Source organism: Bubalus bubalis, chromosome 8 (genome assembly GCF_019923935.1).
Source record: "Bubalus bubalis isolate 160015118507 breed Murrah chromosome 8, NDDB_SH_1, whole genome shotgun sequence".
Lineage (NCBI taxonomy): Eukaryota > Metazoa > Chordata > Mammalia > Artiodactyla > Bovidae > Bubalus > Bubalus bubalis.
Window position 1 is genome coordinate 7,359,504 of NC_059164.1, and position 60,948 is coordinate 7,420,451.

Consider the following 60,948-nt stretch of genomic DNA (forward strand, 5'->3'; position numbering starts at 1 on the left):
AAATAATAACCTCATGGGCAATTTAAATAATGTACTTTCCTCTGATACTGAAATTCTGTCTTTCTAATTTCAATAATTTCCCATGAATCTGAATTAGTTTCTCTTTTTTCTCTAATAGAACACCATAACACCAATTTGTATCTAAAAGATGTGCATTCAAAAGGCAATAAATTGACTGGAATATGTGGTTTTCATCCTCTAATGCCACCTGGTGCCCACTGAGCTAAGAAAATGAAAAGATATCATCAACAATCCACTAAGAATACTGAGAGGAGAGTTGCTCAACCTTTGACCCAAATATAAGGGCATGGATAGGAGTCTTGTAGTCCCTTCTAGACAAGCTGAGGCCTGAGTCACGCTTCTTGTACCTTCCATTTGAGTTGTGTTTCTCCGGGAGAAAACATGAAATGTGATCTCCGTTTACTCCATGGCCAGAGAGTTGAGCTCTTTTTAATTATTTCTTTATTTATTTGGCTCACAAGATCTCTTAGTTGTGGCATGCAGACTCTTAGTTGCAACATGTAGGATCTTGCTCCCCAACCAGGGATTGAAACCGGGCCCTCTGCATTGGGGATGAGGCATATCAGCCACTTCAGCACCAGGGGAAGTCCTGAGAGTGGAGTTCCAATTGGGAAGCATGGGACCACATGCATGGTGGGCTTCCTCTGCCCCTCTCTGCCGCACTGCGGTCTCCACTCCACCACCCTGACAGGAGGGCCCCTCGCACAGCTTCAGGTGACAGCGGACCGCCAGCCCCCTGCACACTCACGCCCTGCTGGCTGGTGCTGTGGTGTCCCAGCCCCACCCTGGAGATACCATGAGAAGGAAGATAGAATGGGTAAGGGTCTCCTCTAAAAAAAAAATCTTTCCATTCAGGTTTCCCCGAGAATCCCATCTACTTACATCAGACAACTTTATGTGGACTCCCAGAAGAGGAGACATACAGACAAAAATCAAAGAATAGCCCTCCAAATAACTCTGCCTTGTATCTGGACCAGTGGCCTCTTGACCTAAAAGCTCAGATGTTCAGTCTGCTTCTGGTTACAATGGATTAGGCATTTTCTACCCCTCCTGTCCCACTGAGAGCAGCTAAAACTCCTGGACAGAATATGGAAAGTAACTATTGGAAAACTGAATAGCAAATCAAACTCAAACACTGATCCATATGATGGTGAGTTTCCTTTTTGTTTTAAGGGGTTTGGGAGGCATTCCTTCCGTACTGCCTGCTTGACAGTTGAGGGTCCCCCAAGTCCTGGAAATGTGAAGAAACTCAGATGGGGAAGCTCCCAGAATAAAACCTCTTCCTTGAGCCAGAGGAGGTACAAAGCGACCTCACAGACTTCTCTAATGGTCCAGTGGATAAGAATCTGCCTGTCAACGCAGGGGACACAGGTTCGACCCCTGGTCTGAGACTTCACTTGCCATGGGGTAACTAAGCCTGCGTTCCACAACTACTGAGGCTGTACTCTGGAGCTGTGAGCCACAGGAGAAGCTGCCGCAGCTAGAGAGTAGCCCCCACCTGCCACAACTAGAGAAAGCCAGCATGCAGCAACGTTAGAGAGAGGCTTCACAGTATGCATGGAGTTCTGGTGAGCCTCCTGAGCCTCTGGTGTACCCCATAACAGACGTAGACCCCAAAGTAGGGAAGGGCGGCAGCAGCACAAGGACCCTAAAGGCCCTGCTCCCAGCCAGGGCACTAGAAGGTGATCACAGGGACCTCTGCGTGGGGAACATCACAGACCACATGGGGCAGAGAAGGAGAGCCTGCAGCTCTGTTCATGAAGCCCTGGGATCCCCCTGAGCTGTGCAGTCCTGGAACAGAAAAAATGTCAACATAGCGAAGGGCTTGCCAACAGAACTCCAAGTCAACACTGCTCAGGACTCAGACTGGCCCCTGGGGGACACACGTGTGAAGCAGACCAGACTAGCACTGTGAAGTCTGAAAATTAACACTGGCAGCAAAGCCCACAAAAGATGGCTCAGGACTTGCACAGTGAACCTAGCTGTGTTGACTGCTTGCTAAAACAAAGTGAATCAACATTTCCTGGAAAATTTTAATAGACCCAGTCTTATAATATTCAGGAGTGCCCTGGATAGAATTCATAATCACTCAAGAAAGAAAACTGAAGTCGCTCAGTCGTGTCCGACTCTTTGCAATCCCATGGACTGTTGTCTACCAGGCTTCTCTGTCCATGGGATTTACCAGGCAAGAGTACTGGAGTGGGTTGCCATTTCCTTCTCCAGGGGATCTTCCTGACCCAGGGATCAAACCCAGCTCTCGTGCATTGCAGGCAGACTTTTTACCCTCTGAGCCACCAGGGAAGCCCCACAATCACTCAACATACATTAAAAGCCAGAAAAACTTCTTTTGTAAATTTTTTTTATTTTTTAACTTTACAATATTGTATTGGTTTTGCCATATATCAAAATGAATCTGCCACAGGTATCCATGTGTTCCCCATCCTGAACCCTCCTCCCTCCTCCCTCCCCATACCATCCCTCTGGGTCTTCCCAGTGCACCAGCCCCAAGCATCCAGTATCCTGCATCGAACCTGGACTGGCGATTCATTTCATATATGATATTATACATGTTTCAATGCCATTCTCCCAAATCATCCCACCCTCTCCCTCTCCCACAGAGTCCATAAGACTGTTCTATACATCAGTGTCTCTTTTGCTATCTTGCATACAGGGTTATCATTACCATCTTTCTAAATTCCATATATATGCGTTAGTATACTGCATTGGTGTTTTTCTTTCTGGCTTACTTCACTCTGTATAATAGGCTCCAGTTTCATCCACCTCATTAGAACTGCTTCAAATGTATTCTTTTTAATGGCTGAGTAGTACTCCATTGTGTATATGTACCACAGCTTTCTTATCCATTCATCTGCTGATGGACATCTAGGTTGCTTCCATGTCCTGGCTATTATAAACAGTGCTGCGATGAACACTGGGGTACACGTGTCTCTTTCCCTTCTGGTTTCCTCGGTATGTATGCTCAGCAGTGGGATTGCTGGGTCATATGGCAATTCTATTTCCAGTTTTTTAAGGAATCTCCACACTGTTCTCCATAGTGGCTGTACTAGTTTGCATTCCCACCAACAGTGTAAGAGGGTTCCCTTTTCTCCACACCCTCTCCAGCATTTATTGCTTGTAGACTTTTGGATCGCAGCCATTCTGACTGGCGTGAAATGGTACCTCATAGTGGTTTTGATTTGCATTTCTCTGATAATGAGTGATGTTGAGCATCTTTTCATGTGTTTGTTAGCCATCTGTATGTTTTCTTTGGAGAAATGTCTGTTTAGTTCTTTGGCCCATTTTTTGATTGGGTCATTTATTTTTAAAAGCCAGAAAAATCTTAAAGAGAGAACTCTCAAGGGAAAAGGCAACCAACTGATAACAACCTTGAGATGACCCAAATGTTGGAATCATTAAATAATTACTTTAACACAGGGCTTCCCTTGTGACTCAGCTGGTAAAGATTCCACCTGCAATGCAGGAAACCTGGGTTCGATTCCTGGGTTGGGAAGATCCCCTGGAGAAGTATACCCATGCCAGTATTCTGGCCTAGAGAATTCCATGGATTGTATTGTCCATGAGGTCACAAAGAGTTGGATACGACTAAGTGACTTTCAGTTTCACTTTAATGTAATTATTATAACCATGCTTCATTAAATAAAGTCAAAGGCTCTTGTAACAATTGGAGAGATGGACATTCTCAGCAAAGAATTATTATGTATAAAAAAGAACCAAATGAGAAATTTTAAAACTTAAATATAAAATAACAGAAGGAAAAAATTCACTGAAGAAGCTCAGTAGCAGAATGGATATGAAAGATGAAAGAGCAGCAAACTTGAAGATAGATCAGTAAAAGTTATCCAGTCTGAACAATAGAAGGAAAAAGATTGAAAAAATAATAATACTCAGAGCCTCCAGACCTGTGAACAGTATCAAAGTTTGCAACATTCATAGCATTGGTGTGAAGGAAAGAGTGGAAAAAGATAATTAGCATAGAAAAAAACAAATGAAGAATAAAGAGACATAACACAAAAAAGACAATCCATGAAAGGAAAAAATGCATAATTAGGCTTCATCAAAATTAAAACTTTTTCCATGTGAAAAGCATTGATAAGAGAATTTAAAAAGAAGCCAACAAGCTGGGAGAAAATATTCTCAAACCAAATCTGACAAAGGGCTTATATTTAGAATATATTAAAAGCTGTCGAAAGATGATAGTTTAAAAAAAAAAGGAAATAGCCAAAAGACATGAACAGACATTTCCCAGAAAAAGATGTACAAATATCAAATAAGGCCAGGAAAAGGTGTCCAGCATCACTAACCATCAGGGAAATGCAAATTAAGACCAACATAAGATATCTCCACCTGCCTCTTAAGACTGCTAAAATAAAAATCAGTGAAAACAGCAAACTCTGGCAGGGATGTGGAGAAATTAGATCTCTCCTATATTGCTGATGGGATGGCAAAATGGTGCAGCCACCAAAATAAATTGGTAGTTTCTTTAAAAATTAAGTACACATACACTTAGCATATTACCTAGCAATTATATTCCTGGGCATTTATCCCAAAGAAATGAAAACTTATGTTCATACAAAATCCTGTACCTAAACGTTCATAGCAGCTGTATTCATAAAATAGCACAAAACTGGAAACAATCATAATGTCCTTCAACAGGTGAACAGTTAAACACTGTCATTCATCCACACCCTGGAAGGTAAAAAGGAATGAAGTGTTGATACAGGCAGTAACCTGGATGAATCACATGAAAAACATCCAGCTCAAAAGTCACATACGGTATGATTCCATTTCTGTGACATTCTCAAAATGACAGAGTTGTAAAGAGGGAGACCATCTTAGTGGTGGGGGCGGGGACTGGGTCTGACTACAGGAGGGAGCTAGAGGGAAGTCTCTGTGGGCACGGAACAGTTCTGTGTTATCGACCATGGTTCCTGAACCCGCATGTGTGATACAATAGCGCAGAACCATATACACACATTGCACCCATGTCAATTTTCTGATTCTGGTGTTACACCAGTTATGTGAGCCATAACCACTGAGGGAGACCATGTGAAGGGTTGTGGGGTTTCTCTGGACTGTCTTTGCAACTTCTTCTGTATCTACACTTATTCCAAAATGTTTGTGAAAAGCCATAGTACTACATATTTTAAAGGTTCATTGCATTGTATGTAAATCAGAAAGGACCAGCTGGCAGAGCTCCAGTCTTTTCCTGTTCTGGAGGCCAAGCTGCTGCATGAGACTTAAAGCAAAGAACATAATCCCCAGTTTCAGAAGCAAACCTCAATTGACCCATCTAGGCAGTCTCATCCCCCTCCCACAGAACTGGGGCAGGGGTCTCACATGAGACATCTTTGACAGGGAAAGTGGTAGTGGTTTAGTCGCTCAGTCATGCCCGACTGTTTGCGACCCCATGGACTGCAGCTCACCAGGCTCCTCTGTCCATGGGATTTCCCAGGCAATAATACGGAGTGGGTTGCCATTTCCTTCTCCAGGGGATCTTCCTGACCCAGGGATGGAACCTAGGTCTCCCGCATTGCGGGCAGATTCTTCACTGACTGAGCCACCAGGGAAGCCCAGGGACAAAGTAGGCGATTAAACAGTTAATCCCACCAGGGGACTGTAAGTAAATAAAAATATATGGGAGACTCCCTTAAGTTAATGATCACTCAAGGAAGTAGGTTTGTATAACTACAAAATCAAGCAGGCTTGCTTAGCAATGAAACCATGAAACAAAAGCATGAGATGTGCCCCCAAACAATAAGACAATGGTAGCATGAGCCCTGCCCGCTGCCCAGTGAGCCCAGGAAGTTAATGACCCTAGGACATGAACAAGCATTTATGGAAAGATGATATTTCAAAGTGAAAGACCTGCATCATACTGAGGTCTGAAATAATTTTTGCAAAGTGCCACGACTGTCTTGGCTTGACCACATAGGGAGGAGAAAACTCCCCTCCCCAACATGGAGGAGGAGCTGATGATGGAAGCGTTTCTACTGAAGAATGAGGAAGAAGAAGGTGTTTTCCTCCTCCCCACTTTTTCTTTGCTTATAAAACTGGCCCACTCAGTTCTCAGGGCATGGCACCCTCTTGTCCGCTTGTCAACCTCACAAGCATCTTTATTCTAATAAATCATTTCTTATATACAACTTTGCCTCTCACTGAACTCTTCCTGTGCAGAGACATAAAGAACCAGAGGTCCTCAGAGCCCCCAAGACACAACCCAGTGGTTTCATTTGGTCCTGGGTGCTCTACTGCAGCTTCATTGACAGTTGTCTAGGCTCTTGGGAAGAAGACACCAGGGGCAATGGCCTTGACTTTGGATGTGACCCTTGCAAACCCCATAGTCATCTCAATACTGCATGGAGGTGAAACTAATCCTAAAAGAGAGCAAAGAGGGAGAGCCACAGAAAAGTGGCAGCAGCCAACCCAGCTCCACCTGGACAACTTGCAATGTGAGTTATGAACGACAGAGGGCAGAGTGGTTACCTGGAGGTGACAGTGTCCCAAGTGAGATGGTCAGAATCTCCTCATCAGCAGAACTAACTGAGCTCCCCTGGGTTTTGTACACTGTTCTCAGACAGGAGCTTGTATCAGAACCGCCCAGAAGGGCTGTTAGGTCATAGATTGTGTCCCATACAGATTTTCTAACTCAGTCCACCGAGGGCCTGGGGGTTTGCATTTTCAACACGTTCTCAAGTGGTATTCACGTTGCAAGTTCAGCACCATGCATCCTGAACCACGGTTTGGGGCTATGGCTTCAGTTCCTTCCTGTTTCCTGAGTGAATTTGAGCTCACCTGCAGGGCAGCCATACTTCTTGAAGGGAACACAGCTGAGCTCCATGTGATTCAAGGTGACTCAATCCAAAGGCATCAGGGAACCCCACACAGAACACCCTCCCCCAGGACGATGTTCTGCTACCATATGATAAATATTTCTTAGAGGAACAACATGATCACTATGCAAGCCATCCAGATTATGGTCATTTCAGGATCAGCAGTAATAGAATTCATTTCATGTGCTATGAAACAGCAGTGTCCTGCTGGGGAATTACTTGTTCCAGCTCATTTGGCAAACTGTTCTTTAAGGGACCCCAAACACTGGTTATAAAGGGAGCCTGGATTGATTATGGTACATGAAGTTATCTCTAAGGGACGAGCACCCTCCAGAGAAGCTGCTAAACAGTCTAAAAACTCTGTTAATCTATTCTCTCCTTGGACTCAGGGCAGGGACATTTTTCTCATTTAATAAAACCTCAGGCACACTGATGCCCTGGGACCTGAGCACACTCAGTACAGAAGCGGCCATGACCCACCCGCACTGCAGTCTCTGGCAGGGCTTCCCCACCAGACTCTCCGGCCTGCTTAGCGCTGCTTAGCATCACAGGACTGATGGTCTTTGCAAACAGCCAGGTGGTAGGCAGTACCCTGCTTCAGGGAAACTGTGACAAGTGTAAACCATGGGGCATCCTTGAGTTCAAAGCAGCTTCAACACTTCACTGGAGTGCCCTGGCTCTTGATACCAGGACCTGGAAAGCTGATAAACATCTTCTGAAATAACAGCATATGTCTGAAGAGAAATCAAGCCCTTCCCGCCGGCATCACTGTGGACTCTACCCCAGTCGTTTAATGCCAAATGTCTTCCTCTCCTTCAATGCTCAGCAACCTGAGGGCTGAGTATGTGTTCTAGTCTATATACCAGCTCTAGAGTAGATTTTAACTCAGGTCCATTCATTAGATGAAATTCATTATTATTCCAGAAAATGAGAAAAATCCTTCCAGTTTTGGAAAATGTTGCTGGACTGAATGCAGTTTTCCAACAATACTATTCATTTCCAAGGCATTTTACCCAGCTAAACTTACTCATTCTTACATTTTTAAGGGTACGGATTTAAATGCCACCCACCCAGACATGAGGGTGGCCCTCATTACTGGGGTCCCTCTTGCTCCTATGCCTGTATGGGTGTGCAGAGGCAGGGTCTGCTCAAGAGTGACCCCCGAGTGTGCACCCCCATTGTACCCCTCCAATCCCCTCGCCCCAGCCCCGCCCTTGCCCCTCTCTGGGCCCCATGGTTCCAACCTGATGGGATGCTGCACATCCAGGCAGCATCCCAGGTGATTGCCACTGAGCAGAACAGCCCCTGGCTCCAGTCACCTGTGGCGCTCCCGCTGTTCAAGACAAGATGAAAACCTGGATTTTCATGTTAAATACCTAGATGTTTAAAATTCCATGTAAGCTAAACTGTAGTTCCCATCCCAAGAATCTGTAAGAATCTACCTTTCTGGTCTAGTCCCAATACTTCTGTTAATACAACCTAAAAGAACAGATTTCTTTAAAAAGCAATTTTCAGCAGCTTCTCTCCCCTTTTCATAGTTGTGAATTATTGTGGCAATTCTTTAAGAGCTGAAAAAGGTGATATTTAGTATTAAAACATCTCTTGGCATCCAAGATCATCTCAAAGTGGAAATTAATTTGGGCATGTGTGTATTTTTTCTTCCCTTTCAGGTTTTCTGTTGTTAAAGAACAAAGGCCACGTTTCTTCATCTTCTCTTGCTTCCTTAAAGATTTATGTTACACACCTCTGAAAACTAGTTGATTTGGCATAATTCATAAAAGCTGTATGTGTGGGATTTATACTTTTAGAAAAATCAGGTCAAGTTCAAAAAGTCAAACTGTTATATACTCAGTGGCTTTCGATTTATTGTAACTGCCCTCTTATTGGATCAAACTCCTGGTTCCTTGTACATGAAATGAATAAATCTTATTTCCATTTGAAGGGGAAAAAAAGGACACATTATGGTCTAAGAAATTCTGGGGCCAAATCTATGGACCAAGTGAGAATGTCTAACAGCTCAAGAGAGAATACAGAAACTGAGCCAGAAGAGCTCTGGTAGAAAGCAGGGAGGCACTGGGTATGCACTTCATTTCTTCCAGGTGATAAGGGCTGGGAGGCCTGGCATCTATTCCTATTGTTCATCTATTCCCGCCTGTCTAGACAGCCATCCAACTCAGAGTATCAGAACTGCTAGTGAACATTAATAATGTATATGTGAGTAGAACTTGAAATTGATTTCTATTCAAATAGAAATGTGAAAAGATTTGAAAAGAATCCATTTTTCTTCTGACAGAAAGTCTATTATGACTGACTGGATGAGTTCTGTCAATTAGAATATATGACACATCCAAAATCAAATGAGCTAACTTTTCAGCTCTGAGGTTTGACTGGATACATTTAAAGCAAAGGTACAATAGATATCCCAGATATTACATCCTTTGCCTCTACTAAACTTATGATAAAAGTTAGATGTAGACCTAAAGTTTTCCCAGGAGGTACACAGATTTTCAAATTATATTCTGGAATTTTGTTGTTGTTGTTTAGTCGCTAAGTTGTGTCCAACTCTTTTGTGACCCCATGGACTGTAGCCCACCAGGCTCCTCTATCCATGGGATTTTCCAGTCAGGAATACTGGAGTGGGTTGCCATTTACTTCTCCAGGGGATCTTTCCAACCCATGGATCAAACCTATGTCTCCTGCATTGCAGGTAGATTTTTTTACCTCTGAGCCATCAAGGAACCCATATTTAGGAATAAATGACCAAAAAACTTAAAGACTTAAGGATACTTAGGTTTATCAATATGATAAGCCTAGATGGTATTGTGAGCTAATAAACATATATATCTGGCCTTTATCCTGTTTCAAAAATCCTTGGAATGTCTTGTTTTACCACCATGGACTGACTGTGTCCCCCCAGAATTCATGTGTTGAAACGCCAACTCCCAACGCGATGGTGTTTGGACGTGAGGCCTTTGGGAGGTGATGAGGGTGTAGTAAGGTCTTGAAGGCGGGGCCCTCATTAAGAGATTAACACTCATAGAAAACAGTCTACAGACTGGGTTGAGGGCTTTTGCCAGGGAACAGCGTCAGCAGGCACCTTGCTCTTGGACTTCCAGCCTCCCTAACTGTGAGAAATGAATTCCCATCATTCAAACCTCCCAGTCTGTGGTGGTGTGCCTCAGCGGCCTCAGCCAACTGAACAGTAACACCCCCCTTTCTACTGTATCTGACGTCTGGGAAGGGGAGGGCAGCAGAGCTGGGGACTGCGTTCACTCCTGCGGCCAATGCTTTATTTCATCGTGTCTGCTGCTGCTGCTAAGTCGCTTCAGCTGTGTCCGACTCTGTGCGACCCCATAGACGGCAGCCCACCAGGCTCCCCTGTCCCTGGGATTCTCCAGGCAAGAACGCTGGAGTGGGTTGCCATTTCCTTCTGGATAATGGAAACTCAACGTACCAATGCTGAACGCCATTCTTGAGGGAGCTTCCTGTTGGTGACCACGTGGATGTACAGGAGGGAGGCTCACACTGAGCCCTAGGGACGGGAGCGCCTGTACTTGGGCACTCCTAGACTTGGGCTCCTGGTCCACTGTTCATTTACAGCCTATGTGCTAAAATGACATCTGTAAGTACAGCACTTCGCCAAGTGTTTTCAGTCATTCTAACAAACTGTCAAACCTGAGCGCATCACAGAAAGCCCCAGATTTGACGTATGGGTAGCCTGGGGACCCTGCTTGCAGCTGGCATCTAAAACAAGGGCACTGTGGTCAAGACCTTTCCCTTCCACTTGTGGAATCAGGTATAACTTCACGTAGGTAAGTGTCAGAATCGAATCTAATTATCAGCCACCCACCCAGTGTTGGAGATGGTCAGGGAAGCACAGTGGGGCAGCGGGAGGCTCCAGAACTTTCCCATCTTCCCAAACTGAAGCACTGTCCCCAGTAAACCCTGACCCCCCATCTCCCCTCCCCAGACCCAATAACTACCATCCTACCTCTGTTTCTATGGACTCGACAACTCTAGGAACCTCATATCAGTAGAGTCCTATAATATTTGTCCTTTGTGACCGGCTTATTTCACTCAGCATAGTGTTCTCGAGGTTCTTCTGAGTTACAGCACGTAACAGAGCTTTCTCCCTTTCTAAGGCTGAATAAGCCCCATTTGTCCGCACGGACGTAGTTTGTTTATCCTGTCATCCATTGATGGGCATTTGGGCCATTTCCACCTTGTGCCTGTTGTGAATAACACTGCTGTGAACACAGGTGTCCCAACATCCGTTCAGATCCCTGCTTTCAGTCCATTCGTCCAGATATGCAGACATGGAGTTGCTGGATCCTGCGGTGACTTTGTGTGGAATTCTTTGAGGTTCTGCCATACTGTTTTCCACAGCCATTTTCCATTGGCCATTGCCCATTTCTATTTTCCACTGCACCTTTTCCACTGACATTTTAGCCATGTGGCTTAGAGGAGTCACAGAACCTCTGAGCCTGGGTGGGGTGGGGGGGCGGGGTTGAGGGAAGGGGCTAGGAAGCCCTTGAGGATGAGAACCAATAGACTCAGAGATCTGTGCCTCCCTGACTCCTAGACCCGAGCCTCGATCAGTGCTGGTGGAACGGGCTGCTCCCCTCCGTGGCCTCAGGGGTCAGCAGAGCAGAGTAAAGCAAGGCCAGCAGCACCCACAGCAACGGACGGAGAACCTCGGAAGGCAGGCCAGCAGCATTTCAAGGCCGACTGTGCCAGAGGCCTTCCCAGGGCAGCAAGCACCTCAGGACCCCCTAGTTGCCCTGCGTGAGCGTGATAGGAGGAGCTCCACAGCGGTCCAGGGCGCCCTCCACGGGGCCAGGTGGTCCTGACGTCTGGGTCCATCACACCGCATGACTAGAGGAATCTAACATCACTGATGAGTGAATTCCAGCAAAACAGCTGTCCCAGGTCACGAGGGAGCCAGGCTCACCCACACTTGTGCATAGGTAGACCATGCCTCGAGGGCGTGGGCAAGACCCCACCAGCACCATGGGCTGAGCGCTGTCCTTCCCTCTGGGGCTAAGAGGAGCAACACAGGCCTCTTTTAAAGGCCCACACAGGATGGGAGACCCAGCCTCAGTGTACAGCTCCCACTGTGCCTGATCCAGTGGCACCTGGGCCCCTCTGGACACAAAGTCTGCTCCCTCCTCACACACCTGAATAGATGGAGGGACCCTTCATTTCTACCGCACATGTTTCACTGATGCCTGTGTGACAGTCATCAGTTCAGTTCAGTCGCTCAGTTGTGTCTGACTCTTTGCAACCCCATGAATTGCAGCACGCCAGGCCTCCCTGTCACATCACCAACTCCCGGAGTTCACTCAGACTCACGTCCATCGAGTCGGTGATGCCATCCAGCCATCTCATCCTCTATCATCCCCTTCTCCTCCTGCCCTCAATCTTTCCCAGCATCAGGGTCTTTTTCAACCAGTCAGTTCTTCGCATCAGGTGGCCAAAGTATTGGAGTTTCAGCTTCAGCATCAATCCTTTCAATGAACACCCAGGACTGATCTCCTTTAGGATGGACTGGTTGGATCTCCTTGCAGTCCAAGGGACTCTCAAGAGTCTTCTCCAACACCACAGTTCAAAAGCATCAGTTCTTCGCTACTCAGCTTTCTTTATAGTCCAACTCTCACATCCATACATGACCACTGGAAAAACCATATCCTTGACTAGACGGACCTTTGTTGACAAAGTAATGACTCTGCTTTTAGATATGCTGTCTAGGTTGGTCATAACTTTCCTTCCAAGGAGTAAGCGTCCTTTAATTTCATGGCTGCAGTCACCATCTGCCGTGATTTTGGAGCCCAGTGACAGCCGTACCTAACCTTTTAAAAACTTTTCTTTTTAAACCACTCTCTGGTAAGTGTGTGCTCAGTCGCTTTAGTCGTGCCTAACTCTTTGAGACCCTACGGACTGTAGCCCACCAGGCGCCTCTGTCCGTGGAATTCTCCAGGCAAGAACACTGGAGTGGTTTGCTGTGCCGTCCTCGAGGGGTTCTTCCCGACCGAGGGATCGAAACCGGGTCTCTTCCGTCTCCTGCACCTGCAGGCGGGTTCTTTGCCACTAGCGCCACCTGGAGGACACCCTAAGAGGAGCAGGCGTGCCCCACCCTCGTCAGGGCTCCCAGGCTGGCCCAGAGGGTGGGACCTGGGCGGAAGTTCTCCTTTTCCAGGAGGAGGTTAAGGCCACTGAGTACCACTCGATTTCTACCTGGTGAATGTCTGCGGGGCTCGCGTGTGCACGGAGCATGTGCGTACGTGTACGTCTGTTTTGTGTGCGCCACCGGGCACGCCGCACCAGCACAGTCGCACCCCCCACACAGCTGAACCAGCTCTCCAGGTGCCCTGCGCCTCAGTTCTGGCGCCCGTTCTCTCTGCCAGCGCAGGATGGGGGCGGAGGGGGGGGGGGGGGGGACCCGGACGCGGGTGGGCGGGGACGGCGGGGGAGCGTCAGCTCTGGGGTCGTCCCGGATCTCTATTAGTCCACAGGGTCGGATGTCTCGCTGAAAATGCGTGTGATCAGCTGCTTTTACCCCATCGGGTAGGTACAGCACGGCCCCGCGGGTGAGCCAAGCCCTTCCCACTGCGGCCAGCAGAGAGCGGCGCAGGTCCCGACGGGCGCCTCCGCGTGGCCTCGGCATCGGTGAAGAAGAACCTCGTCTCTAGCCCCCTCCCTCGTCCTCGCCGCTGAGGGGGAGAGGGCCAGTGAGCAGGTTCCAGGAGGCTCCATCCGTGGGCGCGGGGCAGGGACCGCCGGCCCGGGAGACGCCGCAGGGACCGCGGTCTCAGGATTCAGTTTCTCTGGCTGTAAACAGCTTTTCGTGCTGTTGACTGACAAGCTCCTGCCGTCTCCCCGCTTCCCACGGGGCACCCCGCGTCCACACCTGCGTGAGAGCGGCACACACAGGACCCGCCTGCAGGTCCCCGCGGCTCCTCACGGGACTTGAGCCTGGTGACCACACGCACGGCGTCCTAGCCCGATACCTGGACTGCAGGGGCCGCCAGCCAGCCCACCAGCCAGGCATCCGGAGACCGACCCTGCCTGCCCCTGCACCCAGGTTTTCGGGCAGAGCAGACCCGCGAGCAGACGGACTTGGAAATGTCTCCGCTGAAGCCTGGGGCACTGGGAATTGGGGGGCAGATGTGAGCATGGTGACAGGAGCCTGGGAACAGCTCCTGCAGCTTGAGCCAGCAGCAGAGGCCGCCAAACGCGAGAGGACACACATATTCCAGGACCTGCCAGCTGCTGGCGGGCTGCAGGCGGCTTCTTCTGGAGCAGCCTCAAATTTGGGGTGCAGCAGATACCCCTTGAGGGGACCGAGGGAGAAACTGCAGGCATTCCTTCTCCACACTGCAGCCTCTAGCAACTGGGAGCCAGGAGGTGTTACAGGGGGTTCACTCAGCTCACTGCGCCACAGGCCAATTAATGGAGAGCAGGTGCTGAGGCAAGGAATACAACTTTATTCCAAAACCAGGCTGACAAAGAAGGTAGATTAAAGTCTCAAAGTAACCATCTTGAGGTCTGGATGCCAGGTTCTTTTACAGAACAGAGATGGGGAAGGTGAGGAAACAAAGTTAAAAGGCCATTGATCTTGCAAATATCTCCTAGAATGGCAAGCCTTGGGGAAGCGATGTGTTCATTACTTCCTGTAGCCATCCACAGGTGGACAGGGTCCTAAACAAAGGCACTTTGGTTTAATATTCAGGCAGCCAGGCAGGACTCCCCCAGGCAAACCATTATGTATAAACAGTATCCTTTTAGTGAAGAGGAGCAAGAGGGAAGCAAGAGTTAAAGTAAAAGTTCTAACATGGAGTCATTATTGGCCTCTCCCTGTAATAGAGGGGTCTTGGCATCTGGACCAGCGCCCAGCTTGGTGCCTCTTGAATGACTTGATTACCAACCCTCAATTTGGGATGAACCTCAAAATCTCAGGAAAGAGGCTTTTTGAAGAGTGCATGGACCATGCTCATACATCAACACCACGGTCCCCACATGATTCCCCAAACCAAAAAGGCACAAGTGCAGGCCTCAGTGTACAATCAGAAAACAGCCCTCTGAGAACCTAAAACAGAGTTGAATACCGAACATTACAAGGGTGTAGATGTGCCAACAAGGCAACCAGAGCACCTGCCTCTGGGCTGGGGGACCTGGGGATACCCCAAAAACAGCTACTGCCAGACCCGTCTGAGACAGGAGGGGACACCCTGGAGTGCCCTCCAATCCCTTTCCGCCTCCAGTCTGGAGAAGGGCGTTTGACCCCAGGAGGAAGCTGAGGGACACGGAGGCACTGATGCAGGGCTGCTGACAGGCAAAGTGGACCTGAGTCTCACTTAGCGAAATCTGACTACAATTAGTATTTGCAAATCTGAAAAAGCTCCCTAGAAATACTTCAAATATTGAGGAACTTTCTTAAAGAAAACCCAAATCAGGCTAACATGAGGGCATGCTCCAACGAAGCTTTAGAAAAAAAAAAATCCTTGGGACTTCCCTGGTGGCTTAACGATAAAGAATCCGCCTGCCAATGCAGGAGACACAAGTTAGATCCCTGATCCGGGAAGATCCCACTTGTCTGGCAGCAGCTAAGCCCCTACATTACAACCATTGAGCCAGTGCTCCAGAGCCGGTACGCCACAAGTCCTGAAGCCTGCATGCCGCAAGGCCCATGGTCCACAAGACACGCCACCACAGTGAGAAGCCCCAACTTACCACAACTAGAGCAAAGCCCACGCAGCAATCAAGACCCAGAACAGCCAAAAAATAAATTAAAAAAAATTTTTTTTTAATCTGCATAGCTAAGGCAGGATTTTCTTTGCCTCTGACCTGAAATCAGTTCCCTAGATTCTTGTATAAAGGATCCAGGAAGTCACACAGAGGAGATTGTGGCAATGATTTTATTTGCAGGAACCACAAACGCCCCCTAGATAAATGTTGGGGGATCAGGCCTGCATCAGGCGCTTCTTGATGAACTGGCCTACTAGCCGCTGGGGCCGCTGCTGGTACTCGACCAGCACCTCATGAGGGCTGCTGATCTGGTCTCCTTCCAGGCGGTTGAGGAGGGTGACGCACACCACAGCCGCTGCAGGGAGCAAACGCAAGGTCAGCACAAACGGGGATTTCTAGCTTAATCCCGGGAGACCAGCCTCCACTCCTCACAAGAAGGTGTGGAATGCAGAGCATCCTGTCCCATTGTCTCATGCTCCGGCTGCCTTTGTGTCCCAAAGAGATTCCCTCAGCGAACCTCAGGACTAGCTCGGGCCCCTGTACTGCCTTGAAAGGCCAGGTGATGAGACAACAGGGACGCCAGGATTTCTGGAAGCAGAGCTGGGCCTGGGGGGCTGAGGCCAGGAACTACAACTCAGAAATCCCAGGAGCTCTGAGGGGCAGATTCACTGGACAGTTGGCAGCGAAGCCCGCCCTGAGCAGAGGGGTAGCTTTCTCATCTTTCTGGTTCCTTAGTGGCACCTGAGTCCCAGCAGAGACACTGCGGATCCTGCTTTGCAGCGCGTGTCAATCTGAAGAGCACAGAGGTGTGCTATGCACTCGGCCGGAGGCATGCCTTGGGGGCAGGGTGGGCGGGTAATCCGGGGAGGACTTGGGTGAAGAGGGGTGAGAAGCAGGGGGTTCAGCAGGGTCGGGGGGTGGGGGCGGGTGGCGGCCTAGGGATCCCACCTCGGAGGCCGCAGGCGTTGCACATGGCAGCAAAGACCGACGCCTCCATCTCGATGTTGCGGATGCCTGCCGCGTAGGCTGCCAGCAGGTACTCCTGCTTGTCCTTTTCAGTGTAGGAGCAGAGCGCCCCGTCCAGGCGGCCTTGCCCTGGAAAACCGTGGAGCACTCGGTACGCAGTAAACACCCACTGCACGCCCATCCCACTCCCCAGACTCAGAGGTGGTTTCGAGCCCGCCCGGCCTGCTTGCCCTCCAACATCCGGCCGGAAGTGGAAAATCATGCGAACCAAGCGCACGTCGGCGGCAAACCCCCAGCAGGAGCCCAGAGCGCCCCTCACCCTCGTAGAAGTCCAGGGTGCACATGGTGTTGCCCACGACTGTGGGGAACTCGCCGAGTTCCGCGGAGCAGCGCACCAGCTCCTGCACCAGCTGCTCGTCCAGGTCCGTGTTCCGGACCTCTCGCTTCCCGAGGACAATCTGCTCGAACTCCGGCTTAAAGCACGGGTCCACTGCCTGCCGGGTGATGACCACCGAGCCGGGCTCCAGACCTGAAGGAAGGAAGGCGGGGGTCAGGCAGGGAAGGGCCTGGTCCATGCACAGGAACACAGAAAGGTCAGTCAGGCCCTAAAAAGAAATAGGTAAGGAACCCTTTTCGATTTATTTTTCCTGATGGTAAAAGAAACGAATGGGTAGAGGATACAGAAAATACGAAAAAGTGCAAAAAAGGGCCTCTGCACCCCACTGAGCAGCGTCTTAACAATTGCTGCTGGAACTCTCTGGGGCTCCCTTTACCAGCAAGTGTTCAGCTGGTCCTTGTTTTGTAGTTTTTTTGTTGTTGTTGTTTTAGTATTTAAGGTTTTGAGTAAAACAAAAGTAGCCAAGAATAGTGTAAGGAATTTCCAGGCTCCCCAAAACTGGTTCCTCTGGCCACCAGCCCCTGATGTTCTGGCTTCCCTCCAGGAGTGACCCCTGGTGAGGATCTGCTTTCTGGGCCTCCCTGGGTGTTTCCACATTTGTACCAGCATTATTCTGCTCTTCCGTCTTTGGACTGTTAATAACTTTGCTTGAGATTTGACCATTAGCATTTCTCACCACTACTTGCTTTAATGGGATGTTGGTTTTCCTAGACATTAAGGAGAAAGAAGCCATGAGAGCTGTTCCAGGGCTCCACGCCCTTACCCCCATATCAGCTGCTTTCATGAAACATTAAAAAATATGACCAATCCTCAAGCTCTGGCTCTGCTCACCCCACTGTGTGTCCATCTGGACTTTCCTTGCTGCTTCAACAGACATTCCTCAAGTGTCTCCCCACCCCAAGTGTGGACCTGAAAGAACCCTCAGATGGTGGCTTTTATGAATTCATGGTGCCCAGGATTTTCCAGCCGCTTCAGGCCTCAAATTGGAGGGTGCAGCCCTCCTCTAGGGTCAGCTGCTCTTCCTCAGACCCTGCACTCTCTCAGGATACCCATTGGCTATTTCAGAATTCTCTTCTCACATCCACCAGGAACCCCAGAGTTTCTCATGCTTCCTCCTGAGTGGGGGCCTGTGCTACCCACCCACTATTCCTATTTCGGGATTTGGGGGGATGCCATGTCACACTTTGCTGTTGAGGATTTGGGGTCCAGCTCTTTAGTTGATCTGTCCATTTCTATGGAGCAATTTTGGGAGACTCAAAACCCACCCTACTCCCTCCAGAATTCATTCTCTGGTTATTGGTTTTAAAATCCCTGCAGAGCAGTAACTCAGGAAGAGTTTGGCGGCGCTTCTGGCGATACTGGTGCCACGTGCATGAAGGAAAGCCTGCGCATTGGAAAGTATCACAGCTAAGTGCGCAGGGCCCTCCCTAGTCATTGGGGTGTTTTCTGAGAACCCCGTTAAACTTTGAATGACAATCTGCAAACATGGATGCTACCTATCAATCTGTCTATGTAGTGGAAAGAAAATGAGACTATGTATCAAGAAGATTTAGGGCCTACAGAAGCCCCATTCACAGCAAGGAAACCTAAATTTTCAAATTACCATAAATCCAGGGGAAGTCAGGCCTAGACAGTCAAAAACCAATGCAGAGGCCAGGCCTCCCAGCAGCTCCCAGCTCCTTGATGGGAGTGAGAACTGTCAGAACCCATTTTTCAGCAGAAAAACCTGCCCTGAGTTGGGACATCTGAAAGCAGGACAACTTACATAAAACAAGTTTGTTTCAACGACTTTGGCTTAAAACTCAACATAAGTTTTAGCGTTTTGTGATGTTAAAAAAAAATTACGATGAGCACTGAGGGCTTTTAGGCAATTTAAGAACACTTATCTTAATTTTGTATTCCATCTCTTTCTTCCCCCTTTGAGTTTCCTGTAGGTTTTCTCATAAGGTACTTCACATCCTTGCAAGAATAGGAAGGAGTGAGCAAATTGAAGGAGAAAGGCAGAGAAATGAGGGAGTAGAAAGAATAAAAAGAGAGAATCAAGCAAACAAGAAGGCATGAGAGTATAACCCCAAAAGAATGGGTTTTCACATGCGGGTGGCCTGGAAGCTTTCTGCAGCTATTTCTGGGGTATGGGTTGGGAGAAGTAGTTGGACCAAAAAAAAAACAGATAAATAACAAAACAAACTTGTTTTCACACCTGCTGCTGCTGCTGAGCTGTCCTTGGGCACAGCCCAGGTAGGAGCTCTGGGTCCCCTCGAGGCCCCCCCTTACCCCCAGCAAGGTCCCGGTCACTCGCTGCACACTGACCTATCCCACCGGAAGTGCCAATGCGGATGAGGGTGACGCCGGAGCAGCGAGCGTGGTACAGCAGCTTGATGAGCTCATGCAGCATGATAGCGATGGAGGGGACGCCCATCCCGTGCTAGAACCAGGGAGAAACACTAGCGTCACACTCCGGTGGAGTCTCTGTGTGCCCTGTGGTGCATTGCTAAGTGGTCGTAAAGAAGATGAACTTCAAAACGTAGTTAAAAATGATGACTATGTGGGGAGGGTTTGCATGATGCTGTTGCATGGATGACCCCACCTGATGCACCACAACCAGTAGAACGGATCTCAGCTGAGGACCAGAGGCCCGCGGTTGCCAGGCAATGAGCAGCCCCTCTGGCCTGGGAAGCCCTGCACACATTTTCCCCTTTCTCCACATGCTCTGCCGCAGCCATCCTCAGTGGCCGGCCTGTGGCTCCGCCCTATGAAGGCCGCTGCCTCTCCATCCCCAACCATCGCCCTTCTCCAGAGGTCTGCTGGAGTCATGGCCACCAGGAGCTGATCCAAGGTGGAGCAGTCCTTGGAGGATGTGTTTGTCATGGAGTCTGGCATGTGGGACGTGCTTCCATGGATTATTAGTATCCATGGAACACATGGATCTGAACACATCTTGATTCCTGGGTGTGTGCAGTGTGGTTGGAGCTGCCAAACATCTCAGCTACTCAGAGCAGGGGCACCGTCTGGGCAGCCTTACTCTATGGCAGCACTTGCTTAATGTTCCTGCCTACAAAGGAAACCAGAACCGGGAAACGAGAAACACCAGAGATTTGTGTTCACTCATTGCTGAATCACACATGTGTGATGTAAGTCCCTGTGAGGTGGCCAGGGCGGGGGCCACCTGGTCCTGGTCCTGCCCCTCCCTGGGGCCCCGGTCTAGGCAGGTCCTCCTGGTTTCCAACCTGGGTCCTCACCACGAGCACACAGCTGGGTGGGCGTGCACATGTGTTTCCACGTGTGTCCTGGCCTGTCCTGAAGGCAGGCCCCAGCTCCAGGCTCCCCTCACCCCTGTCCCCGCTGCCGGGCTGTGTGCAGGGCAGGCGGAGAGCCCCGGCCTCCCGCCAGGGCAGGTACTCACGCTGACCGACAGCACCGGGCCCACTTTAAACATGGCGTAGCGGTCAGTGCCCTCACAGATGTTGGGATAGTCAGCATCTGGGTGGGCAAAGCCCAGCTCCATGGCCACGTACTTGATGAAGGTTTTCATCCGGGAAGGGCTTCCTCCAACACACACAAACTGCAGACAGAAAACAGAACCCCATCAGCAGAGGGAATGCACCCCGTCTGAGGAGCATGGGCCCTCGAAGTGGGACCCCCCACTGCAGCAGCATCTCCTGGAACTTGCTAGAAGTGCAGGTCCCTTCCCTGGCCTACCCCCCGGACCCGCTCTGTATGGGGAGCCAGTAATTTGTGTGCCGTGGAGGCCCCCTGGTGATTCCAGCATTCCTTCAGATTTAAGAAACACTGGTTCATGGACTCAGCTCACTGCTATTGGACCCAACAGTGTGAAGCAATCAGACGCACAAAATGCAGGACAGCCTTGCCCTCGCTGGACAGATTAAATCCAGGCTCCACGCCAGCCCGGGGTCCATCCATTTGTGTGGGCAGCAGCTGTGTGGGCATCCATCTGGAGGGAGCCTGGGTTCAGAATAAGGTGGGGCAGGACCCTCGGTGTGCAAGCAGCCTATCCATAAAATGGACTTCTAACCGTTCTTTCACCTGCCGGCAGGGAACCCAATGGCCAATTTGAGAAAGAGTCAGGGGCCAGTGGGGGCTTGGGGAGTCGTAGCTGTGGACGGAGCAGGTAAATCTCAGAGACACAGAACCTGCGGTCTGCAAAGTGCAAAACAAGAAAGCTCAGAAAAGAAAAACAAATAAGTCACTCTTAGGGACTCAATGATCAAAGAATTATTAGTCTCTAAACATAAAAAAGAAAACTTTTACAGCCTAGAAAAAAATTATAGGTTAGATTTAAGGGAAGAATGAAAATGGAAAATCGTCCCTCAGTTTGAAACAAACAGCATGAAAGAACCAGGCGGCCAGTGGGACATAACCTGGTCATGACCTTATGATCCCATGAGGCAGCCCTGGATCTAGGGTCAGCGGCCCGTTTCAGTTTAGAATCCTAAACTTTAGTCCACTTTAAAAGTCCTCTATGAGGACAATTCTGGACCCAGGCACTTCAGGCTCAGGGTGAGGGGAGCCTGGAAGCTGCATTCAGCAGGTTAAGTCATTGAAGGAACCAGCTCAACAAATCGATGTGCATCTTAAATGACAGACAGCAGACAAGGTGACTGCTCCTCCTCGTTATCCCTCAGTCCCCTAGAAAAGATTTAGTGTCTGCTCTTTTCTAGTCTCTCAATGAAGCATTAAGAATATTAGCGATCTTAGGACAAATTCCAAGAACTGAAAGCCCTGAGCATTTTACCTTCACGTCTCCAAACATGGCTGGGAAATCGTGCGTGCTGGTGCTGAGGCTGAAGTGGTAGAGGATGTCTTCCTTCATTGCTGCTATGTGGGGATTGCAAAGCTGCACCAAGTCACTGCCCAAAACAGGAAAGGAGACAGTTTACAGAACCAGCGTCCAGTGGCCAACTGGACCACTGAGGCGCTCTGTGCCGGCGAGGCACGTGGAACCCAGCAGCGGGGCAACCCCAACCTACAGAGGCTTCTGCTCCATCTGAGTTCCCCCCACTCCTCCCCTTCACCCCCTCTTCACTTCCAGGGCTGGTTTTAGAGGGTGATCAGACAGAACTCACAAGAGCACTGAATGGTATACAAAGCTCAAAATGCCAATTCACTCTATATAGAGTGTAGCCAGTTGCTACCTAACTCAAGCTCACTCAACATATAAATGTGGCTTTGTGTTAAAAATAATATACTTATCACAGGAAATATGCATGGAAATAAAAGTAAAAAAAATGGCCTATAATCCTCCCACTCAGAGATGGCTTTTCCAATCTGATGCCTTTCCATTTCCTTGTCATTAGCCAGCACTTAGCTGGTACAAACATCCAAAGAGAGTGATGAGAAAAGACATCTTTTCATTTTGTATTTTTCTCTGCAGCTGCTTGAAACTTTGTGTGGTTCGCATTGTATTTCTCTTGGACGGTACACTGCTAGCTGGCGGTAGGGGTCAGCAAACATTTCCCATAAAAGACCAAATGGTAAATACTTTTTCCCCTGAAGGTCATATGCGCTCCATCACCTCTTCTCAACCCTGCTGTTGTCACATCAAAGCGGCCACAGACAACATGCAAATGGGTATGGATGTGTTCCAATAAAACCTTATTTAACATGATGCTGAGGTCTCGATTGCCTCTGCAGCCTTAGATACACCTCCTTCTACACCTGTGCCTTCCAGATCCCAAACACAAGTGTGCTGCCCAGTGCCAGGGGCAAAGAGGGAGGCAGCACGGGGCCCCAGTCCACAGCAGTTAGGACCTTCTATTTCTTCCTTCTGAGTCAGACTTTCTGCTCAGAACCCACTGATCACATTTCCTTCTCAATCTAACTGTGAGAAAAAACCATACAGGAGAAGGTCTAAGCATCCTGGGATTTGTAAACACTACAATGCGACTGACCCAGGCCACCTCCTCTGCTGTCTCTAGCCCCTGTTTTCCTGGCATCCATGGGTCCTCACTCTAGACCAGGCTCTAGACCAAAGGCGCTTGCTCCTCTGTCTTCTACATCTCATCTCTTCTTCCTTTCCCTTCTCACATTTCCCTCCTATTTCCTTAGAATGACATCCAAGTTAATTCACAGCCCAACAGTGTCGAGAAGCAATACAAAAAGAGGCAACCATTTTTCTGTAATGCAAATGCATTATTTTTTGTGTTAAGACATGTCAATAAAAATTATCATCAAGTGAAAAAAATTAAAAAAAATTTTAAAGACGCAAACAAAATATTAAAGAGAGACAGATCTTTTTCTAAAGGGGAGGTGCTGATGGCTGGCTCACAGGACGGCCCTGGGGCAGAGATGCGAGAGTCTTACTCAGGAGAGGCCACCTGCCCAAGCCACAGTCTGTGCTGGACCCCAACCAGTCCCAGCCAAGCCCACTCTCCTGGGGCAGGGAGTCTCTTTCCAGGGGACCAAATCCAGTGGGGGAAAATCCCAAGCTTTCCCTGAATGCCTTCTGAATCTCCAGGCCAAGCTGAAATTCTGAAGTCGCAACACAACCACAGCATCTGAAGCTCCTTTACAGGTAATTGTTGCACTAGAATTACTGTTCTTGGCCTCCTTCAGGATGTTCACAAGACAGGCTACAAACAGAAGCGTTACTAGGCAAGCATCGGAACTGACAAAACAGGATGTGACCAAACAACTTTGTCACTTATTTCAAAATACAAAAGCTTTCTTTCCTCTTTCATTCCAGGAAGAGGAGAAGGAAATAGGGTGTAATTCTGGAGACATAATAGCAAACAGAACAAGCCCAGGCTTACTTTTGTTACTGAGGCCTAATTGACCCCCAGTGTTGTAACAGAGTCAGGTCTACCACAGTGATTCAATTTTTTAAAGGTTATACTCCATTTTTTAAAAGGATTTTAAAATAATAAGTAAAAGACATATTAATGGAAAACTGTTCCTCTAGCCTACACACAGTTTCAAACTTGACTTTATCTTCCTTTATTCTGTCACTTTATTTGTTTAACAAATATTCGTTGAGTACCTACTCTGTAAAAGAAATGGGTGAGATGCAAAAGGAATGAAACCTGACTTCTGATTCCAGGGGTTTATCAGCAGGGAGGGAAAAACATGGCTATTGGACAAACTGGCCCAGATGTCTAGGGTCGCATGCTCAAGAAACTGGCAGAGAGACTTCCCTGGTGAGCAAGTGGCTAAGACTCCATGCTCCCAATGCAGAGGGCCTGGGTTTCAATCCCTGGTCAGGTAATGAGATCCTGCATGCACCAACTAAGACAGATCTCACGTGCTGCAACTAAGATTCAGCACAGCCAAATAAATACAAATAAACATTTTCTAAAAAAGGGGCTGGCAGATGAGGAAGGGACTCTGAAACCAAAGGAGGGGTCACTGCTGTGTGTCCACCTCACCTGGTGCCCAGGTCCCCTTCTCCAGCCTTTATTTCACACTATCCCCACTCCATCAGCCCCCAGGGTCCTCAACTTGGGGGCAGAGGTCAGGGAGAGGACAGTGGGCACAGGTTGTGTTTGGCTGTCAATGATTGGAAGCACTCAGGACCCTACTATTTCAAGTAAAGTAATCTCTGCAAGTGCCATTCCTGGGGCAGCCCCCAAAATTGAAAATGGGCCAAAGACTCTGCAGGGAAGGAAGGAAAGGGCAGGTGTCCATGTGGGATTAGGACGTGAGCAGGTGACCAACCTGTGTGAGGCTCCAGAGGACCTCCTGAGGAACCTCCAAGAAGAGAACCAAGGAGCCCTTCTTAGAAGAAGGGAATCCTGAGAAAAGAGTTTTATGTATAGTGAGGTAGGACTGAATTCAATTAAATATATTTTGTTACTAAGAGTAATTGATACGAAACTGAAGCTTGGTTTTCTCTCTGTGCTAAGAGAATAAAGTTTTCTTGGAGGGACGTTCCGGTGGTCCAGTGGCTAAGACGCTGCGCTCCCAATGTAGGGGGTCCTGGTTCAATCACTGATCAGGGAACTAGCTCCCAACATGCCACAACTAAGATGCAATGCAGTTAAATAAGTGAAAAATGAATACATATTTTTTTAATGTTTAAAAAAATAAAGTTCTCTTGGAATAATGAGCCGTTTTCCCTACTGGATTGTACGTCTTTGCCTTTCAGGTGAGCTGTATTTGCTTTTGAAAGATCGTGCTCTCACTTTGGTTAAGTGAATTAAGTATTGTTCCACAGTGACCTAAGGTCCTATTTGACCAAGTGTTTTAAAACTTTTTTACTATTTTGACAAACTTGCCAAATTCTCCCTGAAGTTGACTTTGGGATTCTTCAGAAAGGACCCCTGAAGCATCTCAGAGAGAGTAAAATTAAACTCATGAGGCTTATTTGGTATGTTAAATTACATGGGCAGCATTGTCGTGGTAAATATTCTTAGGTTACATTGTGTGGGTTAAGTATTACTAATATACATGTTCTAGAAATTATATGCCACTCCTTAGAATCTGGTACATCCTGATAATGTTTACAATCATAATTGTAGTTATTATTTTAAAATTTTGTATGTCACAGAAATAGCCAAGTTTCTTTACCAAATACAATGTAATCAGACCTTTAACCTTGCCTTTTTAAGTCATTTGTCATTTATAGACTGCTTCATCTTCAAAAAGATTCCATAGCAAGAACTTTCTGGTAATTCCCTGGCAGTCCAGTGGTTAGGACTTGGCACTTTCACTACCAGGACTTGGATTCAATTCCTGGTCGGTGGTTTTTATTTATTTACTTTTTTGATGGGGGGAGTTGCTCATTTTGTTTTTTGCCTTGCTCAGCAGCTTATGGGACCTTAGTTTCCCAACCAGGGATTGAACACGTGACCCCTTCACTGGAGGCTCAGAGTCCTAACCACTGGACCTGTTTTCCAGACACAGGGAAACTCTTCCCCTCAAGCTAATAACAGAAATTTGGTAAATTACACATTAGTAAGTAGAATTGAGACAGTTATCTTTTCTACCTGATCTCTCCAGAAACTGGAAACTCTTCCCTTCTCATCAGCTTTATCAGGTAATAAAATTAATTATCTAATAATTACTAATTGAGGTCTGTATTTACTGCCTAGGATGCATTTCTCAGATGACTCCTTGTTGCTATGCTACATTATTGTACAGTTTGTTTCTGAAGCTTATTACAGTAATCTATCTTTGAACGAAGATCACATGTACCATGGCCTGCAACCAGGGGATTATACATGTGGGAAAGACATCAGATAAAGGAGTTTTGGAAGGGACTCTATTAGGCCTCCTTAGACTTCGATTAAGATTAATACCGCCAGACCAGGACAAGAAAATTATGATATCTGAAGTAGACAGCTGACTCAAGATGCCAGACCAGGCCTGTAAGCTAATTACTTTAATAACTGCTCACACTTTTGCTTATAAACCAGAAGTATTTCTTCCTTGGGCTCAGTCATTTTTAAGTTTCAAAAGTCAAACTAATTGCTGAGCTCGTGGCCAATTACCTCTGTCCAGTACTCCTAGGTTAACTTGGTGGGTTCCTCCTCTCTTACTGGATGGCCTTTAGGTCTAAAAGTATTGAAATCATACAGAATCTGTTCTCTTATTACTGTGGAATTATGTTAGAAATTAGTATCAAAAGATATTTCAAAATAACCCACATTTTCAAGTGCAATGTGACATTTACCGACAGAGATCTTTGACTTAGCCATTGGAAGTCTCAATAAAGTTAGGAGACTAAAGAAACACAGGGGCTGATTGCAGAGAAGAAAGCATTTAATGAGAAGTTAATAGCAAAGATACTTTAAAAATCCTATGTATTTGGAAATTAAATGTCCATTTTAAATGAAGTGTGTATCTTAGAAACCATAAAAAGGAAAATTAGAAAATATTTGTAACAGAATAAAAATGAAAAGAGAATTTACCAGAATTTGTTGCATGCAGCTGAAGCTGCTCAGTGCAACTGAACACATGAATCTTGAATAAGGGATGAAAACAATGGACACTAGCATAAGATATTGTTAGATTTAAACAAAATCTCTACTTTAGTTAACAATACTGTATAACATGTTTCCTAGATTTTTTTTTATAACATAGTATTTCTTCATATTCTCAAAATTGAATTAGAACTTTCAAGCCTCATTTAAATTTTTTTTAAATCACCAAGGTAACAAACTTTCTAGACATTTAGCAGTAATACCGATGCCAAAATACTCAGAACTATATCAAAGTTTTGAGTGAATGCTGCTGCTGCTAAGTCACTTCAGTCGTGTCTGTGCGACTCTGTGCGACCCCATAGACGGCAGCCCACCAGGCTCCCCCGTCCCTGGGATTCTCCAGGCAAGAACACCAGAGTGGGTTGCCATTTCCTTCTCCAGTGCATGAAAGTGAAAAGTGAAAGTGAAGTCGCTCAGTCGTGTCCGACTCTAAGCGACCCCATGGACTGCAGCCCAACAGGCTCCTCTGTCCATGGGATTTTCCAGGCAAGATTACTGGAGTGGGGTGCCATTGATACATAAATTACAAATCTAGCATTCTATTCATACTAAGTCAAGCAAGTGGAATCCAAACGCCATAAATTTTTTAGCTGTCATCTTCCTTCTTAATCTTGTGAGGGGTCATGACAACCCATGACTCACTGCTCTGTGGACGTGTATCTGGATTGTGTAAACTGTCAGTAATATGTCGTGTGTGCGTGCATGCAGGCACGCTAAGTCTCTTAAGTCGTGGCTCTTTGTGACCCTATGGACTGTAGCCTGCCAGGCTCCTCTGACCATGGGATTCTCCAGGCAAGAGTACCAGAGGAGGTTGCCATGCCCTTCTCCAGGGGATCTTCCCGACCCAGAGACTGAACCCGTTTCAGACATCTCCTGCATTGGCAGGTGGATTCTTTACCACAAGCGCCACCTGAGAAGCCCCAGTAATACATCATTTGATGTTACTACACTTTGTCTCAAAACCGTTGACCTCTTTTGGGCAAAACAGTCCTTAGAGCTTTTTGAAAAGCCATCTCCTGGGTTATAATTCTCAGGCTAACTGGAATATAATTTTCCTTTTTTTTTCCATATTGACTATTAATTTTTTTTCATCAATACCAGCAATGCACTCATATACATAAAAGAGTGGCCATGTGAATCATACAGTGGATAATGAACAACTGCAAAGAAATAAGGAAAGTGTTTGAAAGTCAGAACCAAGAGAGCTGGGAGGGCAGCAGGGACTGTGACTCAGAAAGTGTCCAAGAGGAGAAAGCCTCTTGTAAGGTAATCGTTGGATTGCACTGAGCTCCCCCTTCCCCGAAATCTTATGTATTGACCTTCCCCAATGGCCTCTTTGGAGTGGCCTCTCAGAGCTATCTGAGGCTGCCTTCCAGGCTGCAGTCCTCTTTTTGCCCCAAATAAAACTTAGCTCGCAAAAAAACAACAACAACAAAGTGTCCAGGAGTAAGGAAACCCCACTGGACACAGGTCTGAGCGCTTCAATCCTTGAGGGACAAACACCCCAAGGCTACAAGCTGTGCCCGGCACCAGGTGCCAGGCGTTCTCAGCCAGCTCAACTGCTAGCCAACCCAGCGTTCAGTCCCCCAGACCCCGCTTGGCCTCAGACCCAAGAACCAAGGTGTCCACACGCCTCAGCTCCTGTGGGCTTGAGGTCATCCCCACCAGCCTAGGCCAGGCAGCACGCAGGTCACCTTACTTGTGATCTTCCAGCTTCTCAGTTTCAGCCGCGGTGGAGGCCATTCCCTCAGCTGAGGCAGGACCCTAGGAGAAGACGGCAGAGTCTGTGAGAAGGTAATAGTGAACATTTTAGGAGTTCATCTGAGGGCACAGAGATCGCAGACAGTGGTCACCCAGGGAGCTGGGGAGCGACCTACAGAGAGAAGGTGGGAGCAAAGCGAGTAGGTGACCGACAGCCGCAGCAAGAGGCCCAGACGGCTGTGTGATGGTTGTTCGTACTGTTTTGAATTTGCATCCTTGAGGCATTTATCGCTTAGATTTCAGTTTGCTGACACGGGCTGCCTCAGCATTACAGCCACCACGGTCCAGTGGGCTCCTTGTTTAATTATTTGAACACTAGTTAATCCTCCCAATAGGAACCACTGTCGCTCAGTCAGCAAGGCCTCGTTAACCTGTGGAGGGCCAGCGCCTTCGAGAGGAACCCTACATTTCTGCATCACATGCAGGCACGTATATACAACCAGGGAGGCTGCTAATTTCAGAGAGGAGCTGGCGGAAATATACCCAAAGTCAGAGTGTGGGCTGGCGTCTCATGCAATCCCCGGGGCAAGACAGCCCTGACCCAACGGACTACACCGGGCTGCCTCATCCTTCTAGAATCTTAACTCTCCTCCAGCTCAGGGCAGGAAGGGAGCAAGCAAAGGCAGCAGCTCTCCAGAGCCTGCCACGGAGGGAAGGGAAGGACCTGGGGCAGGTATGGATCAACCCACTGCCCTGCTCCAACTCAGAGCAGGAAGAAGGGAAGTCCATGAGAGGTAACCAGAGTTATCTTACTGACACTGCAGAGCTGAGCCTGAGGATCTGCCAGAGGTGAACATGGTGAGTGGATTCTGCATGGAGCCACCCCCAGCACCCCCAGTTCAGGCTCTCAACCTGGAACCCCACCAGCCACTTATCAGAAAACCAAACCCACCAAGCGAAAACCCAGAAGGTCTCCTTTTGGAGAAAAGGATCGATGGCTGCTGTTACACAGTTAAATTTTGACCATTTTTAGAAAATGCTGAAGACCAAAGAATATTATCATAATTGGGTCTGGGGCACAGATTTTTCTGGAGAGTTGCCTTGTCTCTCCTCACCTGGACTTCATCCTCCCTTAGCATTTATAGGACACTTCTCAGGAATTGCCATCCTGTGCATGTATGCATGCTAAGTCACTTCAGTCATTTCTGACTCTTTGCAACCCTATGGACTGTAGCCCGCTAGGTTCCTCTGCCCATGGAATTTTCCAGGCAATACTGGAGCGTGTTGCTGTGCCCTCCTACAGAGGATTTTCCTGACCCAGGGATCGAATCTGTGTCTTTTATGTCTTCTGCATTGGCAGGCGGGTTCTTTAAACCTGGTGCCACCTGGGAAGCCCAGCAGCCTGAGTCCATCACAAATTGATTGTACCCAAGTTGGGCAGGGCAGGGTGGTTGTTGGGAACCTCCCATCCATAGCCAGGTGACAACCCAGACTTGTGATGGGAGTGCAGGGCTTGGGGTTGGGGAAGGCGGACAGTCTTGTTGGACTGAGCCCCTAGCCTGTGGAGTCTGACACTGTCCCCAGGTAGACAGTGTCAGAACTGAGTCCAACTGTAGGACTCCCTGATGGTGTAGGAGCTGGTGTGGAGAACTGCTTGATGGTGCGGAGAAAACAAATCAGAATTGTGCTCAGTGATCAAACTCTTAAGGGCATAGTTTGCCTTTACAGCATCCAGCAGGCAGATGGATGAAATGAGATGCAGACAGCCCAGTTTCTGAAGAAGTCTGGCATCCAGGAAATGCCACTCTCGTCATGTGCACCCTGCAGGCAGCAGCTACCGCCCCTCTGGGATCCATCTCATTGTCTGTAGTAAGTGCAGACACGTCTTCCGGAGCACCAGCCCACAGCCTTCCTTATTGGCCCTCACTGTCCCCTGAGAGATGAAGTCGGGCCGAGGGTCATGGAGAGTCAGTCACCTCCTCCTGCAATCTGCCCCCTCTGGTCTGCCAGCTCTTCCTCTGGGGGTGGTATGGGGGAGGTGGGTATGGGAAAGAGGAAGGGTGAGAGGCGCCTTCCCACAGGGCGGCAGCTGAATCAGAGTTCAGAGGGTACCCCAGGGGTCCTCAGGGAGAATCCATCCCTATTTTCCAGGAATTGAAACTTAGCCACAGAGAAGGCATCCTGTCTGAACTTGCTAGTGTTACTCTCTAGCCCAGTTCTTTGCTTCCCTCTGAAGCAGAGAATGCATTTTCTCTGTCTTATCCTTGCCCTCTGCCGCCCTGGACCTCAGCTCCTTCCTGAAGTGTGGTAGGCTTCCTAGACTCAGTTTAGTGCCTGACGGGTGTTCCCCTCCAGGCTGTGAGCTCCCCACCCCCAAGACAACTCCTCCTGGGGCCAGGTCCTGGCCTTGCTGACAAGAAAGCTTTATTTAACCAACTTTGTGCAGAGAAGATTACAGCCTTTGCAATGTTGTAACTGGTAACTTCCTCACTAAATATCTTAAGATGTTCAGGTGGAGTGAGCATGCATGCACATTTGCCTAAGGAATCCTGGTACAACCACCAGAGCCGTATGTCACTCTCAGAAGGAGCTGGGCGTGGAGGATAAATGATATGGCTTCCCCACTCACCCACTGAAAGGTCAGAGATGGGGAGGGGGTGAAGGAAGTCCCTCCCCTCTCAATTCACTTGCCCTCAGACCAGCTGGAACAGACGGGGTCCAAGAGCCACACCTCTGTCACGGGCAGACTGGTTGCTCACTCAGATTCACCCTTATTCTGCAGGCCACCAACAAGGTGAGTGCCCCACTTCTGTAAAAGGAGACCCTGGTGATGCTTAAGAATAACCCTCACAAAACCATGCGAAGGTGGAATTTCAGAAGAAATTTTCAAGTTAATAAAAAGGTATAGGGAACTTCCCCAGTGGTCCAGTGGCAAAGACTTCGAGCTCCCCACGCAGGGGCCCTGGTTGGGGATCTCCATCCCACAGGCTGCAGCTAAGACCTGGTGCAGCCAAATAAATAAATCGTTTAATGTGTATGTGAAGCTTGTGGGTAAAAGGATGTCACCAGCCACTGCTGTAAACAATGTTGCCTCCATCAAGTCCTCAGCCGAGGCAGCCATCCCCATGGTGCACCCCAGGAAACTCAGGATGGAGAAAAACAAGACGTTGGCCCTAGGTGGTTAAGATGAACATCAGATGAATGATTTCAAGGAGCCCGGCCTCTTCATCCTCCCACACATAGAAAAGCGCTGAGATCATTAACTTGAGATGTCTGATTTCTGCGATTGGCTGTAATCTTCTGATGTTCAACTTAAACATCTGGCTTTTGTTTTGCTCTCAGCAGAACTCCTATATATCCTGGGTCCACTCTTATCTCTTTGGAGCATTCCTCACAGCTACCTGAAAGGCTGTTCCCCAGACCTAAGTCCTTAGTAAGTCCATCAAACAAAACTGAATTCCCAACTTTTAAGTTGTGTGGTGTTGTTTTATTTTTTGTCAAGAAGATGCATTATTTTTTTCCAGCCATCAAAGGAATCAGAAAATAGGTCCTTCACCATCGAGGCCAAAATCTGTCCCCCTGGGCTTTAATGCAGGCAAAGACAGAGGGAGCCCACCAGGGTCCACTGCAGTTGGTTCAACTCAGGTCACAACTTAAAGAGCGCTGGAAGTTTAAGTCTCGCAGTCCTGTCCGACTCTGCAACACTATGGACTGTAGCCTGCCAGGCTCCTCTGCCCATGGGATTTTCCAGGCAAGAATACTGCAGTGGGTTGCCATTTCCTTCTCCAGGGGATCTTCCCAACCCAGGGATAGAACCCACATCTCCTGCATTGTAGGGAGTCTTTACCATCTGAGTCACCAGGGAAGTCCTTGTGCAGTGTAACTAGAAGTCATCATAGGCAAGCTCATTCAGAGAATTTAGGGAACATTTTTGACAACTGCTTTTTCCTTTGCGTCACTGAATTAATGCTATCATGCACCTGTTTCCTCCAACAGACAATATGCTTATGTATTTCCTAAGGACACACCCTTGATGTTGTACAACTGACGTTCAGCCTGGGCATCACCCCAGGTCAATACTTGTGTGACACCCACTTCATTTCCTCTGTGGCAGAGAAACTCTAACTTGCACAAACCCCAGCACTGAATCAGCACCACAGTGCTGTCCACCCACAAAAGGTGCCACCCGGTGCTGCCCACCCCTATTCACCCAATACAGCTGTGGCCGGAGCGGAAATGTCAGGGGGAATTCAGGCGCTTGCCTCATACTTTTACTTCACCTTTTTAGTAACTCAGAAGCAAAAGGCAAGGGAGGAAGGGAAAGCTATACCCATCTGAATGCAGAGTTCCGGAGAGGAGAGATAAGAAGCCCTTAAGTGAACAATGCAAAGTAGAGGAAAACAATAGAATGGGAAAGACTATAGATCTCAAGAAAATTGGAGATACCAAGGGAATATTTCATCCAAAGATGGGCTCAATAAAGGACAGAAATGGCAAGGACCTAACAGAAGCAAAAGATATTAAGAGGTGGCAAGAATACACAGAACAATACAAAAAAGGTTTTAATGGCCCAGATAACCATGATAGTGTGGTCGCTCACCTAGAGCCAGACATCCTGGTGTGTGAAGTCAAGTGGGCCTTAGGAAACATTACTACAAACAAAGCTAGTGGAGGTGATAGAATTCTAGATGAGCTATTTAAAATTCTAAAAGATGATGCTGTTAAAGTTCTGCACTCAATATGCCAGCAAATTTGGAAAACCCAGACGTGACCATGGGACTGGAAAAGGTCAGCAGCTTTCATCCCAAAGAAGGGCAAAGCCAAAGAAGGTTCAAACTACCATACAATTGTGTTCATTTCACATGCTAGCAAGGTAATGCTCAAAACCCTTCAAGCTAGGCTTCAGCAGTACGTAAATGGAGAACTTCCAGATGTACAAGATGGATTTAGAAGTGGTAGAGGAAGAGAGATCAAATTGCCAACATTCATTGGGTCATAGAAAAAGCAAGAGAATTCCAGAAAAAACATCTACTTCTGCTTCACTCACTATGCTAAAGCCTGATTATCTTCTTGGGCTCCAAAATCACTGTGGACAGTGACTGCAGCCATGGAATTAAAAGATGCTTCCTTCTTGGAAGGAAAGCTATGACAAACCTAAACAGCATATTAAATAGCAGAGACATCACTTTGCTGACAAAAGTCCATATAGTCAAAGCTATGGTTTTTCCAGTAGTCATGTACAAATGTGAGCTGAACCATAAAACAGGCTGAGTGCCGAAGAACTGATGCTTCCCAACTGTGGTGTTGGAGAAGACTCTTCAGAGTCCCTTGGACAGTCAAGAGATCAAGCAAGTCAATCCTAAAGGAAATCAACCCTGAATATTCATTGGAAGGACTGATGATAAAGCTATACTCCAATACTTTGGTCACCTGATTCGAAGAGCGGACTCATAGAAAAGACCCTGATGCTGGGAAAAACTGAAGGCAGGAGAAGGGGGTGACAGAGGATGAGATAGTTGGATACCATCACCAACTAAGTGAACATGAGCTTGAGCAAACTCCGGGAGATGATGAAGTCTGGTGTGCTGCAGTCCATGGGGTCACAAAGAGTTGGACACGACTCAGCAACTGAACAACTACAATGCCTTCCTATTTATCTGTAAGATAGCAGAAGGTGCTAAGAATTGCACTCATTAGTCATTCAAGTAAAATCACCAACAGGTGTACCTGTTAAGGTTCGTATCAGCACGTGTTGTGTGTGATCTGTAGAGAGAGGACAAAATGCAGGACTCTGAGTCCAGTGTAGTAAACACGTGTGAACGTGAACTCCAATGCCTGTTGGCCTAGGGAGAGCCAGGTAAAGGCACAGACTTCTCTAGTTCAACGTGAGGAACGAGTTCTTTTCTTTTTTTTTTTTTTTTTTGAGTTGTTTCTTAATGATCCCAGATTCCTAGAAATAGCCAGGAAAGATGCAGCAAAGAGAGGACAGGACAAACAGTATTCACAGCAAGGAGACCTGAACCCATGAGACATGTGGAGGATGCAGAGCCAAGCAGCTCAGCGGGCTCGGGGTGGAGAGGGGTGACTTGGGCGCTGGCCCAAGACCAGGCGCAAGGGCAGCCAGGTGTCACTACCAACGTGACCCCATCCTGGAGGTGACTGGGGGCTCTGAAATCTTGGACGCAGTGAATGACAGTCAGAGGCTTTCATATGAAATCCACACAAAGGGCTCCAGAATAAGCCGTTTTTACCTAACAACTATTCTGTTCTCAAGACTTTGAGGTCCTGAAAGCCCTTACATGCTTGAACCTTGGGACTTTCCAAATGTGTCACTACCCCTCCTAGAAAAAACTAATCTCCTCTTCTCTGAAAAAACCCAAACAGATATTGTCCTGTCTTATTGCTCATCTCTCTCAAGTGACCACTTCTCTCTCCAAGGTCCTCGGTGTTTGCGTAAGTGCCCTTCCTGCCCCATCCTCTTCTAAGAAGGCATTTTCTCTCCCAAGTGCCTCTCTGTCTCTCCCCACTTCCATTAAGATGGTATATAAGCCCCGGATTCTAACCACCTCCTAAGATTGCATTTTTCTCTGAATTCTCCCATACACATATAAATTCAAATCTGTCTGTTCTCTTGGTAACCTGTATTTTTAATTTGCAGTCTCCAAGAATAGAATCAGGAGGGTTCCTGATTGTCGTTGTCTCAGTAATGTCGACTCTTTGCCGACTGCTAGGAGACTCAATGGACCCAATGCCAGGGGTGCGGAACCTCTGAACACACCAGGAGCCTTTGGTTAAAGCAGGAGCGTTTACTACTGGTAACAAGCAAAGAGACAGGGAGTTAGCCCTCAAAGCGCTGTCTCCCCCAGTAGCAGAATGGAATGTCCTAAGCCAAGGGTGCATGTGTGTTCACCAAAGGGCAAGTGTGACCTTCCCTGTAGAGTGGAGTCCTAGGTGCCCTTGCCCAGTGGATAACACACTCAAGCATCCTGTGTATGTGCAAAAGCAGCAGCAATCTTGCCCGAAGAGCAGAGAGTTTAGCACTAAAAGGCAAAGTCACTGTTAGGAGAAACAGACGGAAACTGCCCCTGCTGGCCAGGCACCTCAGTAACCATCTGCCAAGAGTTATTTTATGACAGGAGGTCCTGGTAAGGTACAAAGAACAAACACCACCCACCAGAAGAATTCAGGAAAGATCAAAGGCGACCCCACATCTCCCACCCACCTCCCAGAATCCTTCTCATTGGAATCCATCTTGGCTGAGCAAGGCGTGCACCACCAGGAAGGACTCTGAGTCAGAATGACTGGCCAAAGACACCCCGGAAACTAATCCCATCACCATAAAACCCGAGACTAGGAGCCATCCAGCAGAGTAGCTCTCCTGGGTTCCCTCCCTTACCCTGCTGCTCTCCGCCCAAGCGCCCCTTCCCAATAAAGAAAGTCTCTTGCTCTGTCAGCATGCACATCTCCTCGCACAATTCATTTCTGAGTTCTAGAAAAGAGCCCACTCTCGGGCCCTGGAAGGGGCCCCCTTCCTAAATCCGCTTTAGGTTGACAAGATCTAGGCACCTGTTGAGAACATCTCGGGGGTCAGCACAGGTCAGCATCACTATTCCTGAGGCTCATCTGGTGGTTGAGCCCTTGAGTGGGTTTGGGCAAAACAGCTCAAGAATGTTCACCAGGATGATCTTTACCTCTGGAACAGAACTGGGGTCTTTATGATGCTTTCTGGTCTTTGCTACAGTGACTTCTCGTGCCTGAAAAGGGTTGCTGGTTCCCTCACTCTTTGTTCTTTTTAAAATCATTAATTGCTGAGAACTACTCTTTGTTTCTATTGCAGCAAAAATAGATAGGAAGTTTTTCTCCCCTGAGAACAAGGAAAGTAAAGGGAGCAGTGAACAGGCTAGAGAGGAAGCAGGGTGCCGAAAGAGTTAATCACTCCTGGCTCTACTTTAACTGCAGAGAATCTGTGCTGCCTGTAACAAGATTTCTACTTCACAAAGCCAACCTGTCACCCTTAACTCCATAAACTACGGCCTGCACCAGGTGCTTACATTCCCCGCGCTCCCATGCAATACATCAACCCTTGTAGCTTCCTGCATTGCAGAAAGAGGGTTGCAGGCCAATAAATTGAAAGTGAAAGTCTCTCAGTTCTGTCCAACTCTTTCTGACCCCATGGACTACACAGTAGGAAGTCAAGAAACATCTGGAGTACAGGAAAATTTGGCCTTGGAGTACAGAATGAAGCCGGGCAAAGGCTAACAGAGTTTTGCCAAAAGAACGCACTGGTCATAGCAAACACCCTCTTCCAACAACACAAGACATAACTCTACACATGGATGTTCACCAGATGGTCAATACTGAAATCAGATTGATTATATTCTTTCCAGACAATGATGGAGAAGCTCTATACAGTCAGCAAAAACAAGACTGGAAGCTGACTGTGGTTCAGATCATGAACTCCTTATTACCAAATTCAGACTTAAATTGAAGAAAGTAGGGAAAACCACTAGACCATTCAGGTACAACCTAAATCAAACCCCTTATGAATATACAGTGGAAGTGAGAAATAGATTTAAGGGACTAGATCTGATAGACAGAGTGCCTGATGAACTATGGATGGAGGTTCGTGACATTGTACAGGAGGCAGGGATCATGACCATTCCCAAGAAAAAGAAATGCAAAAAAGCAAAATGGCTGTCTGAGGAGGCCTTACAAATAGCCATGAAAAGAAGACAAGCAAAGGCAAAGGAAAAAAGGAAAGATATACCCATTTAAATGCAGAGTTCCAAAGAACAGCAAGGAGAGATAAGAAAGCCTTCCTCAGTGATCAATGCAAAGAAATAGAGGAAAACAACAGAATGGGAAAGTCTAGAGATCTCTTCAAGAAAATTAGAGATACCAAGGGTACATTTCATGCAAAGATGGGCACAAAGCTAGTGAAGGTGATGGAATTCCAGTTGAGCTATTTCAAATCCTAAAAAGATGATGCTGTGAAAAGTGCTGCACTCAATACGCCAGCAAATTTGGACAACTCAGCAGTGGCCACAGGAATGGAAAAGGTCAGTTTTCATTCCAATCCCAAAGAAGGGCAATGCCAAAGAATGCTCAAACTACCACACGATGGCACCCCACCCCAGTACTCTTGCCTGGAAAATCCCATGGACAGAGGAGCCTGGTGGGCTGCAGTCCATGGGGCCGCAAATAGTTGGACACGACTGAGAGACTTCACATTCATTTTTCACTTTCATGCATTGGAGAAGGAAATGGCAACCTACTCCAGTGTTCTTGCCTGGAGAATCCCAGGGACAGGGGAGCCTGGTGGGCTGCCATCTATGGGGTCACACAGAGTCAGACACGACTGAAGTGACTTAGCAGCAGCAGCAGCAGCAGCATGCTAGTAAAGTAATGCTCAAAATTCTCCAAGCCAGGCTTCAACAGTACCTGAACCGTGAACTTCCAGATGTTCAAGCTGGATTTAGAAAAGGCAGAGGAACCACAAATCAAATTGCCAACATCAGTTGGATTATCGAAAAAGCAAGAGAATTCCAGAAAAAAACATCTACTTCTACTTTATTGACTATGCCAAAGCCTTAGAGACGGGAATACCAGACCACCTGACCAGCCTCCTGAGAAATCTGTATGCAGGTCCGGAAGCAACAGTTAGAACTGGACGTGGAACAACAGACTGGTTCCAAATTGGTAAAGGAGTCTGTCAAGGCTGTATATTGTCACCTGCTTGTTTAACATATGCAGAAGACATCATGAGAAATGCTGGGTTGGATGAAGCACAAGCTGGAATCAAGATTGCTGGGAGAAAATCAATAACCTCAGATATGTGGATGAATCCACCCTTATGGAAGAAATCAAAGAACTAAAGAGCCTCTTGATGAAAGTGAAAAAACCAAGTGAAAAAGTTGGCTTAAAACTCAACATTCAAAAAACTAAGATCATGACATTAGGTGCCATCACTTCATGGCAAATAGATGGGGAAACAATGAGAGACTTTATTTTCTTGGGCTCCAAAATCACTGCAGTCATGAAATTAGAAGATGCTTGCTCCTTGGAAGGAAAGTTATGACCAATCTAGGCAGCATATTAAAAAGCAGACACATTACTTTGCCAACAAAGGTCCATCTAGTCAAAGCTATGGTTTTCCCAGTGGTCATGTATGGATGTGAAAGTTGGACTATAAGGAAAGCTGAGCACCAATGAATTGATGCTTTTGAACTGTGGTGTTGGAGAAGACTCTTGAGAGTCCCTTGGACTGCAAGGAGATCAAACCAGTCGGTCCTAAAGGAGATCAGTCCTGAATATTCATTGGAAGGACTGATGCTGAAGCTGAAAACTCCAATATTTTGGCCAGCTGATGCAAATAACTGACTGGTTGGAAAAGACCCTTATGCTGGGAAAGATTGAGGGCAGGAGGAGAAGGGAATGACAGAGGATGAGATGGTTGGATGGCATCACCGACTCAATGGACATGAGTTTCAGTAAACTCTGGGAGTTGGTGATGGACAGGGAGGCCTGGTGTGCTGCAGTCCGTGGGGTCACAAAGAGTCAGACATGAGTGAGTGACTGAACTGAATGACTGACTGACTGGAATATATAGTCCATGGAATTCTCCAGGCCAGAATACTGGAGTGGGTAGCCTTTCCGTTTCTACAAGGGGTCTTCCCAACCCAGGAATTGAACCCAGGTCTCCCTCATTGCAGGCAGATTCTTTACCAGCTGAGCCACCAGGGAAGCTCATAACCCAGAGACAAACGGACCCAATTACCAGGCAGCCTGTCGCCAGCTGTGACTATTTTGAAAAAATGCAAGAAGGCGAGACCTTCATCACTCTGAGCCTTATCATCTACCCTAGACGACGAGACCCAGGCTATAAAGTCTCTAGGTTCTGCTAGAAGTGGGGCATAGTACTTGAGGTGCTAGCCTGCTGTGTTCTCCCCCTTGCCCAGCAAACAGAATAAAGTCACTTCTATTTCCTCCAAACTGTCTCTCCATCTTTCTATTCAGCATTGGTGGACTGGGAGCCAAGAGCTTGGCAACATTTCCACATGAGATACAGGAGGCCATCAGTCACCTTCTTGCCAACCATCAGTGCAGAGAATGCAAAGGTTCTGAAATTCACACTCTGGTTCCTAACTGAGGGCTGACCAGAGAGTGTTTCCATTTCTCCACTGCCTGTTGTTCTTCTGTGAGACAGGATGTAACCTAGTTTGACCCCACCCCTTCCTTACAAGGGCTTCCCTCAGAGCTCAGTTGGTAAAGACTCTGCCTGCAGTGCAGGAGATCTGGGTTCTATTCCTGGGTCAGGAAGATCCCCTGGAGAAAGAAATAGCAACCCACTCCAGTATTCTTGCCTGGAGAATCCCATGGACAGAGGGGCCTGGTGGACTACAAGTCCACGGGGTCGCAAGAGTCAGACACAACTTAGCGACTAAACCACCAGCGCCACTTCCTTAACTGGGTCCTCACTCTAGCTCTGCTAGATCCAACTTGCAAAATTAAAAAGCCCTCCAGCTGGCAGCTGGTTTTGATTTTCTTGTTTTGTGTTTGTTGTTGTTCTGTTTTATTTTAGTTTTAACCTATTTAATCCAATGCAGACAGGCAGATTACTTTGGGCATATAGATTAGTGTGTAAATGTTTATATATATTTTTTGAATGAACATATTTCAAAAGCAAATGTGTGTGTATATGAGAGGAAGGAGGGAGGGGAGACCAGAAAGATGTTCAGGGTTTATCTTTCATGGTTTAGTCACTAAGTCATGTCCGACTCTTGTGGCCCCATGGACTGTAGCCCACCAGGCTCCTCTGTCCATGGGAATTCTCCAGGCAAGAGTACTGGAGTGGATTGCCATTTCCTTCTCCAGAGGATATTCCCAACCCAGGGATCGAACCCACGTCTCCTGCATTGCATTCTTTACTGACTGAGCTATGAGGGAAGCCCTTTATCTTTAGGAAGCAGAACTAAAAGTTTCCCTTTCTTGTTGTATATTTGTTCTGTTTAAAAAAAAAACAACAATGAATTTGTATTAATTTTAGGACAACAAGAAAGTTCACTTGGACAAAAGCCAATGTAAAGAATAACTACTTTGTTTCAACTAAAGTGCTACTTCAATGCCTACCAGGGTTGAGAGTACTGGAATAAAAAACATAATTCATGTCTGATAAACCTGTTTGAATTAGTCTGCAGTCTTCAAGCGAATGTAGAAAGACAGCTAAAAGGTCAGTTTGGCCTCGGAAACGTGGGGCCGGGGGAGTGGGGTGAAATTGACCCAGAAGTAGGAGAGGGGGCCCTCTGCTAAGAGTCAGGCAGCCCGAGTGAAAGGCAAGACAGTCCTGGGAGGGGTTGGCAGGGTGGGAAACCCACTAGGCGACAGTTCTTTCTATTCAGGGAAAGTGCAAATCTTTTAAAAGCCAGGGTCACAGCCAATGAATGGAATCAAAGGTCTCTGACCCGGAAACACAGGAAGGGGGTAAGACGTGCGAAGGGAGACCAGGGCAAGGGGACGGAGAGGCAGCCGGGAGGACGGAAAACAGCCGAAGAGTTCAGAGCGCAGAGTCTCTACGCCTGGAGCCAGCTAACAGGATATGGCCCCATTCCAGCCTGGATTTCAGAGGGGGTTTCTGCAAGTCACCATCAGCCGGGAACTGCCCAGGGCAGAGCCGACCTCTGGCGAGGAAAGCGCAAGACGGCCAGGGCTGGGAAACAGCGGGTAGGAGAAGGCTGCGGGCGGGGACTCTGACTTACCTGGACACGCCCAGACCCCAGAGCTGGGGAGGCGCCCCCACACGCCCGTCTTAAAAGCAACCGGCCGCTTTCAAAGGCGGCAAACAGACCCGCTCCCCGGTGCAAATCATATTTGTCAGGTACTTTAACTGTGAAGTTTTCTCTTTTGACCTGCCGGACACCTTGACGCCAGTATTTTACGCTGTGACACTTAATCTGTTGACTCAACGCACACACTTGGGTTCATTTTAACTCTGAAGGTCTGGTAACAGTCTTTCTCCAAAACGTCATTTCCACTCTCCCCTCGCGAGAAGGGGACGCTCCAGGTGTCCCGGGACCGATCTCGTTCGGTTTGGACTGCGCATCTCATGCACCAGGTGGACCCAGCATCTTGGCGGAGCCCCGACACCCGAGCGGCGGAGGCGAACATGAGCGCCCTCCCTCCCGCACATCCTCCCCGCACACTTTCCCGTCACGTCCTCCCCGCACATCCTCCCGGAGCATCCTCCCCGCACACCCTCCTGTCACGTCCTCCGCGCGCGCTCTCTCAGCACACCCTCCCGGAACATCCTCCCCGCACTTCCTCTGCGCGCGCCCTCCCCGCACACCCTCCTGTCACGTCCTCCTCGCACGATCTCCCCGCACCTCCTCCCGGGGCATCCTCCCCGCACACCCTCGGAGCCTGCCCTCCCCGCGCTCGCTCCGCGCACTCGCTCCCCGTGCGCTCTCCCGGCACATCTTACCCGCGCACCCTCCCTGCCGATGGCCCCGCGTCCTCGCACCGAGTCGCCTTACCGGCAGGGTGATTCCCGAAAACTGGACTCCGACCACGGAGGCTCCCCGCGCAGAGACTGCCCGACCTGTGCCGGGAGGTACTGGGGAGCTGGTGGAGTCAGGCCTCCCGGGGGTCCCCGCCCGCTGGCCCGCAGCTCCTCCCATCCCGGCGCCCCCGCCCCATCCCCGGCGGGTTTCCTGCTGAGCAGCGGGCGACGGCGAGTGACCGGAGACCAACCGCTTACTCATTAAGCCACTCGTCCCGCCCACGACACCTCCCTGCGGCTTCTTCCCCTCCTGACAGCAGAGACTTGGGGGACAGAGGTGACCCCCCGAGGTCACCGCTCCGGCCGGAGCCGGGGTATCTGCGGGCACCCACCCCGAGTGCAAGCGTGGGGCAGGCGGATTGTCTGGGGCGAGTGCCAGAGTTACCGGTGTGGAGCTAGCGCTGGGCTAGGGATGAGAGTGGGCCCCACTGGCCAAAGGTGGTCCACTGGGTCTCTCTGGCCCGGATTCACTTTGGGACTCGCCTGGTCCTAGTAGCGCCCGGGAGGGCGGGAGGAAATGACTCATTCATTCAGAGCCACCGGCTGAGGCAGCGGAACTGCCTCCAGGCCTCCAGCCAGCGCAGGCGGTCCTGCCAGTCCTGTCACTAGGGGACCTGGGAGGCACACCCCCCCCCCCGGGGGGCCCCAGGCCTCTGGGGAGTGCACGCAGTGGCCTGCTCTCCCTGCGAGATGAAGTCCTTTTCTTTCCAACAGGCCGCACTTGAGCCAGAAAACCAAACACCAAAGACTAAACAATCTGTTCAGTTCAGTTCAGTAGCTCAGTCGTGTACGACTCTTTGTGACCCCATGAATCGCAGCACGCCAGGCCTCCCTGTCCATCACCAACTCCCGGAGTTCACTCAAACTCATGTCCATCGAGTTGGTGATGCCATCCAGCCATCTCATCCTCTGTCATCCCGTTCTTCTCCTGCCCCCAATCCCTCCCAGCATCAGGGTCTTTTCCAGTGAGTCAACTCTTCACCTGAGGTGGCCAAAGTATTGGAGTTTCAGCTTTAGCATCAGTCCTTCCAATGAACACGCAGGACTGATCTCCTTTAGGATGGACTGGTTGGATCTTGCAGTCCAAGGGACTCTCAAGAGTCTTCTCCAATACCACAGTTCAAAAGCATCAATTCTTCAGCGCTCAGCTTTCTTCATAGTCCAACTCTCACATCCATACATGACCACAGGAAAAACCATAGCCTTGACTAGACGGACCTTTGTTGGCAAAGTAATATCTCTGCTTTTCAATATACTATCTAGGTTGGTCATAACTTTCCTTCTGTTAAGTTAGAACCTGGTAAATATGACACCTGGAAACAAGTTGTCTCCAGCCATTTCTAAAGCACACAGGTGAACCCAGTCAAGCCCGTTTACTGAGTCCAAGCTCACACTCTGCTTGCTGCAGGACACCAATGAGAGAGGAGGTGTTGAGGCAAGGAATAGGACTTTATTTGGAAAGCCAAAGCAGACTGACCAAGAAGATGGCCAACTCACGTCTCCAAATAACCATTCTGTTGGGGCTTAGATGCCAGGTTCTTTTACAAAGCCTGTGAGAGAAGCAATCAGAAACTGAAGTCAAAAGGCAGAGCAGAGAGGAAGAGGCAGTGGGGAAGTAAAGTGAAAGGGTCTTCAGTCTTACAAAACTTCTCCAGAAATGGGAGCCTTTGAAAGGGGTATGTTAATCTCTTCTTTTTGTTGAAGTTATTCACAGGTGGGTGGGGACAGATTATCTCTATGGACTGAACAAGGACACTTTAATTTACAGTCTGGCAGAAGGGCAGGGTCCTCAGAGGCAGGCTATTGTGTATAATTATAATAACAAAAGCAACTTAAAACAAGTCTAAAAATGTTTCCAACATGGAGTCAGAATTGGCTTCTCTGCAACACCCCGACCAGCTCCAGCACTGCCCCTACAGCCAGCAAAGCTAAGGACACCCAGCGGTCACCACCCAGTCCACCCCACCCACTTGGATGCCTTCAGAGAACTCCTCCTGATTCTGCAGAATCTGTCTCCCTTAGAAGGGCAGACCACACCAAGTGGTGACACGCCCTCAGTTGGGCTCACCAAAGGTTAAAGCAGTGTTATTCAGTCAGCATGTGTCTGACTCTGCGATCCCGTGGACTGTAGCCAGCCAGGTTCCTCCATCCATGGGAATTCTCCAGGCAAGAATACTGGAGTGGGTTACCATTTCTTTCTCCAGGGGACCTTCCTGACTCAGGGATCAAACCCACGTCTCCTACATTGCAGACAGATTCTTAACCATCAGAGCCACCAGGGAAGCCCAGTTCAATTCAGTTCAGTTCAGTCGCTCAGTCATGTCCGACTCTTTGCGACCCCATGAATCACAGCACGCCAGGCCTCCTGTCCATCACCAACTCCTAGAGTTCACTCAGACTCACGTCCATCGAGTCAGTGATGCCATCCAGCCATCTCATCCTCTGTCGTCCCCTTCTCCTCCTGCCCCCAATCCCTCCCAGCATCAGAGTCTTTTCCAATGAGTCAACTCTTCGCATGAGGTGGCCAAAGTACTGGAGTTTCAGCTTTAGCATCATTCCCTCCAAAGAATCCCATGGTTGATCTCCTTCAGAATGGACTGGTTGGATCTCCTTGCAGTCCAAAGGACTCTCAAGAGTCTTCTCCAACACCACAGTTCAAAGGCATCAATTCTTCGGCACTCAGCTTTCTTCACAGTCCAACTCTCACTTCCATACATGACCACTGGAAAAGCCATAACCTTGACTAGACGGACCTTTGTTAACAAAGTAATGTCTCTGCTTTTCAATATGCTATCTAGGTTGGTCATAACTTTTCTTCCAGGGAGTAAGCGCAACCCTAGACTAATTCCAAAGCCGGATTCTCTTAAACCTGATAGTATTTCAGAGATACTCAGTGAGGCTTCCTGCTGCTTGGGCCCACTCCCCAAGTCCCTGTCCATCCCGGGGCTGCCCTGGATGCCTCACTGAGCGAAGGTGGAAACCCCAAAGAACAGTGTTTTCCAAGCAGCTGGCAGGCCCCATCAGGAGGTCATGAAACAACATAGTGGGGCACAGCCAGCGTTTGATTGCTCATGAGACAGAACAGAGAGAAGAGCTCCCCTCCCCGCACACGGTGGAGGCGGCAGGTAACTCTGTGTCACTCACAGAGTTCTCAGGCTGTGGCAGGGATGAGCCAATCCTGATCTGGGTTGGAACTGTTTCTGATTTGCTTTTTGTTGCTTTTATTATTACAATCATACATAATGGCTGCTCATACCAAGAATCCTGCTCCTCTGCCTGACTGTTAAAATGCCTTTATTCAGATGCTGTCCACCTGTGGATGGGAGGAAGGAAGAAATTAACACATCCCTTTCCTGGGCTTGCCATTCCAGGAGATATTTGCAAACTTAATGGCCTTTTTACTTTATCTGTTCACCTCCTCTCTCTCTCTGTTCTGTAGAAAGAATCTGGCCTCCAGACCCCCAATAAGATGGTTATTTTCAGACATTTGTCTGCCATCTTCTTGTTCAGCCGGCTTTCCGAATAAAGTCCTATTCCTTGCCTCAGCATCTTGTCTCTCGGTTAATCAGCTGCCCTGTGGGGATTCCCTGGTGTCTCAACTGGTAAAGAATCCACCTGCAATTCCGGAGACCCTGGTTTGATTCCTGGGTTGGGACAATCCCCTGGAGAAGGGATAGGCTACCCACTCCAGTAGTCTTGGGCTTCCCTAGTGTCTCAGCTGGTAAAGAATCCACCTGCAATGCGGGAGACCTGGATTCGATCTCTGGGTTGGGAAGATTCCCCTGGAGAAGGGAAAGGATACCCACTGCAGGATTCTGGCCTGGAGAATTCCCTGGACTGTATCGTCCATGGGGTCGTAGAAAGTCGGACATAACTGAGCGGCTTTCACTTAGTGCCCAACAGAGCGAGCTTGGACTAGGTGACAAGACCACCCACCCACCCAAACATCAGAGCGCCCCCAGTCCCCAAACTGATGCTGCCTGCTGACAGGCTCATGCCCCCTGCTGAAAAGGGGCACGAGCGGAAGTGCTGTGCGGGGTGCACAGCCGAGGGCAGCAGCCCCCACCCCCGGCCACCAGCCTGAATGTCCCCTCTGGGACACCGCACCAAAGGCGCAGAGGGCCCAGCAGTATCCCCACGGCTCCGCCTGCAGAGCCTTCGTCCTTGTCGCTTTCTACCTCATTCAAAACCATTGTCTCACACAGAAATCCTTCACCGTGCCACTCAGGAATAGTCAGTTAATTTTTTAACTGGTGCTCAAATCCATAGTGACTTTTCCCCTGGTGACCTTGGCTGTGCTGTGTGCTGACTGGTGACTTTCTGAAGTCATCCCTCAGATGGGAAAATGCCCATTCTGCAGGGGTCAATGAGGGACAGGGGAGATACAAAAGCCTGTTATGATTGGTAGGTTTGCTGCAGGGAGAAGCCAATTCTGACCCCATGTTGAAAACCATTTCTTTAACTTGCTTTTCGTTGCTCTTGTTATTATAATCGTACATAATGGCCTGCCTCAAAGGACCCTGCCCCTCTGCCTGACTAAAGTGTCTGTTCAGCTCATAAAATGATAATCTGACCCTGTCCACCTGTGAATGGTTATAAAAAGAGAAGAGATAAACACACCCCTTTCCAAAGGCTTGCCCTTCCCAGAGATGTTTTGCAAAATGGAAGACCCTTTTTACTTTACTTCCTCTCTGCCTCTCCCTGTCTCTGCTGCCTTTTGACTAGCTCCTCTTTGCTTCTCTCTCCCTGACTCTATCAAAGAACCAGACATCCAGACCCCGGCAAGATAGTTATATTGAGACATTCGACTGCCATTTTCTTGGTCAGCCAGCTCTCTGCATAAAGTCATATTCCTTGTGTCAGCACCTCATCTCTCCTATTCATTGGCCTGGTGTGTGCCCAGCAGATCCAGCTTGGACTCAGTAACAGGTTCCTGTCAAATTACATGTCTCTGCATCCCTCACCCACCACACAGAACCACCCAGTACCCACAGCCACCTTTTTACTTGAGACTTTTTGAAATTTGCTTTAGTTTGTCACAGTGTTACTGAGTCCAAGCTCAGTCTGCTTACCACATGGCAGTCCAATAATTGAGAGTGTTGAGACGAGGAACACAGCTTTATTCGGAAAGCTGGGCCCCTGCCAAGATGGCGAGCTAGCGCCCTAGAGTACTGTCTTAACGGGGTCTGGATGCCAGTTTCTCTTAGAGAACAGGGAGGAGGAGGAAGTGAGAAAGTAAAAAGGCCATAAGTCTTGCAAAATACCTCCTGGGTTGGCCAGCATTGGTGAGGGAATGTGTTCATTTCTTCTTTTCTGCAGCCATTCACAGGTGGGCAGGGTCAAAATGGCCCCCTGTGAGCTGGACAAGGACACTTTACGTTAGCAGTCAGACAGAAAGGCAGGTTCCCTGAGGCGGGCCATTACGATGCTGACGCCTATAGACAGCATCCTTTTAGTGATTACAATAACAAAAGCAACGGAAGCAAATGTTAACGGAAGAGAAACAGACCCAACTTGGAATCAATTCTGTTCTTCCCAGTTACAACAGATAACCCTCTCAGCTGAGGAAACAGGAAGGTCCTTGGTGGGCACCCCAAGCTCCTGCCCACTCAGTGCACACTCACCCTGTCTGAGCAACTTTTCCTGGCTTAGTTCTCGACTTCGAGATCATCTCTGAGGAGTCGCCCCTGACCTCAGTCACCTCCCAGTGCCTTGGCCCTGAAACTGTAGCCCATGGGCCCACTGCAGTTTTTCAATTGAATTTTTATTGAGAAAATTGTGAAATCGTATTAAGATGATATTGTACGTTACTATGTCCATTATTGTCTGAATATGTAAATTCCGCCTCCCTGGAAACATACACGTTGAAACCCTAACTGCAAAGTGATGGCTTTGGGAGGCAATGAGGTCACGAGAGCGGAGCTCCCATGATGAGGTTGTGTCTCACAGAGGAGACACACAGAGATGCACATCCCTTCCTCCAGGTGAGGACTCAGGGCAGATAGGCGGTTATAAACCAGGAAGGGGCCTCACCAGACACTGAGTCTGCTGATGCTCTGGTCCTGAACGTCCTGTCTCCAGGACTGTGGGAGATAAATGTTTGTTGTTTTTGAGCCTCTCATGGCTCAGCTTGTAAGTAATCTGCCTGCAATGCAGGAGACCTGGGTTTGATCCCTAGGTTGGGAAGATCCCCTGAAGAAGGGAAAGGCTACCCACTCCAGTATTCTGCCCTGGAGAATTCCGTGGCCTGTTTAGTCCATGGGGTCGCAAAGAGTCGTACACAACTGAGCAACTTTCACTTTCACTTTCAATATGTGAATAACGAGGAATGACACAGAGGGACCTCTTGTAGCCTTACCCAGATTCCCCTCACGGCAACATTTTGCAGAACTGTAGTAGATATCTTAGCAAGAGTATGAAATTAACAGAGCCCCCCAATGTGGTTCAGATTTCTCAAGTTTTTTGTTCTCTTTTGTTCTGTACAACTTTGTCATGTACATGATACCAGCACAGTCAAGCTGCTGAACATCTCATAACCCAAAGACCCCCATGTCACCGTTTGACAGCCTACACCCATACCAACTTCTAAACCCTGGCATCCCCTGATCTGTCCTTCATTGCTAAAATTGGTCATTTTAAAAATGTTATATGCATAGAAATATATGACTATGGTGTTGGAGAAGACTCTTGAGAGTCCTGTGGACTCCAAAGAGATCAAACCAGTCAATCCTAAAGAAAATCAATCCTGAATATTCATTGGAAGGACTGATACTGAAGCTGAAGCTACAATACTTTGGCCACCTGATGAGAAGAGCTAACTCATTAGAAAACACCCTGATGCTGGGAAAGACCAAAGGCAGGAGGAGAAGGGGATGAGAGAGGACCAGATGGTTGGATGGCATCACTGACTCAATGGACATGAGTTTCTGTAAACTCTGGGAGTTGGTGATGGACAGGGAGGCCTGGTCGGCTACAGTCCGTAGGGTCACAAGGAGTCAGAGATGACTTAATGACTGAACTGGTCATAGCAAACACCTTCTTCCAACAATAAAAGAGAAGACTCTACATGTGGACATCATCAGATGGTCAACACAAAATCAAATTGATTATATTCTTTCCAGCCAAAGATGGAGAAGCTCTATACAGTTAGCAAAAACAAGACCGGGAGCTGACTGTGGCTCAAATCATGAACTCCTTATTGCCAAATTCAGACTTAAATTGAAGAAAGTAGGGAAAACCACTAGACCATTCAGGTACAACCTAAATCAAATCCCTTACGAATATACAGTGGAAGTGAAAAATAGATTTAAGGGACTAGATCTGATAGACAAGAGTGCCTGATGAACTATGGACGGAGATCCCTGACATTATACAGGAGGCAGGGATCAAGACCATCCCCAAGAAAAAGAAATGCAAAAAAGGAAAATGGCTGTCTGAGATGGCCTTCCAAATAGCTGTGAAAACAGAGAAGCAAAAAGCAAATGAGAAAAGGAAAGATATACCCATTTGAATGCAGAGTTCCAAAGAATACCAAGGAGAGATAAGCATCCTTGCTTAGTAATCAGTGCAAAGAACGCCTTCCTCAGTGATCAGTGCAAAGAATGCCTTCCTCAGTGATCAGTGCAAAAAAATAGAGGAAAACAATAGAATGGGAAAGACTAGAGGTCTCTTCAAGAAAATTAGAGATACCAAGGGAACATTTCATGCAAAGATGGGCTCAATAAAGGACAGAAATGGTATGGACCTAACAGAAGCAGAAGATATTAAGAAGAGGTGGCAAGAATACACAGAAGAACTGTACAAATAAGATGTCCACAACCCAGATAATCATGGTGGTATGATCACTCACCTAGAGCCAGACATCCTGGAATGTGAAGTAAAGTGGGCCTTAGAAAGCATCACTATGGGGAGGAGCCAAGATGGCGGAGGAGTAGGACGGGGAGAACACTTTCTCCCCCACAAATTCATCAAAAGAGCATTTAAACGTCGAGTAAATTCCACAAAACAACTTCTGAATGCCGGCAGAGGACATCAGGCACCCAGAAAAGCAGCCCAACTCTTCGAAAAGAGGTAGGAAAAAATATAAAAGACAAAAAAAGGACAAAAGAGGGAGGGACGGAGTTCCGTCCCGGGAAGGGAGTCTTAAAAAGAGAGAAGTTTCCAAACACCAGGAAACCCTCTCACTGCCGAATCTGTGCCGAGCTTTGGAAGCACAGAGGGCAACATAAAAGGGAGGGGAAAAAAAAATAAACAATTAAAAATCGAGGATTGTGAGCCCTACGGTAACTCCCCCAGCGGAGAAGGAGCGCAGACGCCTGCACACGGCATTAGCAAGCGGGGGCTGGGCAGGGAAGTGCGGCGCGGGCTGTGTCCCTTAGAGTAAGAATCCGCCCGAATGTCCTGAGCGCTATCTGAGCGAAATAATTTGGGCTAGCAAACCAGACTGTGGGATATCTACCACGCGAAAAGCCAGCCCTAACCTAAGACACCGCCAGGCCCGCGCACAGAACAAAGGACTGAACAGAGATAGCCGGCTGCAGACCTTCCCCCTCCGGTGACAGGCAGCCAGAGCCTGAAGGGGGCAATCGCAGCCCCAGAGAGACACTATCTATAAAACTGTAAGCAGGCTTCTTTGCTAACTAAAACTTCTTGGGGGTCTGGACGGTCAACATCTGCCTGAGAAGGTGCGCCGGTTTTACACCCAGATAACCGAGTGGCGGGGAGGCGATAAGTCGCAGCATTGGCGCCCGCCAAACACCTCATCACCTGAGCTGCTCGACCTGGGAAGAACACAAAACGCAGGCCCAACCGAGTCTGCGCCTCTGAGGACTACCCGAGTGCCTGAACCTGAGCGGCTTGGACCTGGGAGCTCAGTCCAGGGCCGGCCTCTGATTGTTCCCGGCGGAACAACCTAGAGCCCAAGCAGTGTGGGCAGGGAGGCTACACGCGCCGTGAGCGGGGGCAGACCCAGTGTGGCTGAGGCACTGCGAGCGCACGCCAGTGATATCTGTTTGCAGCATCCCTCCCTCCCTCCCCACAGCACGGCTGAACAAGTGAGCCTAAATTAAAAAAAAAAAAAAAAAAAAAATAGTGTCCTCAACCATCCCCTTTGTGTCAGGGCAGGAACCAGACACTGAAGAGACCAGCAAACAGAAGAAGCTATAACAGAGGGAAACGCCTTGGAAGCTACAGGCCATAGATTAAAACCCTGTGGTTACTATGGATTACATAGGAAGGGGCCTATAGATCTAGAGAAATATAAGTCGGACTAAGGAACTGCCAAAAATGAAATGAACCCACAATACTCACAACAAAACCAGAGAAAGACCTAGATATATTTTTACTATTTTTACGATCAATCTTTCTTTCTTTTTTTTTTAATTAAAAAAAAATTTTTTTAAGTCCTCTATTGTCCTTTAATTTTCACTTTTATAACTATTACTTTGCAAAAAAAAAAAAAAAAAAAAAAGACCCTATTTTTTTTTTTTCTTTTCTTCTTCAGCAAACTTCATATATATATTTCATAATTTTTTGACCATGGTTTTTTTTTGTTTTTTTTTTTCTTTTTTCTTTTTCTTCTTTTCTTTAACATTGCATTTTTGAAATTCCAAACTCTACTCTAGATTTTTAATTTTAGCCTCTTGATATATGTTATCAATTTTGTACCTATAGTTTTTTTCATAATTGCTGTGACTTTCTTTTTTTCCTCTGTTTCTTTCTCTTCTTCTTTTATATAACATCGTATACCTGCAATTCCAAACTCTACTCAAGATTTTTAATTTATGCTTTTTGGTATTTGATATCAATTTTGTACCTGTATTTTCTTTATAATTTTTGCGACATTGTTTTTGTTGGTTTGTTTGTTTTCTCTCTTTATTTTTCTTCTTCTTCTTTTTTTTTTTAACGTTGTATTTTTGAAATTCCAAACTCTACTCTAGATTTTTAATTTTTGCTGTTTGGTATTAGTTATCAATTTTGTACCTGTAGTTTCTTTATTACTTTCACGACCTTGTTTGTTTTTCTTTGTTCGTTTTTTCTCTCTTTCTTTTCCTTCTCCTTTTCATTAACATCGCATTTTTGAAATTCCAAACTCTACTCTAGATTTCTAATTTTTGTTTTTATGTATTTGTTACCAATTTTGTACCTTTAAGAACCCAATCTTCAGGACCCATTTTTCACTAGTGTACGAGATTACTGGCTTGACTGCTCTCTCTCCCTTTGGACTCTCCATTTTCTCCACCAGGTCACCTGTATCTCCTCCCTAATCCCTCTCTACTCTACCCAACTCTGTGAATTTCTGTGTGTTCCAGACGGTGGAGAACACTTAAGGAACTGATTACTGGCTGAATCTGTCTCCCTCCTTTTCATTTCCCCCTTTTATCCTTCTGGCCACCTCTGTCTCCTGCCTCCTTCTTCTCTTCCCTGTATAACTCCGTGAACATCTCTGAGTGGTCCAGTTGTGGAGTGCACATAAGGAAGTGACTACTGGCTAGCCCACTCTCTCCACTATTGATTCCACCTCATCTCATTTGGGTCACCTCTAACTCCCTCCTCCCTCTTCTCTTCTCCATGTAACGCTGTGAACCTCTCTGAGTGACCCTCACAGTAGAGAAACTTTTCATCTTTAACGTAGATGTTTTATCAGTGGTGCTGTATAGAAGGAGAAGTTTTGAAACTACTGTAAAATTAAGACCGATAACTGGAAGTAGGAGGCTTAAGTCCAATCCCTGACTCCAGGGAACTCCTGATTCCAAGGAACATTAATTGACAGGAGCTCATCAAACGCCTCCATACCGACACTGAAACCAAGCACCACACAAGGGCCAACAAGTTCCAGGGAAAGACATAACAAGCAAATTCTCCAGCAACAAAGGAACACAGCCCTGAGCTTCAAGATACAGGCTACCCAAAGTCACCCCAAAACCATAGACATCTCATAACTCATTACTGGACATTTCATTACACTCCAGAGAGAAGAAATACAGCTCCACCCACCAGAACATCGACACAAGCTTCCCTAACCAGGAAACCTTGACAAGCCACCTGTACAAACCCACACACAGCGAGGAAACGCCACAATAAAGAGAACTCCACAAACTGCCAGAATACAGAAAGGACACCCCAAACTCAGCAATTTAAACAAGATGAAGAGACAGAGGAATAGCCAGCAGATAAAGGAACAGGATAAATGCCCACCAAACCAAACAAAAGAGGAAGAGATAGGGAATCTACCTGATAAAGAATTCCGAATAATGATAGTGAAATTGATCCAAAATCTTGAAATTAAAATGGAATCACAGATAAATAGCCTGGAGGCAAGGATTGAGAAGATGCAAGAAAGGTTTAACAAGGACTTAGAAGAAATAAAAAAGAGTCAATATATAATGAATAATGCAATAAGTGAAATTAAAAACACTCTGGAGGCAACAAATAGTAGAATAACAGAGGCAGAAGATAGGATTAGTGAATTAGAAGATAGAATGGTAGAAATAAATGAATCAGAGAGGATAAAAGAAAAACGAATTAAAAGAAATGAGGACAATCTCAGAGACCTCCAGGACAATATTAAACGCTACAACATTCGAATCATAGGGGTCCCAGAAGAAGAAGACAAAAAGAAAGACCATGAGAAAATACTTGAGGAGATAATAGTTGAAAACTTCCCTAAAATGGGGAAGGAAATAATCACCCAAGTCCAAGAAACCCAGAGAGTCCCAAACAGGATAAACCCAAGGCGAAACACCCCAAGACACATAGTAATCAAATTAACAAAGATCAAACACAAAGAACAAATATTAAAAGCAGCAAGGGAAAAACAACAAATAACACACAAGGGAATTCCCATAAGGATAACAGCTGATCTTTCAATAGAAACTCTTCAAGCCAGGAGGGAATGGCAAGACATACTTAAAATGATGAAAGAAAATAACCTACAGCCCAGATTATTGTACCCAGCAAGGATCTCATTCAAGTATGAAGGAGAAATCAAAAGCTTTTCAGACAAGCAAAAACTGAGAGAATTCTGCACCACCAAACCAGCTCTCCAACACATACTAAAGGATATTCTCTAGACAGGAAACACAAAAATTGTGTATAAATTCGAACCCAAAACAATAAAGTAAATGGCAACGGGGTCATACTTATCAGTAATTACCTTAAACGTAAATGGGTTGAATGCCCCAACCAAAAGACAAAGACTGGCTGAATGGATACAAAAACAAGACCCCTGCATATGTTGTCTACAAGAGACCCACCTCAAAACAGGGGACACATACAGACTGAAAGTGAAGGGCTGGAAAAAGATTTTCCATGCGAATAGGGACCAAAAGAAAGCAGGAGTAGCAATACTCATATCAGATAAAATAGACTTTAAAACAAAGACTGTGAAAAGAGACAAAGATGGTCACTACATAATGATCAAAGGATCAATCCAAGAAGAAGATATAACAATTATAAATATATATGCACCCAACACGGGAGCACCGCAGTATGTAAGACAAATGCTAACAAGTATGAAAGAAGAAATTAACAATAACACAATAATAGTGGGAGACTTTAATACCCCACTCACACCTATGGATAGATCAACTAAACAGAAAATTAACAAGGAAACACAAACTTTAAACGATACAATAGACCAGTTAGACCTAATTGATATCTATAGGACATTTCATCCCAAAACAATGAATTTCACCTTCTTCTCAAGCGCACATGGAACCTTCTCCAGGATAGATCACATCCTGGGCCATAAAGCTAGCCTTGGTAAATTCAAAAAAATAGAAATCATTCCAAGCATCTTTTCTGACCACAATGCAGTAAGATTAGATCTCAATTACAGGAGAAAAACTATTAAAAATTCCAACATATGGAGGCTGAACAACACGCTGCTGAATAACCAACAAATCACAGAAGAAATCAAAAAAGAAATCAAAATTTGCATAGAAACGAATGAAAATGAAAACACAACAACCCAAAACCTGTGGGACACGGTAAAAGCAGTCCTAAGGGGAAAGTTCATAGCAATACAGGCACACCTCAAGAAACAAGAAAAAAGTCAAATAAATAACCTAACTCTACACCTAAAGCAACTAGAAAAGGAAGAAATGAAGAACCCCAGGGTTAGTAGAAGGAAAGAAATCTTAAAAATTAGAGCAGAAATAAATGCAAAAGAAACAAAAGAGACCATAGCAAAAATCAACAAAACCAAAAGCTGGTTCTTTGAAAGGATAAATAAAATTGACAAACCATTAGCCAGACTCATCAAGAAACAAAGGGAGAAAAATCAAATCAATAAAATTAGAAATGAAAATGGAGAGATCACAACAGACAACACAGAGATACAAAGGATCATAAGAGACTACTATCAACAATTATATGCCAATAAAATGGACAACGAGGAAGAAATGGACAAATTCTTAGAAAAGTACAACTTTCCAAAACTCGATCAGGAAGAAATAGAAAATCTTAACAGACCCATCACAAGCACGGAAATTGAAACTGTAATCAAAAATCTTCCAGCAAACAAAAGCCCAGGTCCAGACGGCTTCACAGCTGAATTCTACCAAAAATTTAGAGAAGAGCTAACACCTATCCTGCTCAAACTCTACCAGAAAATTGCAGAGGATGGTAAACTTCCAAACTCATTCTATGAGGCCACCATCACCCTAATACCAAAACCTGACAAAGATCCCACAAAAAAAGAAAACTACAGGCCAATATCACTGATGAACATAGATGCAAAAATCCTTAACAAAATTCTAGCAATCAGAATCCAACAACACATTAAAAAGATCATACACCATGACCAACTGGGCTTTATCCCAGGGATGCAAGGATTCTTCAATATCCGCAAATCAATCAATGTAATACACCACATTAACAAATTGAAAAATAAAAACCATATGATTATCTCAATAGATGCAGAGAAAGCCTTTGACAAAATTCAACATCCATTTATGATAAAAACTCTCCAGAAAGCAGGAATAGAAGGAACATACCTCAACATAATCAAAGCTATCTATGACAAACCCACAGCAAACATTATCCTCAATGGTGAAAAATTGAAAGCATTTCCTCTAAAGTCAGGAACAAGACAAGGGTGCCCACTTTCACCATTACTATTCAACATAGTTTTGGAAGTTTTGGCCACAGCAATCAGAGCAGAAAAAGAAATAAAAGGAATCCAAATTGGAAAAGAAGAAGTAAAGCTCTCACTGTTTGCAGATGACATGATCCTCTACATAGAAAACCCTAAAGACTCCACCAGAAAATTACTAGAACTAATCAATGACTATAGTAAAGTTGCAGGATATAAAATCAACACATAGAAATCCCTTGCATTCCTATACACTAATAATGAGAAAACAGAAAGAGAAATTAAGGAAACAATTCCATTCACCATTGCAACGGAAAGAATAAAATACTTAGGAATATATCTACCTAAAGAATCTAAAGACCTATATATAGAAAACTATAAAACACTGGTGAAAGAAATCAAAGAGGACACTAACAGATGGAGAAATATACCATGTTCATGGATTGGAAGAATCAATGTAGTGAAAATGAGTATACTACCCAAGCAATCTATAGATTCAATGCAATCCCTATCAAGCTACCAACAACATTCTTCACAGAGCTAGAACAAATAATTTCACAATTTGTATGGAAAAACAAAAAACCTCGAATAGCCAAAGCGATCTTGAGAAAGAAGAATGGAACTGGAGGAATCAACCTACTGACTTCAGGCTCTACTACAAAGCCACAGTTATCAAGACAGTATGGTACTGGCACAAAGACAGAAATATAGATCAATGGAACAAAATAGAAAGCCCAGAGATAAATCCACGCACATATGGACACCTTATCTTCGACAAAGGAGGCAAGAATATACAATGGATTAAAGACAATCTCTTTAACAAGTGGTGCTGGGAACTCTGGTCAACCACTTGTAAAAGAATGAAACTAGAACACTTTCTAACACCATACACAAAAATAAACTCAAAATGGATTAAAGATCTCAACGTAAGACCAGAAACTATAAAACTCCTAGAGGAGAACATAGGCAAAACACTCTCTGACATACATCACAGCAGGATCCTCTATGACCCACCTCCCAGAATATTGGAAATAAAAGCAAAAATAAACAAATGGGACCTAATTAACCTTAAAAGCTTCTGCACATCAAAGGAAACTATTAGCAAGGTGAAAAGACAGCCTTCAGAATGGGAGAAGATAATAGCAAATGAAGCAACTGACAAACAACTAATCTCGAGAATATACAAGCAACTCCTACAGCTCAACTCCAGAAAAATAAATGACCCAATCAAAAAATGGGCCAAAGAACTAAATAGACATTTCTCCAAAGAAGACATACAGATGGCTAACAAACACATGAAAAGATGCTCAACATCACTCATTATCAGAGAAATGCAAATCAAAACCACTATGAGGTACCATTTCACACCAGTCAGAATGGCTGCAATCCAAAAGTCTACAAGTAATAAATGCTGGAGAGGGTGTGGAGAAAAGGGAACCCTCTTACACTGTTGGTGGGAATGCAAACTAGTACAGCCACTATGGAGAACAGTATGGAGATTCCTTAAAAAACTGGAAATAGACATGCCTTATGATCCAGCAATCCCACTGCTGGGCATACACACTGAGAAAACCAGAAGGGAAAGAGACACGAGTACCCCAATGTTCATCGCAGCACTGTTTATAATAGCCAGGACATGGAAGCAACCTAGATGTCCATCAGCAGATGAATGGATAAGAAAGCTGTGGTACATATACACAATGGAGTATTACTCAGCCATTAAAAAGAATACATTTGAATCCGTTCTAATGAGGTGGATGAAACTGGAGCCTATTATACAGAGTGAAGTAAGCCAGAAAGAAAAACACCAATACAGTATACTAACGCATATATATGGAATTTAGAAAGATGGTAACAATAACCCTGTGTACGAGACAGCAAAAGAGACACTGATGTATAGAACAGTCTTATGGACTCTGTGGGAGAGGGAGAGGGTGGGAAGATTTGGGAGAATGGCATTGAAACATGTAAAATATCATGTATGAAATGAGTTGCCAGTCCAGGTTCGATGCACGATACTGGATGCTTGGGGCTGGTGCACTGGGACGACCCAGAGGGATGGAATGGGGAGGGAGGAGGGAGGAGGGTTCAGGATGGGGAACACATGTAAACCTGTGGCGGATTCATTTTGATATTTGGCCAATCTAATACAGTTATGTAAAGTTTAAAAATAAAATAAAATAAAAATAAATAAATAAATAAATAAATTCTTTGCTGAAAAAAATAAATAAATAAATAAAATAAAATAAAAAAAAAAGAAAGCATCACTATGAACAAAGCTAGTGGAGGTGATGGAATTCCAGTTGAGCTATTTCCAGTCCTAAAAGCTGATGCTGTGAAAGTGCTGCACTTAATATGCCAGCAAATTTGGAAAACTCAGCAGTGGCCACCGGACTGGAAAAGGTCAGTTTTTATTCCAATTCCAAAGAAATGCCATGGCAAAGAATGGTCAAACTACCACACAGTTGCACTCATCTCACATGCTAGTAACTGCTGCTGCTGCTAAGTTGTTTCAGTCGTGTCTGACTCTGTGTGACCCCATAGACGGCAGCCCACCAGACTCCTCCATCCCTGGGATTCTCCAGGCAAGAACACTGGAGTGGGCTGCCATTTCCTTCTCCAATGCATGAAAGTGAAAAGTGAACGTGAAGTCGCTCAGTCGTATCCAACTCATCGCGACCCCATGGACTGCAGCCTGCCAGGCTCCTCCATCCATGAGATTTTCCAGGCAAGAGTACTAGAGTGGGGTGCCATTGCCTTCTCCACATGCTAGTAAAGTAACACTCAAAATTCTCCAAGCCAGGCTTCAACAATATGTGAACTGTGAACTTCCAGATGTTCAAGATGGATTTAGAAAAGGCAGAGGAACCAGAGATAAATTGCCAACATCCGTTGGATCATTGACAAAGAAAGAAAGTTCCAGAAAAACATCTACCTCTGCTTTATTAACTATGCCAAAGCCTTTGACTGTGTGGATCACAATAAACTGTGGGAAATTCTGAAAGAGATGGGAACACCAGACCACCTGACCTGTCTCTTGAGAAATCTGTACACAGGGCAGGAAGCAACAGTTAGAACTGGACATGGAACAACAGACTGGTTCCAAATAGGAAAAGAAGTTCATCAAGGCTGTATATTGTCACCCTGCTTATTTAACTTATGCAGAGGACATCATGAAAAATGCTGGGCTGGATGAAGCACAAGCTGGAATCAAGATTGCTGGGAGAAATATCAATAACCTTAGATATGCAGATGACACCACCCTTATGGCAGAAAGTGAAGAAGAACTAAAGAGCCTCTGGATGAAAGTGAAAGAGGAGAGTGAAAAAGTTGGCTTAAAGCTCAACATTCAGAAAACAAAGACCATGGTATCCAGTCCCATCACTTCATGGCAAATAGGTGGAGAAACAGTGGAAACAGTGGCAGACTTTAATTTTTTGGGCTCCCAAATCACTGCAGATGGTGACTGCAGCCAGGAAATTAAAAGACACTTACTCCTTGGAAGAAAAGTTATGACCAACCTAGACAGCATATTAAAAAGCAGAGACATTACTTTGCCAACAAAGGTCTGTCTAGTCAAGGCTATGGTTTTTCCAGTGTTCATGTATGGATGTGAGAGTTGAACTATAAAGAAAGCTGAAAGCCAAAGAACTGATGCTTTTGAACTGTGGTGTTGGAGAAGACTCTTGAGAGTCCCTTGGACTGCAAGGAGATTGCATCAGTACATTCTAAAGGAAGTCAGTCCTGAGTGTTCGTTGGAAGGACTGATGTTGAAGCTGAAGCTCGAATACTTTGGCCACCTGATGCAGAGAGGTGACTCCTTGGAAAAGACTCTGATGCTGGGAAAGATTGAAGGCGGGAGGAGAAGGGGATGACAGAGGATGAGATGGTTGAATGGCACCACCGACTCAATGGACATGAGTTTGAGTAAACTCTGGGAGTTAGTGATGGACAGGGAGGCCTGGTGTGCTGCAGTCCGTGGGGTCACAAAGAGTCGGATAGGACTGCGTGACTGAACTGAACTGAGGGACTGAAAAACAACAACAGCAGAGGCTTCCCTGGTAGCTCAGTTGGTAAAGAATCCGCCTGCAATGCAGGAGACACAGGTTCAATCCCTGGTGTGGAAGATCCCCTGAAGAAGGAAATGGTAACCCAGTCCAGTATTTTTGTCTGGAAAATCCCACGGACAGAGGAGCCTGCTGGGCTACAGTCCGTGGGGCTGCAGAGAGTTGGACACGACTGAGCGACTAAATCACCACCACCACCGCACAGTGTCTCACACCTTGGACCTGGGTTTTCCACCTAGCAGGATCTCCAGAGATCTGTCCACACTGCATGTATCAGTAGTTGGTTCCCTTCTTTCGCCAAGCAGCATTCCATGACATGGATCTGCCCCAGTTGCTTAGCCATCTACCTGCTGAAAGACATCTAGGTTATTTCTGGCTCTAAGCCGTAAAGAACAAAGCTGCTATGAAATTTAATGTACAGGTTTTTGTGTGAACATAAATTTTCATTCATCTTGGATAGAAGCCAAGTGACTGACTTCTGAGTTGTATGATAATTGCACATTTAGTCTTCCAAGACATTGCCAGACTCTTCTCCAGAGTGGCTATAATACTTTACGTTTCCACCAACAGTGGATGTGAAGTCAAGTTTCTCTGAGTCCTCACCAGCACTTG

The 60,948-nt window shown here is 46.7% G+C and overlaps 1 protein-coding gene across 9 annotated transcripts; it reads right to left on the reverse strand.

Annotated features, from left to right (window-relative positions):
* Positions 1-15,771: 15,771 nt before the first annotated feature.
* On the reverse strand, positions 15,772-42,676 carry UPP1 (uridine phosphorylase 1). Of its 9 annotated transcripts, none has more exons than XM_006070140.4 (8): positions 42,560-42,676; positions 28,618-28,682; positions 21,734-21,848; positions 20,384-20,542; positions 19,291-19,405; positions 16,903-17,112; positions 16,566-16,712; positions 15,772-15,972 (listed from the first exon to the last, which is right to left on the reverse strand). In XM_006070140.4, exons 2-8 carry the CDS (start codon positions 28,659-28,661, stop codon positions 15,833-15,835), a joined length of 930 nt encoding a protein of 309 aa, XP_006070202.4. In that variant the 5' UTR covers positions 28,662-28,682; positions 42,560-42,676; the 3' UTR covers positions 15,772-15,832. The 9 variants fall into 9 exon arrangements, with proteins under 9 accessions (XP_006070202.4, XP_006070203.4, XP_006070201.4 ...); XM_006070141.4 differs by lacking the exon at positions 42,560-42,676 and adding an exon at positions 42,507-42,530; XM_006070139.4 differs by lacking the exon at positions 42,560-42,676 and adding an exon at positions 42,149-42,310.
* Positions 42,677-60,948: the final 18,272 nt, after the last annotated feature.

Excerpts from the sequence above, each read along its gene's own strand:
- UPP1 (XM_006070139.4), bottom strand. The coding sequence starts at position 42,292 with ATGGGAGGAGCTGCGGGCCAGCGGGCGGGGACCCCCGGGAGGCCTGAC. Across the intron at positions 28,683-42,148 it reads TTTCGGGAATCACCCTGCCG|GGTCCTGCCTCAGCTGAGGG; the intron begins GTAAGGCGACTC and ends GTCTTCTCCTAG. Across the intron at positions 20,543-21,733 it reads CCATGTTTGGAGACGTGAAG|TTTGTGTGTGTTGGAGGAAG; the intron begins GTAAAATGCTCA and ends TTCTGTCTGCAG.